Source organism: Pantherophis guttatus, chromosome 2 (genome assembly GCF_059756535.1).
Source record: "Pantherophis guttatus breed Tessera chromosome 2, ASM5975653v1, whole genome shotgun sequence".
NCBI lineage: Eukaryota > Metazoa > Chordata > Lepidosauria > Squamata > Colubridae > Pantherophis > Pantherophis guttatus.
Genome location: NC_142064.1, coordinates 89,586,662 through 89,643,597, shown reverse-complemented (window position 1 = coordinate 89,643,597; position 56,936 = coordinate 89,586,662). Strand labels below are relative to the sequence as shown.

Here is a 56,936-nt window from a genome sequence, read left to right as displayed (position 1 = left end):
TGCTGGAAGTGTAAGAAGACAAAGGGACCTTCTATCATTTATGATGGACATGCCAGGCAGCAAAGAAATTTTGGTCTAACATCAAAAAATGGTTGGAACAAATAACAGAAACACAGATAGATAAAGAACCAGAAAAGTTTTCACTAGGAATTTTTAATAAATCATACCCTAAAGATATTAAATATCTCACAATTCACATACTAACAGCTGCAAGAATAATATATGCAAAAAACTGGAAACAAGAAAAAACGCCAAACGAAACAGATTTAATAGAAAAAATTCTAAATGCGCTGAAATGGACAGGTTAACCAAAGAAATACAAGAAAGAGAAGAATCAGACTACTACAAAATATGGACTAAATGGTATAATTGGTTAAAAATTAGGAATAAACAAAAAATCTAGAGGGGAAATATTACCGGTATAGAAAACGTCATTTGACTAAGGAGCGGGGAAGAAATATATAACAAGCAGAATGTCACTTGGAAACAATGCTTAAGAAGGAAACATAATTTCTTTTTGTTTATATGTTGTATAAATGTTTGTTGTGTTTATGTCATGTTATTTTTTTTAATATTTATACTCTAATAAAAATTTAATTTAAAAAAAAAAAGATTGGGCAATCATTTATCTGAGATGGCCAAGTCCCTTGAGTAGGGACTTGGACTAAAAGTCGCTTCCTCCCTAGGAGGCCATGATTCCCTCTGTGCTTTGTGCCACAATGATGGGGCTTCTCTGTTGTTCGTGAACAGACAACTTCCCACAGGAAACCCAGAGGCCAAAGGCTACCGAGGGAGTCAGCCACCGGCCACTCCTAGATCCAGCTGAGCTGCCATCCTTGGGTAGGTATAAAAAATGGCTATTGTTTACCTGGTTGCCGAGGGAACGAGTTGCCCTGAAAAACCAGTAGCCACTGCACAGCTGCTCATTCTCCCTTCGTGCAGTGATAGGACGAGCACCTAGTTGGTCATGGCTGTGAGAAGGCTTTTCAGGGTAAGTGTGGACATCTCAGCTGCCAAGAAACTGGCAGCGGGGGAGCAAATCAACTCTTCTGACTGACATGTGTCTATTTCTCTTCTCTTAACAGAACATCTGGAAAAGGTGTTCGCACCTTTTCTGTTGCCTGAAGAGCAACATTGAAGACCTTCCTGTGCCTCCTGACAGGTACCACCCTCTTCTCCTTAAACCCTGGCTATGGTGGGGCAACCTTGATGGCCTGCAGAGTCTGTAAGAGGCTCTCCCCAAAATGGCTTCCTGTCTAGAAGGGGCTTCAGGGGCCAAAAGATGGGCAGGCTGACTGGCTAGGTTGAGAAAGGAGAGGGTCAGCTAGATGAATGTTCTTTGACATGGCACCTTCTTCTTCTTTTGGTCAGCACCGAAGAGGCACAGGAACCGGATGACCAGCAGGGAGAATGGGAGACACATCATGTGTCTGATGGAGACGTCTCTTCCTTGCCTGGGGTAAGGATGCTTCTGCAACATGGGCAGTGGGGGTTCATACTTCAAAACTGGGTGGGGGAAGGGAAGAACTTGGGGGGAACCTGGCCAGCCTAGGAAACTGAAGAAGATCCCCTTGTTTCATACCTTCAATGAAACCATTGTTACTTGCAGGTTGTGATGGGTGGTCCTGCTACCGCCCGGAGTCCCAGGAAGGAAGATGTCCGGCCAGCTCTCATTTCCAGGAGGTTAGTGTTCTCAGCTGAGGGATTCTGAGGAGAAGGGCTAGAAGAAAGGTTTGCAGAGGGGAGGCATCTCTACCCTCTGCCTGCACTTTTACTAAAAGAAGAAGGACTCAAGCCCTTCGTTCTCTCCCCAGAAATGAGAGGATGCCGAAGTGGACACCGCGGCTGACTACAATTTGGGAGACCTGCACTGAGTCGGTAAGGCCAGAGTAGCTCCTCCCTATGGTAATGGCAGAGGCTCTGTCTCTGTGCATTTGTTAACATGCCAATAGACGGAATATTTGCCTTCTTATTTCAGGATCCATCGGACGTGGAGGAGGGAGGTGCAGGAGGAGACAGTGCCTGTCTTTCAGGGTAGGTAACACTTTGGAGGGTGAAACTTTAGCAGAAGGGAGGCATCTTTGCCTCTGCTTCTGCTAAAGGAAGAAGGACTCAGGGCAATTTCACCGGCAGGCCAAGCCCCTTGGCAGGCCACCTGCAAGGGTTCTTACAGCTTCCACATGACCACTCTTGCAAAAGGGCCCATGGCTACTTTTGATCTTTGGCCCCTTTGTTTTCTCCCCACAGAGAGGAAAGGCAAGAGCACTGGAGGCCGCGGCTGTCCACCAGTTTGGAGACCTGCACTGAGTTGGTAAGGCCTGGACACATCCTGCCCACGTGAAAAGAAGAAGCCCTGTCTCTGTGGATTTCTTGATATCCCAACAGACGGCATCTTTGGCTTTTTATTTCAGGAACCACAAGACCAACCAGTGCAGGGGGAGATCTCTCCTGACCTGGAGAAAACATCTTCAGAGGTAAGAAAATGTTGGCTATGGGAAGTGGGAGAAATTGGGCTATACATCCTTCTAAGCTTAAGGCTAGGAAAGGCTCTCTTGCTGTTGGCCCATAGGGCCATAGGAATCTTATTGGGACACAGAAAGTTGAGGATTTAGCAACCTTAGTATCATTTGCAGGATTCGCTGACAGTCCTGGCGGGCTCCAGGACCAGCAGCCTCTGGGATTTGGACCTCGACTCCCTTGCTGACCTTCTGGAGGAGGAATCTGAGGATAGCTGGGACCAGGATGCGGAGGCTTCTTCCAGTCCATGGATAAGAAAGACAAAGGCTTTTCGGTTGGGGTGGTCTGGTGGGATCGGTCCCTTTGCCACAAAGTAGCAGGGACTGGTGTCCTAAATGGGAAATGTAATCCCCATTCAATAGGCCCTCTTTTAGAAATCCTGATTTTTTTTTCTCTGATGGCTAAAGAGGAATGACTGTCGTTCACAGGATTCTCCAGAGGAGGGGGAAGACACCCTGGAGGATCTCAGCAGCCTGGAAGAGGACATCCTGGACTCCCTGGACCGCCTTCTTCAATGAGAAGAGGTATCTATTTTACCTTCCTCACGGGTCAATGCCTTGCCTGGCGAAGCTCAATGAAGCAATGAGCTATGCTGTGCCGGGCCATTTAGGTCAGACAGGTCATAGTCGAGGGTGCTGACACAACATGGTCCACTGGAGAAGGAAATGGCAACCCTCTCCAGTATCCTTAGTAAGAAAACCCCAGGAAAAGTATCAAAGGGCTACCATGCTAGAAGATGAGCCCCTCAGATCGGAAGAGCGGAGGGCAATTACAAGTAGCTCCAAAAGAGCAAAGTGGTCCTAATAATAGCCTTTGATTCCTCCCCCAGATGCTTCCTCAGATTCGTCTCCAGAGGTCAGCTTGGAGGAGGAGGAACCAGCCCCAGCCACCTCAGGAGGTGAGTTGGTCAATGGCTCTGAGTAGCCTGCTGAGAATGATTTGGCTGAAACAACAGCTGCAGCAGGGCAGCCCTGAGATTTCAGGTGGGGAAAGCACCCAGCTGGTTAGTGAGGAGGAGGAGGAACTGTCTTCTGCACCTGAACCAGGAACACTTAGGGCAGAGAAAAGGCAGGAGCAGCAAAGGTCAGCCCGATTACTTGCGAGGCGCCAGTCTCGCCATTCTTGATGGGATGCACCCGAAGCTGGCTACTTAGCGCAGCAGACAGACAGCGGTGATGCTGGGAACGTGTTCATGAGCAGGGGGTTGGACAAGAAGACTTTCAAGGTCCCTTCCAACTCTGTTATTCTGTCTGCCTCTAGGACGGCTTCAGCAACGGAGGGTATTGTTGTGGTCTGCCACCAACCTGCGGAGCTGGCAGCCGAGTCGGACAGTGAGGAGGCGGTGGAAGAACACGGGCCAGTCCTGGAGGCTGGGGAAGGCCCGGATGAGGGCTCTGCGTCGGAGGCAGAGATGGGGCGAGGACCATCTGGGAGTGATGTGCAGACTCTGGCCGGGTGCTTCTGTCTGGGCCTATTACGGCCACCACTCAACCCTTGCACATGACCATCGGGTCTCATGAGGACCCTATTCAGTTTTATTTTACCTCCGGCCTGCATTTTCTCGTGGTTTTGGGCTTGGCTTGGCTCAGGAAACCAGACCCGCAGATCTATTGTTCCCAGAACTTCATCTCTTTTCCGAGCCTGCAATGTGTGGACCACACCCACCACGACTGCCCCATTGATTTGATTCTGGATGATCCACTCCCATTGGGGCATTTGTATTCGATGTCGGACCCTGAGTTGGTTGTGTTACGGGACTTTGTGGACAAAAATCTTGCTCAGGATTTTATCTGGCCCTCATCGCCATTGTCTGCCCCGGTCCTGTTCGTGAAAAAAAATACTGGAGACTTGCGGCTTTGTTGTAACTCCCGCAAGCTAAACGCCATCATAGCGCGCATCCAGTGTCCTCTGCCCCTTATTCCTGAACTCTTGGAACTACTTCTGGAGGCTACTGTCTTCACTAAATAGGACTTGCGAGGAACTTATAATCTTCTTCGGATCCGTCCCAAGGATGAATGGAAGACGGCGTTTGGCACTCCTTAAGGACATTTTGAGTATACTGTACGGTCATGCCGTTTGGGCTGACCAATGCTCCTGCCATCTTCCAACATTTCATGAATGACATTTTTAGGGACCTCTTGGACAAGTTTGTCGTAATTTATTTAGACAACATTCTCATCTATTCTCCTTCCCAGAAGACCCACCAACAGCACCTCTGCCTGCTCCTGCAACATCTTCGGGAGCATCATCTGTATGCTAAACTGGAGAAATGCCAGTTTTTCCAGTCCACCATTGAGCTCCTGGGGCATTGAATCTCTCCCGAGGGCATTGCCATGGAGCCGAGCAAGGTGGAGTCTTTGCGTAGTTGGCAACCTCCTTGGTGACTGAAGGACCACTGTCTAGTGCCTCCTTGGGTTCGCCAACTACTATCGGACCTTTATCCCAAGCTTTGCTGCCAGGATCATGCCTCTCACTCGGCTTCTGCAGAAAAAGTCCAATTTCGGTTGGGTACCCCCGAGCAACAGGCACTCCAGGCCTTGAAACAGGCCTTCATGAAGGAGCCTATCTTGAAGCATCTTGACCCCCACCATTTGTTTGTGGTAGAAGCAGATGCATCGGGTGTTGCTGTTGCTGCGGTCTTGCTACAGGCTCGCGCATCTGGCGGTACCCTCTTCCCTTGTGCAAAGTTACTACAGACCACCCAGAAACTGAACCAATGGTAGATTCAGTGGTCCCTCTTCTTTGCAAGGTTCAATTTCAGCATTACGTACATCCTTAGTGGTCACAACCAAAGGGTGGATGCGCTCTCGCGGAAACCGGAGTATTCCCACATCGAAGACCCGCTTCTGCTCCAGACAGTGTTGCCTGTAGAGTCTTTCTCCGTGGTTTAGGAACCAGTTGATTTACGGGCTCAGATACAGGAAGCTCAGCGGCATGATGCTTACATGGAGCAACGGAAGAAAGAGGTAGGGCCCGCCTCTCCATGGACGTTTCATGAGGAACTCTTGCGGTACCGAGACAGGCTCTAGCTGCTGGTGGGGCCGCTCTGGGGACTTATCTTGCCGCAGTGCCATGATAATCCTGCAGCGGGGCACTTTGGCCTCTTTAAGACACTGAATCTAGTTTCTTGCACTTTTGGTGGCCCCGATTGAGACACAATGTCCAGGCTTATGTCACGTCTTGTGTTCACTGCCGACAGGCCAGGTCGGCAATGGGAGCCGCTTCAGGCCTGTTCCAGCCATTGCCACAGTGCCACATGACAGAAATGAACCACCCGAGTATGAGGTCGCCAGCATTCGGGACTCCTGGTGGGTAAAAGGACGGTTCAAGTATCTAATTGAGTGGAAGGGATATGGACTGGAGGACTTTACTTGAGAGAATGTGACGTCTGTGCATGCACCTATCTTGGTGAAAGCAGTCCATGACCTCTTCCAGTCACAGCTGCATCTGGATCGTCAGACCTGGGGGAATGGCCCTGCGGTGAGCGATAGTGTTGTGGTCCGCCAGCAGCCTGCGGAACTGGCAGCGGAGTTGGACAGTGAGGAGGCTGAGGAAAAACATGGGCCTGTCCTGGAGGCTGGGGAAGGCCCAGATGAGGGCTCTGCGTCAGAGGCAGAGCTGGGGCCATGGCCATCTGGGAGTGATGTGCGGACTCCGGAGCCTCCAGAGCAGTGGTTCTCAACTTTCCTAATGCCGCGACCCTTTCATACAGTTCCTCATGTTATGGTGACCCCCAACCAGGGGTGGGTTCTAAAATTTTTTACTACCGGTTCTGTGGGTGTGGCTTATTTTGTGGGCATGGCTTGGAGGTCATGTAACTGGGTGGGCGTGGCTAGCTGGTCATGTGACCGGGTGGCCATTGCTATATGTGTATAGGGACTACTCAGAGGGCTGAAAAAAGTCATTTCTGACAGGTCCTTGCACTTTTGACTGGTCCTCACACTTATGACCATCCTCACATTTATGCCCATGCAGCATTCTTAACAACCATGTCACTCATTTCACAACTGCTTCTCTTCACCATGGTGACAAAAAGTGTAAAATATGAGGATAGTCGTAAATTCGAGGACTGGTCAAAAGTGCGAGGACCAGTCAAAAATAACTTTTTCAGACCTCTGAGTAGTCCATGTGCACAAAAGGACTACCCAGAGGGCTGAAAAAAGTGATTTCTGACAGGTCCTCGCACTTTTGACCGGACTTCGCACTTATGACTGGTCATCATTTATGCCCATTGTAGCATTCTTAACAACCATGTCACTCATTTCACAACTGCTTCTCTTCACCATGGTGACAAGATAGGGCAAAAACATAAAATGTGAGACAGTCGTAAGTTCGAAAACTGGTCAAAAGTGCGAGGACCAGTCAAAAATAACTTTTTCAGCCCTCTGAGTAGTCCATGTGCACAAAAGGACTACCCAGAGGGCTGAAAAAAGTGATTTCTGACAGGTCCTCGCACTTTTGACCGGACTTCGCACTTATGACTGGTCATCATTTATGCCCATTGTAGCATTCTTAACAACCATGTCACTCATTTCACAACTGCTTCTCTTCACCCTGGTGACAAGATAGGGCAAAAGCATAAAATGTGAGGACAGTCGTAAGTTCGAAAACTGGTCAAAAGTGTGAGGACCAGTTAAAAATAACTTTTTCAGCCCTCTGAGTAGTCCATGTGCACAAAAGGACTACCCAGAGGGCTGAAAAAAGTGATTTCTGACAGGTCCTCGCACTTTTGACCGGACTTCGCACTTATGACTGGTCATCATTTATGCCCATTGTAGCATTCTTAACAACCATGTCACTCATTTCACAACTGCTTCTCCTCACCATGATGACAAGATAGGGCAAAAATGTAAAATGTGAGGACAGGCGTATTTCGAGGACTGGTCAAAAGTGCGAGGACCAGTCAAAAATAACTTTTTCAGCCCTCTGAATAGTCCATATGCATAAAAGGATACAGGAATAGAGAGGAATGAAGGAAGGGAAGGGAAATTAGAGTAGGAGTGAGGGTAAGAGAGGGAGGAAGAGAGGAGGGGAAGGAGAAAGGAAGAGGAAGTAGGGAGGAGAAGAAGGGGGGAAGAGAAAGTAAGAAGGAAAGAAAAGAGAGAGGTGGTAGGTTTGAGGAGAAAGATTGGTGTACAATAAAAAAGATGAAAGGGAAGAAAACCAACCCCAAACAAATATAAAGATATTAAGATAAAGAATGAATTGTTAAACTTTAAAGAATAAAAGATCAAATCAATTAATTATATTTACCAATAATAATAAACCCAATAATTTCCCCCGTATATTCCTCCAAACCACAACTTAACCATTTCTGCTTTCAACACAATATGCAATTAATAGTATCTCAATTATTACAATTCCCTAGTTATATAGAGCTTTTTTTCTTTTGTGTTTTAAAATCTTGAACCTCCTCTTTTGCCCTAAATTTCCCATTGTTTGCAGTTTTGCACCTACCTTTTTTGGTGAGGAAAAAGAAAAAGAAATCTCTCTCTGCCTCATTTTGTCACGTTGCAGCAAAGACCCTGCTTTAATTTCAGTTTTGCTTTTTCAGCATAGCTAGGGGAAAAATAATATGCTCCAGCAATTTACCTCTTTGCAGCTAGCTAGCAACAGAGCCCTCCGCAAAACAGCTGAGAGCAAATCAGCTGAGAGTCGGGAGGCTGATCAAACCAACTGATGGTAATTAACCTATGCTGAAGCTGAAAGGGGCTGTTTTTTCTATTTTTGCAGGCACCGGTCTACTCATTTGTTTTCTTTTAACACTGATCAGCTGTAGGGTGGCCCTTTGAAGCCCCGCAGCAAGAATTTAAACAGTTTTTTTCCCTCTAGCCATTAGCTGGGACTCAGGAGGCAGCAATAGATTGGGAGTGGGCGGGGTAAGCGACCGGCAACTGGCGATCCAACAGAGGCAGAGGGTGAGGGTGAGTGAAGGCGTGGGGGGACCGAGAGAGGGCTTTGGTGACCCCTGTGAAATGGCCGTTCGACCCCCCAAAGGGGTCACGAACCCCAGGTTGAGGACCGCTGCTCCAGAGGCTGACAGCAGAGAGGCAGAGGAAGAAGAAAAGCCGTTCCTAGTGCATGCATGAGAAGAGCTGCAAGAAGGCACGAGCAGCTAAAGCAAAAAGGATGACTCGGGAGCAGGGCCAAGAGATGATTGGCCTCTCCCATAAGGCTTAAAAGACCAGCAACGGCTCTTAGGCTCTTTGTCAAAAAACAACGTTGATAGATTTGTTTCTTGTCTTGCTGCATATATTTCTTGTTGCCATCTTCTGCTTCTGAACTTTTGCCAAGAAAAGCCTTTGGCAGGTTGCCTAATAAGACCAAGGTTGGTGATAAGGCTGAAGAATTGTGTTGTGAAGAATTGGTCTTAAATTAGTTTGGACTACCCTGAGAATGAGTTAATTCTCATCTGTTCTAATAAAGTCTGTTTGTTTCAAACAGTTTGGGTCTGATAATACTTACTTGGGCCTGGGTCACAACAGGTATGGAGATGGAGGGCAGAATCACCCCCACCTAAAAAGCCCTGCATGGAGCTGCTTTCCCCTGGAATGGATGTCTTTTTGTTGTTTTTTCTAGCTACGTTTGTTTTTCACTGCTGTATGAGAGACAGTGTAATAGTACTGTTACCATATGCAATTGGACATGCTATAGGACCATGATGGCGAACCTATGGCACGCGTGCCACAGGTGGCACATGGAACCATATCTTGGGCATGCCAGCGTGCCCTAGTTTAGCTCCAGCGCGCATGCGCGCACTGGCCAGCTGATTTTCAGGCCTTGGGGAAGGCCATTTTCTACCTCCCCAGGTTCCTAGAAAGGCTCTGGAGCCTGGGGAGGTTGAAAAACATCATTTTCTGTTCCAACGGAAGTTGAGAAATGGGACCTCCGGGAGGGTGGGGAAGGCCGTTTTCGCCCTCCCCAGGCTCCTAGAAATCTCTGCAGCCCTGGGAGGGCCCACCATGCCAAAAGAGGGCAGAATACAGGGGGGGTCGTGCACACATGCGTGCGGGTGGGGCGCATTGAAATGTGACTGATGGCACACACATGCGCAACTCCTCCACACTCCCCCCACTTTTGGGACATGATGGCAAAAAGGTTCGCCATCACTGCTATAGGATATCTTACTTGAGTAGGGGGCTGGACTAGAAGACCTCCAAGATCTCTTCCAGCTCTATTCTGGTTGATTGATGGATTGATTGAAGTAGCCCAGTTGTTATGAGAAATTGGCTTCTCCATTACTTTTGCTTGCCAGAAAGACGCAAAAGCCGATCACATGACCCTGGGAGACTGCAACCCTCATAAAGAGGAGTCAGTTGCCCAGAGGAACAGAAAGAAACATTGAATAGACCAATCTCCAAAACCAAATTTGGAATGGCAATGAAAAAACAAAAAAGTAATAAATCCCCAGGCCCCGATGGATTACCGATAGAACTATATAAAAATAGGATAGAACAAACTGGAGAACTTATGTTAGAAATATTTAATGAAGTATTGCAAGGGACAAAAACACCCAAATCCTGGTCAGAAGCTCTAATTACATTGATTCATAAGGAGGATTCAGATCCACAACTAATACAAAATTACAGACCTATCTCTCTACTGAATTCCGATTATAAATTATTTATGTCAATTATTGCAGATAGACTAAAAGTGATTCTGAACAAACACATACATTTGGACCAAAGTGGTTTTCTCCCAGGACGGCAAATCAAAAATAATACACGGATGATAGTAGATATATTAGAGTATTATGAGGTACATGCAGGGAAACAATTTTCACTGGTTTTCCTTGATGCGCAAAAGGCCTTTGACAATTTGAACTGGAACTTCATGACACAATTAATACAGAAATTGGACTATGGACAAAAAGTTGGACAAATGATTGGGAAAATTTATTCAACACAGACCGCAAAGGCATTGGTTAATCAGGATATGACAAAAGGCTTTGAAATAGCAAAAGGAGTAAGACAAGGCTGCCCACTCTCCCCACTTCTTTTTATTCTACCACTGGAGCCATTTTTAAATAAAATTAGGGAAGATAAGGAAATAAAGGGCCTGAGAATTAAAAGTGAGGAATACAAAGTCCAGGCATATGCAGACGATATGGTCTTTATAATTGAGGAACCTTTAGAATCTGGCCCCAAACTGATTAGAAAAATAGAAGAATTTGGTGAAGTAGCAGGCTTAAAAATTAATAAGAATAAATCGAAATTACTAACTAAAAATCTTACAAAAAACCAGGAGACAGAATTAGAAAGGATTATGAATATCCAAGCAACAAAAAAAATTAAATATTTGGGAATCTGGTTCACGGCAAGAAGTTCCTCAATTAAAAAAGAAAACTACGATAAATTAACTGAGCAAATTAGGAAAGATTTGGAAAACTGGACAAAGTTGGAGGTTTCATGGATAGGAAGAGTGGCAGTAATAAAAATGAATATCTTGCCAAAAATGTTATTCCTCTTACAGACTATTCCGATAAAAATGGGGAACAATTTTTTCGACTTATTAAATAGATTGACTACAAATTTTATTTGGCAAGGAAAGAAGCCTAGAATTAGGTTAAAAGTATTACAAGATACCAGAAAGAGCGAGGAGAAGCCGCCCTCCCAGATTGGGAGACCTACTATCAAACAGCAGGATTAGTTTGGATAAAGGAGTGGATGGAATTGGAAAATAAAAGGCTGCTAACATTAGAAGGACATGATCTAACTATAGGGTGGCACTCATATTTGTGGGGAGGAAAACAAAATATTTATGGATGCTTTAGAAGGCACACAATTAGGCATTCTTTACTAATAATTTGGAATAAAATTAAAAAACAGCATTATATACAAATCCCGTCTTGGATTTCCCCAGAGGAAACTTTAACATATCCAAATTTAGTAGACTGGACAAAATTAACTAGGTATAGAGACATAATAACTAAGAGGGGAATATAAAAAACTAGAAACGAATTGGAACTGGACTTAGGAAGAGAAGTGCCATGGTGGACATATCTACAGATAAACTCAAAGTACACAGAGGATATTAAAAAAAGATTCGATTAGAAGAAACAGAATTAGATAAAATTATACTAGGGAATGATTGAAAACTAATAAGTAGACTATACAAGTTTCTAATTCGGTATAAAATGGAAGAGGAAACGGTGAAAGACACGATGATCAAATGGGCACAAAACTTTAACCATGTGATAGAATTAGAGAAGTGGGAGAGGATGTGGAAAACGAACATGAAACTAACAATTGCGACGGCATACAAGGAAAACCAGATGAAAATGTTTTATAGATGGCACCTCCCACCGGCCAGAATTGCGAAAATGTTCCCTACCAACTCCCCCAAATGTTGGAAGTGCAAGACTGGCTACGGAACATACTATCATCAATGGTGGACCTGTACGATGGCACAAAAATTCTGGAAGAAAATCAAAACTTGGATAGTAGAAATAATTCAGAACCCAATAGAGGGGAAAATCGGAACAATTTCTGTTAGGAATCTCAATAGACAATTATACTAAAGAAATACAGTACCTAATATTGCATATATTGACTGCAGCACGTATTGTATACGCACAATATTGGAAGAAGGAAACACTACCAACGGAAGAGGATTTAATTAAAAAAATTCTAGAATGGGCAGAATTAGATAAATTAACTAAAGAAATCAAAGTATGATAAGGTTTGGAGTAGATGGTATGAATGGTTGAAACATAAGGAAATAAGTTAAATGAATGAAGAAAGGAGGGGGAAAATGTGTATGATCTTTTGTTAGTAAAGAAGAAATGATATAAAGTAGAAAATGAACGTCAAATAAGTATATACTTACATATTTGTAAATATTGATGTATAGAAAGAGCAGACCGCTGTGTATAGCTGAAAGAAAGGTAATATTTTTCTTTTTTGTGTTACTTTTTGTTGTATGTATATGTTTGATTTTTAATCTGTTTTTAATGTGTTTAAAATAAAAAACTTTTAAAAAAAAGATGAGTTAGTTGCCAAGCCTCTGAATATAGATCACGTGACCATGGGGATGCTACGATGGTCGTTACATGTGAAAAAAGGTCATAAGTCCATTTTTTCAGTGACTTCAAGAAGATCTGTCCATGGAACATTGTGATGGTAGGCACATAAAGCACAGTAGAACTTCTATCCTGGCATAAACTTTGTATTCTTCCAGAAAAAGGAATTTTACAGACCAGTACTCAGGTTACAGTGTCTCATAGGCTATAATTTCATGCAAGTAATGCTAAGTTGTTGCTACAATACAAACACCAGCATATATAATAAGATAAACAAATGAGACAACTAAAATGGCAGGGAAAGTGCATGTCTTAACCTGGCACGAACATTTGAAAATTTTCTGTATAATTTCTCCTTCCGACGGGATTTTATCTGTTTTCCAATTTTGTGCAAATACAATTCTAGCCGCTGTTATTATATGAATAATCAAATATCTATCTTCTTTACTGTAATTCTCTGGTAAAATTCCCAGTAAGAATATCTCTGGCTTTAACTCTATATGTTGCTGCAACATTCCCTCTAATCATGTTTGTATTTTCACCCAATAATGTTTTGCTTCTTTACACAACCAGGGGGGAAGAAGAGAGGAGTGGGGGAAGGGAAGGGGAAGTAGGAAAGCGAAGGAGAGGAAGAAAGAAGAAAGGAGGAGGAGAAGGAGGAAGGAAGAGAAGGGAAGGAGAAGAAGAAAGGTTGGAATAAAAGTAAAGGGTAAAAGAGCAGCCCCGAAAAAGTAAAAAGTAAAAATTAAAAGCGAAAGTTAAAAAATAAGGTGACTGTACATATAAATGTGTTTATGAGAAATAAAAATAAAAAACTTTTTTAAAAAAATAACTGGCACAAAGAATTTCTATGCATGGCGATTTCAATTCAACTGTAAACAAAAAATTTTACCACAAGTGAATGGTGACGTAGCATACCTTGCTTGGATATTGTCCTCTCAGGAACCTTGTTAATTGGTACATTTTCAATTGAAAAGGAAAAGTTGATTCAAGTTTACTAAGAATTGAGAATATAAGAGTAGCACAAAAGTTCATTCTCTACTTTACTCACAAGAGTTTCTCAGAAACTCAAAATTGTCTCCCCTCTTCTTTGTTCCTCAGTATCACCATCTCAATGTCTATGTCTCTTGTTGTCCATACTGTCTTGAATCACTTGGAACAACAGGGGACATATGCGAGACTGTTATTTGTGGATTATAGCTCTGCCTTTAACACCATTTTACCCAACAGGTTGTTTTTTAAAAAGTCCAATTTGGGTATAAATCAGAGGATTTGTTTGTGGATAAGGGATTTTCTGACAGGTAGGCCACAGTCAGTAAGGATGGGATCTCACCGTTCCTCTACTCTGATATTAAGCACAGGACCTCTCATGGACTATGAATGCTAACATGCTTGTGAAGAAGGCACAGAAGAGGCTGTACTTCCTGAGAATGTTCAGGAAGATAAATCTATCTCAGCATCTACTTCTGTCCTACAATCGCAGCACCATTGAGGGTATCTTGACAAGAATGGGAGGGTATCGTCCCATTCTTGCATTGTATGGGAGCAGCTCTGTAGCGGACAAAAAAGCTCTACAGAGAATCATTAAAACTGCCCAGAATATCATTGGACTCCAGCTACCAGCCCTGGACGACATCTTCGAATCTCACTGTTTGAGAAAGTTGCATAACATTCTCAGAGACTCTTCCCATCCTGCTTACAACCTTTTTGGACGGTTGCCTTCTGGCAGAAGATACAGAACAATTAAAACTCGGACCACATGTTTTCTGAATAGTTTTGATCCCAGAGCTATAATTGCACTCAACCCTGAACTAAAGCAGGGGTCTCCAACCTTGGCTCCTTTAAGTCTGGAGGACTTCAACTCCCAGAATTCCCCAGCCAGCAAAACTGGCTGGGGAATTCTGGGAGTTGAAGTCCTCCAGGCTTAAAGGAGCCAAGGTTGAAGACCCCTGAACTAAAGGGCCACCATCAGTGAGCTGTTGGAGAGTATTACTTGGTCCGTTGTGTGGATGTTTGGGTGGTTTAGGGGTGGAGAATTGTGGTGGGTGGGAGTCTGTTTGGGGATTGTTATGTGTGTTGGACCAGGTCTTTGGGTGTTAACTGAATTTCGTTGTATGGGTATACTTTGAATACACGTACAACGGCAATCAAGTTATTTATTTATGTATTTATTTAAATGGGAAGGAAGATCCTGTTTAATTCCTCTGTCTGATGGTCAATCAGACTGACCTTCTCTATTAGGAATCATAAACCCACCTGTTGAAATAACGCCCCCCAAAATGTTATTGGCACATGCTCACTATAAAGAGCTTCTATCTAGCTAGGGCAATTCTGAGGCCAATTTATACCTTTTTTTTCTTTCCCCACTTCCCAACTAAAAGCAATTGGGGGGATTATTTATTATATATTCAAGGAGCACTGATGATGTTTTTCAATAAACATCTTAAACAAAATAACTAACCTGGGTCCTTTTTGGGAATATGCACTTACTTATGAAAGAAAGGTTCTATATTTACCATATAAGAATAGACTGGAAGGTAAAACCCTGAATAGACATTGATCAGAGGCCATAAAAGTCACCTAGAAGTGGAATTTAACAGAATAACAGAGTTGGAAGGGACCTTGGAGGTCTTCTAGTCCAACCCCCTGCTCAAGCAGGAGACCCTGTACCATTTCAGACAAATGGCTGTCCAATCTCTTCTTTAAAACCTCCAAATTGCCTACTGAGATAGAATCAAGGTCAAGTGGCCTTCCAGGTGTTATTTATTTTCACTCCTTTTCTTTGTCTATCTTAAACAATTCTCACTTTCCCACGCTGCAGTAATCTTCTTCCTCCAGTAGGTGGCTCTCCTGCTCCAAGTCCATTAAACAGCGACAACAGCGACAAGTCCATTAAAAACCGACAAGCAGATACCGGCTGGTTTTCATGGAGCTTGCAGACCACCGAGATTTCCAACTTGGAAGACAAAGCCGTGGAAGAGGAGCTCTGTCCTAAATGGGGAGAAAACACGTTCCTCAGAGGTAAGCAGGTTTTGGCAATGGGGACAATGGAGGCCATGCCGTAAGTCCTGATGAGGAAGGGGAGAAATGGTGCAATATAGCCTCCTAAGTTTAAGGTTTCCAAAGGCCCTCCTGCTGTTGGCTTTAACTATCTGATTGAGATTCAGGAAGCTTAGGATTTAGCAACCATAGTGTCATTTGCAGGACTCCATGATATTCCTGGTGGGCTCCAGGATCAGCAGCTTGGAGGAAGTAAACTCCCTTGCTGACCTTCTGGATGAGGAGTCAGAGGGAAGCTGGGACCAGGATGCAGTGGCTTCCAAGGCCAGCGTTTCTTCCAGTCCATGGGTAAGAAAGACAAAGTGTTTTCTGTTGGGGAGGGATGGACGCCCTCTGGTCAGTTCTCCTAAACTAGTGAACTGTGCTGGAGTGCAGTGGGTTCTGGAGCCAGCGCAGAGCTGCCTAGTCTTATGTTGGGCAGTGAATATGGCAGTACCAACAGGAACAGTTAATTTGGTCATGGCTGTCAGGAGGCTTTTCAAAGTAAGTGTGGCCATCTCAGCAGCCATGAAACTGGCAGTAGGAGAAAAAGTCATGCTTCCCAACGCTTCTGACTGACTCACATCTATTTGCCTTCTCTTCACAGCTCATCTGGAAAAGATGCTGAGTGATTCCTGTTGCATTAAGGATGACGCGGAGGACCTTCCTGGGCCTCCTGACAGGTACCACAGCCTTCTCCTTAAACTCTCGGCATGGTGGGGGACCATTGATGGACTGTAAGAGAATCTGTAAGAGCCTCTCCCCAAGATGGCTTCCTGTCTCAAAGGGCTTGTGGGGGCAAAAGATGGGCAGGCTGACTGGCCTGTCTTAGAAAGGGGAGGCTGTGGTAGATGGATGTTCTTTGACATGTCACCTTCTTCTTTTGCTCAGGTCTGACAAGGTACAGGTCCATGGTGAGCAGCACAGCTGCTCCCCTCATGGAGACGCATCTTCATCTAGAGAGGTAAGGACAATTTTGCAACATGCCCAGTGGGGCTTCATGCCTCAAAACTGTGTGGGGGAATCTGGTCGGTCTAGCGAATTCAAGCAGAGCCCGTTGGATTCATGGGGATATGTTGCCAAGAACTTTGAACTTTATACATTCAAATGAACAATTATTACTTTCAGGTTTTGATGGGTGTTCGTGTCACCATCAGGAGCCCCAGGAAGGAAGATGTGAGGCCTGTTCACAATTTGTGGAGGTATGCATTCTCTCAAACCTCCACGGAGGCCGCGCCTCTCCACTGAATCGGTAAGGCCTGAACATCTCCTCACCATGCTAATGGCCCTGTCTCTGCGGATTTGTTAATATACCAAAAGAAAGAATATTTGCATTGCTATTTTAGGATCCATTGGAGGAATCCCTTCCAGCAGAGAGCCAGAGAGAGGTGGAGATTCCCTATCTATCCAGGTAGGTAGCACTTCGAAGGGAGAAGACCCCGCTGGTTCACAAGGGGCTTTGGAGGAAAAGATGGACAGGGTGAGTGACTCATCTTGGAAAGGGGAAGCTGAGCTAGCTTGATTCCTTAAACATCTCACCTGGACTCTAACGGGGGAAGGCCAGGACACAGAAGAGGAGCTCTTTCCTAATGGGGAGAAAAACACCTTCCTCAGAGATAAGATTTTGGCAATGGGGCCGAAGAAGGCTATGCCATAAGTCCTGATGGTGGAGGGAAGATATTGTGCAATATTTCACCTTAACCTTAAGGCTTCCAAAGGTCCTCTTGCTGTCGGCACATAGGGGTTGTATGCACCCTATGCGTTAGCCATCTTAATGAGATGCAAAGAGCTTTGGATTTAGGCTCCATCCTGTCATTTGCAGGATTCCATGACAGTCCTGGTGGGCTCCAGGATCAGCAGCCTGGAGGATGTGGACTCCCTTGCTGACCTTCTGGTTGAGGAGTCTGAGGGAAGCTGGGAGGATGCTGCAGCGGCTTCTGATGCTAGCGATTCCTCCAGTCCCTGGGTAAGAAAGACAATGTGTTTTCTGATGGGGAGGGATGGAGGTCCTCTATTCACTTCTCCTAAACTGATTGAACTGTGCTGGAGCACTCTGGGAAATGGAGCTAGGTGACACCTGGCCCTTGGGACAACATACTTAGGTTAACTATATGCACCCAAGTGCATATAGTTTGCTGCAATTGGTTCCTTTGCCAAAAATCAACAGGGAAGGTGCATGGCAGTGGACCAAATGAATGTGACCCACCCTGGTTATGCCTTTCCTTTTTGGGTCTCATCCTTTCCAGCACCCTGCTGCTTCATGGCAGGGCTTTAACAGGCAAAGAGTAGAGAGCCTACTTTTCTGTGGGAGAGGTGGGCTGGAAGTGAGGATTGCTTTTTAAATGCACAGGTTATGCAGCAAGAGAAGCATTGGGTTTTTTTTTTTTTTTTTTTTATTTGTTTTTAATTTGATTTATATGCCGCCCTTCTCCGGAGACTCAGGGCAGCTTATAACGCGTTTGATCAGGCATCCCCATTCAATAGGCCCTCTTTTAGGAACGCCACGTTTCTTTTGCCCCGATGCCTAAAGAGGAACTATTGTCATTCACGGGATTCTCCCAAAGAAGTGGAAGTCACCCTAGAAGATCTCAGCAGCCTGGAAGAGGACTCCCTGGACTCCACTCTCTAATTCAAAGAGGTATCTATTTCAGGTTCTTCATGGATCACCGCATTGTCATGTCGAAAAATCTTGTGCAACTCAATGAAGCAATGAGCCATGCTGTGCAGGGTTACCCAAGACAGACAGTTCATAGTGGAGGGTCCTAACACAAGGTGACCCTGTGGAGAAGGAAGTGGCAACCCTCTCCAGTATCCTCACTAAATAAACCCAATGAAAGGTATCAAAAGCCTACAAGCTATGATGCCAGAAAATGACCCCCTCAGATTGGAAGGTGCCTAATATGCTAACTGGGAAGACCAGAGGGGAATTAGAAGAAACTCCAGAAAGAGCAGAATTCTGCAATTGATCTGAGAACAGGTAGGGCAGGGAAAAGGCGGGAGCAGTGAAGTTCAGTCCGATTACTTGTGAGATGTAAATCTCGCCCTTCTTGATGGGCTGCACCAGAAGTTGGCTGGACTAGAAGACCTCCACGGTCCCCTCCAACCAGGGCCGGATTTTCCTATAGGCTAACTAGGCTTCAGCCTAGGGCCTCAAGATCAAGAGGGGCCTACACAGTGGTGGGATTCTGGGGTTTCTAGGGGGTTCGGCCGAGCCCTTTGTTAAATTGCTGGCTCCCCCGCCCCTCGCCTCCCACCCGCGCGGCGCCAGCCTACCGTAGCCAGGGGTGGGCAATTGTGGCTCTTTTACAACCTGTGGACTTCAACTTCCAGAATTCCTGAGACAGCTTGGCTGTCTGAGGAATTCTGGGAGTTGAAGGCCACAGGTTGTAAAAGAGCCACAACTGCCCACCCCTTCCCTAGCCTGAGTTCCGCTGTCTGGGATCCACGTGGGCTGCCACGTGGTTCCCCACCGGCTCTGGATGCAAGAGAGCAGGATGGAGAAAGCCGCTTCCACGCCTTCACTCACCCTCACTCTCTGCTCTGTTGGGTTGCCGGCCGTTCGCTTACCCCCCACTCCCTATCTATTGCTGCCTCCGGTGGCTAGAGGGAAAAAAAACTTCAAATTCTTGCCGCGGGGCTTCAAAGGGCTGCCCTAAAGCCAGTGCTGCAGCCGAACCCTTTGTTAAATTGCTGGCTTGCCCCGCCCCTCCGCACCACTATTTATTGCCAATAAATAGTGGTGGGCGAGGGGCGGGGGAGCCAGCAATTTAACAAAGGGTTCGGTGTTTTTTTTGTAATTTTATTGGCCCCCGGAGCTTCAGCATAGGCTAATTAGCCCTTGCTTAGATCGGCTCCCGACCCCCAGCTGATTTGCTCTCAGCTGTTTTGCTCACGGATCTGCTCCTTGCTTGCAAAGAGTGCTGATTTTTTCCCCCCTAGCTATATTGAAAAACGAAAGAGAAAGTAAAGCAGGCTGTTGGCTTTGCACGTTGGAAAATTAGGCAGGCAGATTTCTTTTTCCTCACCAAAAAAGGTAGGTGCAAACAACATGAAATTTAGGGAAAAAGAGGAGATTTTAAAATACAAAAGAAAAAAAGCTCTATTTAACTAGGGAATTGTAATAATTGAGATACTATTAATTGTATATTGTGTTGAAAGCAGAAATGGTTAAGTTGTGGTTTGGAGGAATATATGGGGGAAATTATTTGGTTTATTATTATTGGTAAATATAATTAATTGATTTGTAAGAAATTGGATTGCCTGGAAATAATTGGAATATTCATGTTCATATTGATTAATATACAAAAAAGGTAGTTTTATAACTAATTGATTTATATTAAAAAGTTGAATTCATATTAAACAACTGTAATATTACATAATTAACCAATGTGAGGATGGATATAAAAATAGATGACAATGGGAAGGGGTATAATATAGAATAGAAGGGAAAAATTGAATTTGATTAAGATTAGAGATGAGGATGAGGGTAATATTGGTTCTTTACAAAAATAGATGAGGAATAAATATGGCAAAAAGGAAATATAGAAATTGTAAATTTAATTGAAATGACTAAACACTGTTTAAATTTCTGAACCGGCCAAATACTCTGTTCAAAGGAAATACACTGTATGTTTGTATGTGTGTTTCTAATTATTGTTATTTATTCATATTTGTTCTCTTTTATTCTTTAAAGTTTAACAATTCATTCTTTATCTTAATATCTTTATATTTGTTTGGGGTTGGCTTTCTTCCCTTTCATCTTTTTTATTGTACAGCAATCTTTCTTCTCAAACCTACCACCTCTCTTTTCTTTCCTTCTTACTTTCTCTTCCTCCCCCTCTTCTTCTCCTCCCTACTTCCTCTTCCTTTCTCCTTCCCCTCCTCTCTTCCTCCCTCTCTCTCCTACTCTAATTTCCCTTCCCTTCCTTCATCCCTCTCTATTGCTGTATCCTTTTATGCATATGGACTACTCAGAGGGCTGAAAAAGTTATTTCTGACTGGTCCTCGCACTTTTGACCAGTCCTCGAACTTACGACTGTCCTCACATTTTACGTTTTTGCCCTATCTTGTCACCATGGTGAAGAAAAGCAGTTGTGAAATGAGTGACATGGTTGTTAAGAAAGCTGCACGGGCATAAATGTGAGGATGGTCATAAGTGTGAGGACCGGTCAAAAGTGCGAGGCCCAGTCAGAAATGACTTTTTTCAGCCCTCTGGTTAGTCCTTTTGTGCATATGGACTACTCAGAGGGCTGAAAAAGTTATTTTTGACTGGTCCTCGCACTTTTGACCAGTCCTCAAACTTACGACTGTCCTCACATTTTACGTTTTTGCCCTATCTTGTCACCATGGTGAAGAAAAGCAGTTGTGAAATGAGTGACATGGTTGTTAAGAATGCTGCACGGGCATAAATGTGAGGATGGTCATAAGTGTGAGGACCGGTCAAAAGTGCGAGGCCCAGTCAGAAATGACTTTTTTCAGCCCTCTGAAAAAAGTCTATGCACATAACCACACCCACCCGGTCACATGATTGCCAAGCCACACCTCCAACTAAGCCACGCCCACAGAACCTGTTGTTAAATAATTGAATCCCACCACTGGTGAAAGGGCCTCATAAGTGGAATAGCCTAGGGCCTCTTTTCATCTAAACCCGGCCATGCCTCCAACTCTGTTATTCTGTCTGCCTATAGGACGGCTTCAGCAAGGGAGGGATGGAGATGGAGGGCAGAATCACCCCCACCTACAAAGCCCTGCACGGAGCTTCTTTTCCCTGGATGGGGATGGGTGGATGTCTTTTTGTTGTTTTCCTTTTTCTTATTGTTATTGTTGTTGCTGATCTTGTTCTTGTTAGTTCTGAGATTTTTTTCAATTTGTTATCATTTGATCTATATTGTTAATGCTAAAAAATAAAAGCAACACTTAAATAAAGTTGTTCATTGACCACAATTATTTTCCTTTAGCTATCAATGTAGCATTCAGTGGGTAGAATGATCAATAACTGTATAACGTTGTATACAATAACACTACAAAAACACTTTATATACACTAATTTATATTTAGGCCTATTGTCATTTCACTTTTCTTAGGGACAGGATGGACTTTAGAACCTACAACTCTCAATGACGGAGAGCAGCTACCATATTAGATAATTAGATAAATGGCAAAAACCATGGCTACTGCATATAAGGAAAATCTGTATAAAATGTTTTATAGGTGGCAATTGCCACCGGCAAGGCTAGCAAAAATGTTCAACACCATGTTCGCCAAACGTTGGAAATGCAATCAGACTCTAGGTACTTATTATCATACAGTATGTGGTAGACATGTAGGAAAGGAATATTGGATGAAAATACATACATGGTTGGAAAAGATGATTAAGCAGCATATGGATTTAAAACCAGAAATATTTTTGTTAGGTATAATACCGAAAAGCTATGACATATTGCAAAAATGAGAACACCCCATCTGATGAAAATATAATTTAGAAAATATTGGATTGTGTAGAGATGGATAGATTGACATTGAAAATAAAAGATAAAGGAGATTCAGAGTATTATTTAATGTGAAATAGGTTCTTATCAATGGTTAGAGATAAGAGGTAGACATTAGATGAAGAAAGAGCATTACTATATTCAAGTAAAATATGAATGTTGTATATAACTATAAGTCTGCTAATATCAATAGATAACCTGGCACGAAGAATTTCCATGCATGGCGATTTCAATTAAACTGTAAACAAAATTTCTACTGCAAATGAATGGCAATGTAGGATATCTTGCTTCAATATTGTCCTCTCAGGAACCTTGTTAATTGGTACTACATTTTCAATTGAAAATGGTTGCTTCAAGTTTACTTCAAGAATGCTTCAAGAAGTGAGAACATAAGAGGACCACAAAAGTTCACTCTTCTGCATTACTCACAATTGTTTCCCAGAAACTCAGGAATATAATTTGTTTTACTTTGGGTGTAGAGTATGCACTGAGCTGAATATTATTTCCTTAGGCTCTCCGGCACTTGAGAAATCATTAAATAATGATCCGAAGATGTGGAAAACTGAACTCAGTACCCTCTGCATGAAAATATGCTCTGCCATTTCTTTTCTTAAATGGAGCACCCAGAACTTCTGAAGGCAAATCATTCCACTGGTAAATAGTGCTAGCTGTTAGGAAGTTTCTCCTTAGTTCTAGGTTCCCTCTCTCCTTGATTAGTTTCCCTCCATTGTTCCTTGTCTTGCCTTCTGGTGCTTTGGAAAATAGCTTTACTCACCATAGTTTCTCAGAAACTCCAAATGGTCTCCCCTCTTTTTTGTGCCTCAGTATCACCATCTAAATGGGAAAGAAAATCCTCTTGAATTCCTCTGTCTGATGGTCAGACTGACCTTCTCTATTAGGAATCATAAACCCATCTGTTGAAATTGCGCCCCCAAAATGCTATTGGCACATGGTCACTAAGGAACTCTGGCAACTTCTATCTGCACAAAAACACCAAACAAAGCAACAAAACAGTAAAATATGCAATATGCAAAAGGAGGTTTCTAAAACTGCTAATCTGTGGCCCTTCCTGCCTTGGTTCCTCAGTGTGCACACAATGAAGAAAAGCAGGAGGGGGAGCATCCCTTCTCTTCCTCTAACGATGGCATCGCTCCTCTACCGCAGAGGGAAGGAACGTTTTGCCATACGGCCGCTGGGGAGGTCATGCCTGAAGTCTGACTGGGGCTGGGGAGGAAATCTCTCCCGGGGAGCCTGGCCAGGCCGGCAACCTCAAGAAGAAGAGCCCCTTGGATTGCAGCTAGACTTTTGGTGGCGCAATATTGGAAGAAGGAAGATTGGCCTACTATTGAAGAATGGACATTAAAAGTAGCGAATTTGGCAGAAATGGCGAAGATTTCGGCATATTTGAAAGATCACTCACAAGAAAGATATATATCGGAATGGAGAAGATGGATTGATTATATTCAAAACAAATATCGGACTAAAAGTATCAAATAGCTTATGAATGAATAGAAAAATTAAGAGTATTGATGCTTAGTTAGTAAAAGGGGAGTTAAATTGTGAAGGGGGGGATAGGAATCCTTAGTTTATTAGCTTAGTTTAGCATATGATTGTCAATTGTATACCCTGCATTTTGTTCTGGGAAGTTCGGGGGAGGGGCGGTGGGGGGGGATAAGGAAGGGAGGGAGGGATGGGGAAATACTTGTAATTTTTTTTTCCTTTTTCTGTAAAACTGTTTAATAAAAAAAAAGTCAAACATACAATAAATTTGGAAAAATGGGAAACGTTTTGGCAAGTAAAGATAAAATTAACAAGAGCAGTGGCGTACAAGGAAAACCAACTGAAAATGTTTTATAGGTGGCACATAGGTCTCCAACCAGACTGGCAAAAATACAGCCCAAAAATAGCCCGATCTGCTGGAAGTGTAAGAAGACAAAGGGACCTTCTATCATTTATGATGGACATGCCAGGCAGCAAAGAAATTTTGGTCTAACATCAAAAAATGGTTGGAACAAATAACAGAAACACAGATAGATAAAGAACCAGAAAAGTTTTCACTAGGAATTTTTAATAAATCATACCCTAAAGATATTAAATATCTCACAATTCACATACTAACAGCTGCAAGAATAATATATGCAAAAAACTGGAAACAAGAAAAAACGCCAAACGAAACAGATTTAATAGAAAAAATTCTAAATGCGCTGAAATGGACAGGTTAACCAAAGAAATACAAGAAAGAGAAGAATCAGACTACTACAAAATATGGACTAAATGGTATAATTGGTTAAAAATTAGGAATAAACAAAAAATCTAGAGGGGAAATATTACCGGTATAGAAAACGTCATTAGACTAAGGAGAGGGGAAGAAATATATAACAAGCAGAATGTCACTTGGAAACAATGCTTAAGAAGGAAACATAATTTCTTTTTGTTTATATGTTGTATAAATGTTTGTTGTGTTTATGTCATGTTATTTTTTTTAATATTTATACTCTAATAAAAACTTAATTTAAAAAAAAAAAAGATTGGGCAATCATTTATCTGAGATGGCCAAGTCCCTTGGGTAGGGACTTGGACTAAAAGTCGCTTCCTCCCTAGGAGGCCATGATTCCCTCTGTGCTTTGTGCCACAATGATGGGGCTTCTCTGTTGTTCGTGAACAGACAACTTCCCACAGGAAACCCAGAGGCCAAAGGCTACCGAGGGAGTCAGCCACCGGCCACTCCTAGATCCAGCTGAGCTGCCATCCTTGGGTAGGTATAAAAAATGGCTATTGTTTACCTGGTTGCCGAGGGAACGAGTTGCCCTGAAAAACCAGTAGCCACTGCACAGCTGCTCATTCTCCCTTCGTGCAGTGATAGGACGAGCACCTAGTTGGTCATGGCTGTGAGAAGGCTTTTCAGGGTAAGTGTGGCCATCTCAGCTGCCAAGAAACTGGCAGCGGGGGAGCAAATCAACTCTTCTGACTGACATGTGTCTATTTCTCTTCTCTTAACAGAACATCTGGAAAAGGTGTTCGCACCTTTTCTGTTGCCTGAAGAGCAACATTGAAGACCTTCCTGTGCCTCCTGACAGGTACCACCCTCTTCTCCTTAAACCCTGGCTATGGTGGGGCAACCTTGATGGCCTGCAGAGTCTGTAAGAGGCTCTCCCCAAAATGGCTTCCTGTCTAGAAGGGGCTTCAGGGGCCAAAAGATGGGCAGGCTGACTGGCTAGGTTGAGAAAGGAGAGGGTCAGCTAGATGAATGTTCTTTGACATGGCACCTTCTTCTTCTTTTGGTCAGCACCGAAGAGGCACAGGAACCGGATGACCAGCAGGGAGAATGGGAGACACATCATGTGTCTGATGGAGACGTCTCTTCCTTGCCTGGGGTAAGGATGCTTCTGCAACATGGGCAGTGGGGGTTCATACTTCAAAACTGGGTGGGGGAAGGGAAGAACTTGGGGGGAACCTGGCCAGCCTAGGAAACTGAAGAAGATCCCCTTGTTTCATACCTTCAATGAAACCATTGTTACTTGCAGGTTGTGATGGGTGGTCCTGCTACCGCCCGGAGTCCCAGGAAGGAAGATGTCCGGCCAGCTCTCATTTCCAGGAGGTTAGTGTTCTCAGCTGAGGGATTCTGAGGAGAAGGGCTAGAAGAAAGGTTTGCAGAGGGGAGGCATCTCTACCCTCTGCCTGCACTTTTACTAAAAGAAGAAGGACTCAAGCCCTTCGTTCTCTCCCCAGAAATGAGAGGATGCCGAAGTGGACACCGCGGCTGACTACAATTTGGGAGACCTGCACTGAGTCGGTAAGGCCAGAGTAGCTCCTCCCTATGGTAATGGCAGAGGCTCTGTCTCTGTGCATTTGTTAACATGCCAATAGACGGAATATTTGCCTTCTTATTTCAGGATCCATCGGACGTGGAGGAGGGCGGTGCAGGAGGAGACAGTGCCTGTCTTTCAGGGTAGGTAACACTTTGGAGGGTGAAACTTTAGCAGAAGGGAGGCATCTTTGCCTCTGCTTCTGCTAAAGGAAGAAGGACTCAGGGCAATTTCACCGGCAGGCCAAGCCCCTTGGCAGGCCACCTGCAAGGGTTCTTACAGCTTCCACATGACCACTCTTGCAAAAGGGCCATGGCTACTTTTGATCTTTGGCCCCTTTGTTTTCTCCCCCCAGAGAGGAAAGGCAAGAGCACTGGAGGCCGCGGCTGTCCACCAGTTTGGAGACCTGCACTGAGTTGGTAAGGCCTGGACACATCCTGCCCACGTGAAAAGAAGAAGCCCTGTCTCTGTGGATTTCTTGATATCCCAACAGACGGCATCTTTGGCTTTTTATTTCAGGAACCACAAGACCAACCAGTGCAGGGGGAGATCTCTCCTGACCTGGAGAAAACATCTTCAGAGGTAAGAAAATTTTGGGAAGTGGGAGAAATTGGGCTATACATCCTTCTAAGCTTAAGACTTGGAAAGGCTCTCTTGCTGTTGGCCCATAGGGCCATAGGAATCTTATTGGGACACAGAAAGTTGAGGATTTAGCAACCTTAGTATCATTTGCAGGATTCGCTGACAGTCCTGGCGGGCTCCAGGACCAGCAGCCTCTGGGATTTGGACCTCGACTCCCTTGCTGACCTTCTGGAGGAGGAATCTGAGGATAGCCGGGACCAGGATGCGGAGGCTTCTTCCAGTCCATGGGTAAGAAAGACAAAGGCTTTTCGGTTGGGGTGGTCTGGTGGGATCGGTTCCTTTGCCACAAAGTAGCAGGGACTGGTGTCCTAAATGGGAAATGTAATCCCCATTCAATAGGCCCTCTTTTAGGAATCCTGATTTTTTTTTCTCTGATGGCTAAAGAGGAATGACTGTCGTTCACAGGATTCTCCAGAGGAGGGGGAAGACACCCTGGAGGATCTCAGCAGCCTGGAAGAGGACATCCTGGACTCCCTGGACCGCCTTCTTCAATGAGAAGAGGTATCTATTTTACCTTCCTCACGGGTCAATGCCTTGCCTGGCGAAGCTCAATGAAGCAATGAGCTATGCTGTGCCGGGCCATTTAGGTCAGACAGGTCATAGTCGAGGGTGCTGACACAACATGGTCCACTGGAGAAGGAAATGGCAACCCTCTCCAGTATCCTTAGTAAGAAAACCCCAGGAAAAGTATCAAAGGGCTACCATGCTAGAAGATGAGCCCCTCAGATCGGAAGAGCGGAGGGCAATTACAAGTAGCTCCAAAAGAGCAAAGTGGTCCTAATAATAGCCTTTGATTCCTCCCCCAGATGCTTCCTCAGATTCGTCTCCAGAGGTCAGCTTGGAGGAGGAGGAACCAGCCCCTGCCACCTCAGGAGGTGAGTTGGTCAATGGCTCTGAGTAGCCTGCTGAGAATGATTTGGCTGAAACAACAGCTGCAGCAGGGCAGCCCTGAGATTTCAGGTGGGGAAAGCACCCAGCTGTTTAGTGAGGAGGAGGAGGAACTGCCTTCTGCACCTGAACCAGGAACACTTAGGGCAGAGAAAAGGCAGGAGCAGCAAAGGTCAGCCCGATTACTTGCGAGGCGCCAGTCTCGCCATTCTTGATGGGATGCACCCGAAGCTGGCTACTTAGCGCAGCAGACAGACAGCGGTGATGCTGGGAACGTGTTCATGAGCAGGGGGTTGGACAAGAAGACCTTCAAGGTCCCTTCCAACTCTGTTATTCTGTCTGCCTCTAGGACGGCTTCAGCAACGGAGGGTATTGTTGTGGTCCGCCACCAACCTGCGGAGCTGGCAGCCGAGTCGGACAGTGAGGAGGCGGAGGAAGAACACGGGCCAGTCCTGGAGGCTGGGGAAGGCCCGGATGAGGGCTCTGCGTCGGAGGCAGAGATGGGGCGAGGACCATCTGGGAGTGATGTGCAGACTCTGGCCGGGTGCTTCTGTCTGGGCCTATTACGGCCACCACTCAACCCTTGCACATGACCATCGGGTCTCATGAGGACCCTATTCAGTTTGATTTTACATCCGGCCTGCATTTTCTCGTGGTTTTGGGCTTGGCTTGGCTCAGGAAACCAGACCCGCAGATCTATTGTTCCCAGAACTTCATCTCTTTTCCGAGCCTGCAATGTGTGGATCACACCCACCACGACTGCCCCATTAATTTGATTCTGGATGCTCCACTCCCATTGGGGCGTTTGTATTCGATGTCGGACCCTGAGTTGGTTGTGTTACGGGACTTTGTGGACAAAAATCTTGCTCAGGATTTTATCTGGCCCTCATCGCCATTGTCTGCCCCGGTCCTGTTCGTGAAAAAGAATACTGGAGACTTGCGGCTTTGTTGTAACTCCCGCAAGCTAAACGCCATCATAGCGCGCACCCAGTATCCTCTGCCCCTTATTCCTGAACTCTTGGAACTACTTCTGGAGGCTACTGTCTTCACTAAATAGGACTTGCGAGGAACTTATAATCTTCTTCGGATCCGTCCCAAGGATGAATGGAAGACGGCGTTTGGCACTCCTTAAGGACATTTTGAGTATACTGTACGGTCATGCCGTTTGGGCTGACCAATGCTCCTGCCATCTTCCAACATTTCATGAATGACATTTTTAGGGACCTCTTGGACAAGTTTGTCGTAATTTATTTAGACAACATTCTCATCTATTCTCCTTCCCAGAAGACCCACCAACAGCACCTCTGCCTGCTCCTGCAACATCTTCGGGAGCATCATCTGTATGCTAAACTGGAGAAATGCCAGTTTTTCCAGTCCACCATTGAGCTCCTGGGGCATTGAATCTCTCCCGAGGGCATTGCCATGGAGCCGAGCAAGGTGGAGTCTTTGCGTAGTTGGCAACCTCCTTGGTGACTGAAGGACCACTGTCTAGTGCCTCCTTGGGTTCGCCAACTACTATCGGACCTTTATCCCAAGCTTTGCTGCCAGGATCATGCCTCTCACTCGGCTTCTGCAGAAAAAGTCCAATTTCGGTTGGGTACCCCCGAGCAACAGGCACTCCAGGCCTTGAAACAGGCCTTCATGAAGGAGCCTATCTTGAAGCATCTTGACCCCCACCATTTGTTTGTGGTAGAAGCAGATGCATCGGGTGTTGCTGTTGCTGCGGTCTTGCTACAGGCTCGCGCATCTGGCGGTACCCTCTTCCCTTGTGCAAAGTTACTACAGACCACCCAGAAACTGAACCAATGGTAGATTCAGTGGTCCCTCTTCTTTGCAAGGTTCAATTTCAGCATTACGTACATCCTTAGTGGTCGCAACCAAAGGGTGGATGCGCTCTCGCGGAAACCGGAGTATTCCCACATCGAAGACCCGCTTCTGCTCCAGACAGTGTTGCCTGTAGAGTCTTTCTCCGTGGTTTAGGAACCAGTTGATTTACGGGCTCAGATACAGGAAGCTCAGCGGCATGATGCTTACATGGAGCAACGGAAGAAAGAGGTAGGGCCCGCCTCTCCATGGACGTTTCATGAGGAACTCTTGCGGTACCGAGACAGGCTCTAGCTGCTGGTGGGGCCGCTCTGGGGACTTATCTTGCCGCAGTGCCATGATAATCCTGCAGCGGGGCACTTTGGCCTCTTTAAGACACTGAATCTAGTTTCTTGCACTTTTGGTGGCCCCGATTGAGACACAATGTCCAGGCTTATGTCACGTCTTGTGTTCACTGCCGACAGGCCAGGTCGGCAATGGGAGCCACTTCAGGCCTGTTCCAGCCATTGCCACAGTGCCACATGACAGAAATGAACCACCCGAGTATGAGGTCGCCAGCATTCGGGACTCCTGGTGGGTAAAAGGACGGTTCAAGTATCTAATTGAGTGGAAGGGATATGGACTGGAGGACTTTACTTGAGAGAATGCGACGTCTGTGCATGCACCTATCTTGGTGAAAGCAGTCCATGACCTCTTCCAGTCACAGCTGCATCTGGATCGTCAGACCTGGGGGAATGGCCCTGCGGTGAGCGATAGTGTTGTGGTCCGCCAGCAGCCTGCGGAACTGGCAGCGGAGTTGGACAGTGAGGAGGCTGAGGAAAAACATGGGCCTGTCCTGGAGGCTGGGGAAGGCCCAGATGAGGGCTCTGCGTCAGAGGCAGAGCTGGGGCCATGGCCATCTGGGAGTGATGTGCGGACTCCGGAGCCTCCAGAGCAGTGGTTCTCAACTTTCCTAATGCCGCGACCCTTTCATACAGTTCCTCATGTTATGGTGACCCCCAACCAGGGGTGGGTTCTAAAATTTTTTACTACCGGTTCTGTGGGTGTGGCTTATTTTGTGGGCATGGCTTGGAGGTCATGTAACTGGGTGGGCGTGGCTAGCTGGTCATGTGACCGGGTGGCCATTGCTATATGTGTATAGGGACTACTCAGAGGGCTGAAAAAAGTCATTTCTGACAGGTCCTTGCACTTTTGACTGGTCCTCACACTTATGACCATCCTCACATTTATGCCCATGCAGCATTCTTAACAACCATGTCACTCATTTCACAACTGCTTCTCTTCACCATGGTGACAAAAAGTGTAAAATATGAGGATAGTCGTAAATTCGAGGACTGGTCAAAAGTGCGAGGACCAGTCAAAAATAACTTTTTCAGACCTCTGAGTAGTCCATGTGCACAAAAGGACTACCCAGAGGGCTGAAAAAAGTGATTTCTGACAGGTCCTCGCACTTTTGACCGGACTTCGCACTTATGACTGGTCATCATTTATGCCCATTGTAGCATTCTTAACAACCATGTCACTCATTTCACAACTGCTTCTCTTCACCATGGTGACAAGATAGGGCAAAAACATAAAATGTGAGACAGTCGTAAGTTCGAAAACTGGTCAAAAGTGCGAGGACCAGTCAAAAATAACTTTTTCAGCCCTCTGAGTAGTCCATGTGCACAAAAGGACTACCCAGAGGGCTGAAAAAAGTGATTTCTGACAGGTCCTCGCACTTTTGACCGGACTTCGCACTTATGACTGGTCATCATTTATGCCCATTGTAGCATTCTTAACAACCATGTCACTCATTTCACAACTGCTTCTCTTCAACCTGGTGACAAGATAGGGCAAAAGCATAAAATGTGAGGACAGTCGTAAGTTCGAAAACTGGTCAAAAGTGTGAGGACCAGTTAAAAATAACTTTTTCAGCCCTCTGAGTAGTCCATGTGCACAAAAGGACTACCCAGAGGGCTGAAAAAAGTGATTTCTGACAGGTCCTCGCACTTTTGACCGGACTTCGCACTTATGACTGGTCATCATTTATGCCCATTGTAGCATTCTTAACAACCATGTCACTCATTTCACAACTGCTTCTCCTCACCATGATGACAAGATAGGGCAAAAATGTAAAATGTGAGGACAGGCGTATTTCGAGGACTGGTCAAAAGTGCGAGGACCAGTCAAAAATAACTTTTTCAGCCCTCTGAATAGTCCATATGCATAAAAGGATACAGGAATAGAGAGGAATGAAGGAAGGGAAGGGAAATTAGAGTAGGAGTGAGGGTAAGAGAGGGAGGAAGAGAGGAGGGGAAGGAGAAAGGAAGAGGAAGTAGGGAGGAGAAGAAGGGGGGAAGAGAAAGTAAGAAGGAAAGAAAAGAGAGAGGTGGTAGGTTTGAGGAGAAAGATTGCTGTACAATAAAAAAGATGAAAGGGAAGAAAACCAACCCCAAACAAATATAAAGATATTAAGATAAAGAATGAATTGTTAAACTTTAAAGAATAAAAGATCAAATCAATTAATTATATTTACCAATAATAATAAACCCAATAATTTCCCCCGTATATTCCTCCAAACCACAACTTAACCATTTCTGCTTTCAACACAATATGCAATTAATAGTATCTCAATTATTACAATTCCCTAGTTATATAGAGCTTTTTTTCTTTTGTGTTTTAAAATCTTGAACCTCCTCTTTTGCCCTAAATTTCCCATTGTTTGCAGTTTTGCACCTACCTTTTTTGGTGAGGAAAAAGAAAAAGAAATCTCTCTCTGCCTCATTTTGTCACGTTGCAGCAAAGACCCTGCTTTAATTTCAGTTTTGCTTTTTCAGCATAGCTAGGGGAAAAATAATATGCTCCAGCAATTTACCTCTTTGCAGCTAGCTAGCAACAGAGCCCTCCGCAAAACAGCTGAGAGCAAATCAGCTGAGAGTCGGGAGGCTGATCAAACCAACTGATGGTAATTAACCTATGCTGAAGCTGAAAGGGGCTGTTTTTTCTATTTTTGCAGGCACCGGTCTACTCATTTGTTTTCTTTTAACACTGATCAGCTGTAGGGTGGCCCTTTGAAGCCCCGCAGCAAGAATTTAAACAGTTTTTTTCCCTCTAGCCATTAGCTGGGACTCAGGAGGCAGCAATAGATTGGGAGTGGGCGGGGTAAGCGACCGGCAACTGGCGATCCAACAGAGGCAGAGGGTGAGGGTGAGTGAAGGCGTGGGGGGACCGAGAGAGGGCTTTGGTGACCCCTGTGAAATGGCCGTTCGACCCCCAAAGTAGTCACGAACCCCAGGTTGAGAACCGCTGCTCCAGAGGCAGAGAGGCACAGGAACAAGAAAAGCCATTCCTAGTGCATGCATGAGAAGAGCTGGAAGAAGGCACGAGCAGCTAAAGCAAAAAGGATGACTCGGGAGCAGGGCCAAGAGATGATTGGCCTCTCCCATAAGGCTTAAAAGACCAGCAACGGCTCTTAGGCTCTTTGTCAAAAAACAACATTGATAGATTTGTTTCTTGTCTTGCTGCATATATTTCTTGTTGCCATCTTCTGCTTCTGAACTTTTGCCAAGAAAAGCCTTTGGCAGGTTGCCTAATAAGACCAAGGTTGGTGATAAGGCTGAAGAATTGTGTTATGAAGAATTGGTCTTAAATTAGTTTGGACTACCCTGAGAATGAGTTAATTCTCATCTGTTCTAATAAAGTCTGTTTGTTTCAAACAGTTTGGGTCTGATAATACTTACTTGGGCCTGGGTCACAACAGGTATGGAGATGGAGGGCAGAATCACCCCCACCTAAAAAGCCCTGCATGGAGCTGCTTTCCCCTGGAATGGATGTCTTTTTGTTGTTTTTTCTAGCTACGTTTGTTTTTCACTGCTGTATGAGAGACAGTGTAATAGTACTGTTACCATATGCAATTGGACATGCTATAGGACCGTGATGGCGAACCTATGGCACGCGTGCCACAGGTGGCACATGGAACCATATCTTGGGCATGCCAGCGTGCCCTAGTTTAGCTCCAGCGCGCATGCGCGCACTGGCCAGCTGATTTTCAGGCCTTGGGGAAGGCCATTTTCTACCTCCCCAGGTTCCTAGAAAGGCTCTGGAGCGTGGGGAGGTTGAAAAACATCATTTTCTGTTCCAACGGAAGTTGAGAAATGGGACCTCCGGGAGGGTGGGGAAGGCCGTTTTCGCCCTCCCCAGGCTCCTAGAAACCTCTGCAGCCCTGGGAGGGCCCACCATGCCAAAAGAGGGTGGAATACAGGGGGGGTCGTGCACACATGCGTGCGGGTGGGGCGCATTGAAATGTGACTGATGGCACACACATGCGCAACTCCTCCACACTCCCCCCACTTTTGGGACATAATGGCAAAAAGGTTCGCCATCACTGCTATAGGGTATATTACTTGTGGAGCGGGCTGGACTAGAAGACCTCCAAGATCTCTTTCAGCTCTATTCTGGTTGATTGATGGATTGATTGAAGTAGCCCAGTTGTTATGAGAAATTGGCTTCTCCATTACTTTTGCTTGCCAGAAAGACGCAAAAGCTGATCACATGACCCTGGGAGATTGCAACCCTCATAAAGATGAGTCAGTTACCCAGAGGAACAGAAAGAAACGTTGAATAGACCAATCTCCGAAACCAAATTTGGAACGGCAATGAAAAAAACAAAAAAATAATAAATCCCCAGGCCCCGATGGATTACCGATAGAACTATATTAAAATAGGATAGAACAGACTGGAGAACTTATGTTAGAAATATTTAATGAAGTATTGCAAGGGACAAAAACACCCAAATCCTGGTCAGAAGCTCTAATTACATTGATTCATAAGGAGGATTCAGATCCACAACTAATACAAAATTACAGACCTATCTCTCTACTGAATTCCGATTATAAATTATTTATGTCAATAATTGCGGATAGACTAAAAGTGATTCTGAACAAACACATACATTTGGACCAAAGTGGTTTTCTCCCAGGACGGCAAATCAAAAATAATACACGGATGATAGTAGATATATTAGAGTATTATGAGGTACACGCAGAGAAACAATTTTCACTGGTTTTCCTTGATGCGCAAAAGGCCTTTGACAATTTGAACTGGAACTTCATGACACAATTAATACAGAAATTGGACTATGGACAAAAACTTGGACAAATGATTGGGAAAATTTATTCAACACAGACCGCAAAGGCATTGGTTAATCAGGATATGACAAAAGGCTTTCAAATAGCAAAGAGGAATATTCCTCTTCCAGACTATTCTGATAAAAATGGGGAACAATTTTTTCGACTTATTAAGTAGATTAACTACAAAATTTATTTGGCAAGGAAAGAAGCCTAGAATTAGGTTAAAAGTATTACAAGATACCAGAGAGAGTGAGGAGAAGCTGCCCTGCCAGATTGGGAGACCTACTATCAAACAGCAGGATTAGTTTGGATAAAGGAGTGGATGGAATTGGAAAATAAAAGGCTGCTAACATTAGAAGGACATGATCTAACTATAGGGTGGCACTCATATTTGTGGGGAGGAAAACAAAATATTTATGGATACTTTAGAAGACATACAATTAGGAATTCTTTACTAATAATTTGGAATAAAATTAAAAAACAGCATTATATACAAATCCCGTCTTGGATTTCCCCAGAGGAAACTTTAACATATCCAAATTTAGTAGACTGGACAAAATTAACTAGGTATAGAGACATAATAACTAAGAGGGGAATATTAAAAACTAGAAATGAATTGGAACTGGACTTAGGAAGAGAAGTGCAATGGTGGACATATCTGCAGATAAACTCAAAGTACACAGAGTAATTTGAGGATTTAAAAAAAGACCAAGTTCGACTAGAAGAAACAGAATTAGATAAAATTATACTAGGGAATGATTGAAAACTAATAAGTAGACTATACAAGTTTCTAATTCGGTATAAAATGGAAGAGGAAACGGCGAAAGACACGATGATCAAATGGGCACAAAACTTTAACCATGTGATAGAATTAGAGAAGGGGGAGAGGATGTGGAAAACGAACACGAAACTAACAATTGCGAGGGCATACAAGGAAAACCAGATGAAAATGTTTTATAGATGGCACCTCCCACCAACCAGAATTGCAAAAATGTTCCCTACCAACTCCCCGACATTTTTGTCAAAAGTATTTTCCAATTGGCTAAGAATGCAGGAAATACTTCATTTCAAAACTTCACCTTTTTCTGCATTCCAGAATGGAGTCTCAAAATGCAAAAACGGTTTATTACAAACCATGGTTAGATGTGTGTTAGATGATGCTGGACTAGGGAAAAATTTTTTGGCCGAAGCACTTACATATTCAAATTATACCATAAATAGACTATGGTCTAGCGTAATTGGCAAAACACCTTACGAAGTCATGTATGGTAGAAAACCTAAAATTGGCCATCTACATATATTTGGTGTCACTGCTGATGTCTATGTTCCAAAACAATTAAGACACAAAAGAGAAAAGTTATCAAAAAGATTAAAATTCATGGGATATGAATCAGGGACCAAAGGGTATCAATTTATAGACAAAAACAATAAATTCATAATATCTAGAACGGCTGTATTCCACGAGCACGCAAATTGGTCCAAAATACATCTAAATGAATTATACCCTGAAGTTGAAAACACAACAGACACTCATAGAAAACACATACCATACGCAACTGAATCCAAAACACGACAAATTAGCAAACCCAGACACCAGGAGATATCAAATAGAGAATGGAATAAGAATCATCCCAACATACAAGTAGATACACTAACTAAAAAAGAAGCAAGGTATATGCATGATGCTGAAGCACCTCCAAATAGACCCATCAGATCCAACAGAAACACAGTACCAAAAAGATTAGAGGATTACATACTATCCATCAATGCATACAATAAAACACCCAGTACATATGAGGAAATACTAAAATTACCACAAGAGGAGAAGATCAAGTGGGAACAAGCAATGGAAAGGGAGATGGATAGCTTAAAGGAATTAAATGTATATACACACGCAAAACCACCTGCAGGTAAAACCCCCATAGGAACAAAATAGATATTCAAAATTAAGGAGCTAGAAAATAATGAACTCTTATACAAAGCTAGACTTGTGGCTCAAGGGTTCGCGAAACGGTTCCCTGATGATTATGTACATACGTACTCTCCCATAGTAAGGTCAGAAAGTGTTAAAAGCGCACTAACAATGGCATTTATTCTGAATTTAGATGTGTACCAGTTGGACGTACAAACTGCTTATTTACATGCTGACCTTGACAAAGAAATATATGTGAAGGCACCGCCCGGAAATAATATACAGAAAGGAGAAACTTGGTCATTAAACAAAAGCTTGTATGGATTAAAGCAATCCGGAAAGAGGTGGTATGAGTGTTTGGCAAAGATACTTAGAGAAATCGGTTTTTCAGCCACATCCACAGATTTATGCTTTTTTATCAAAAAAAGGGAAAATTCCATAGAGTATGTACTCATATATTTTGATGACATTCTATACTTTGGGCAACAAAAACATGAATGTCATGAATTCGCTGAAAAATTGGGCAAACATTTTACGTTGAAAACCTTGGGAAAAGTAAATAAATATTTAGGTGTTCAAATTGACAAGACCAAAGGAGGATTCAAATTATCTCAAAAAGAAAAAATATTAGAGCTTTTACAAAAATGCAATATGATTAATTCGAAACCATGTGAGTCTCCCATGCAAACTGATTTTATAAAGAACATGAATAACGAAGGTGAGCCATTTAAAGACAATACTTTGTACAGATCAGTCATCGGTTCATTACTATATATTTCTAATTGGACTAGGCCTGATATCACTTTTGCTGTTAACCTTCTGTCCAGACACGTAAGCAATCCTAATACATATCATTGGGAAGGGGTAAAAAGGGTCCTTAGATATCTAAAATTCACCACTGATGTTTGTTTATACTTAGAACCTGTACATTCAGAAAAACCTATTCTGTCATGCTATGCTGATGCGGATTGGGCCGGAGATTCAAAGAGTAGAAAAAGCACGTCTGGTTATGTCTTTCTTATAAACAATTGTCCCGTATATTGGTACACTGGCAAACAAAATTTAATTGCAACCTCCACAGCTGAAGCTGAATATATTTGTCTATCAAAAGCGGCCAATAATTTAACGTGGTTTGACGATCTGCTATCTAACATCTGGTCTGAACCCAATTATCCCATAACCATCCATGAAGACAATAAAGCTGCCATAGAAATTTCAACTTCTGAAGCAATAGGCCAGAGGTCACGCCATATAGATATTAAATATAAACATGTCAGACAGCTATCTAACATAGGATTTATTAAAGCTATTCATTGTGATACAAGTGAACAAGTTGGAGACATTTTAACAAAACCTTTACCAGTTAAACAACACAAAATTGAAATTGAATATATGTATATAAATTGTAATATTGATAACCGTTAGGTATTTTAGAGGGGGATTTGTTACACATGGAAAATACCTAACTATATGTACATACTTAAAGCCATGTAAGGGTTAATCATTAATACATCAATTGTCCATCCCACTAACTCCTCCTTACCTTTGACTCCTCCTACTGTATATATATACTGATGTCCTGGACTGTTTTCTTGCCTTGCCTGATGTCCTCCTGTAACAAAAACAAAGAAATAAATACTGTTTATATTCTCATGACTTGCATCCTGATTATTGGGCCTATATGAAAGAAAAATAGCAACAAAAAAGGAATTTTACAGACCAGTACTCAGGTTACAGTGTCTCATAGGCTATAATTTCATGCAAGTAATGCTAAGTTGTTGCTACAATACAAACACCAGCATATATAATAAGATAAACAAATGAGACAACTAAAATGGCAGGGAAAGTGCATGTCTTAACCTGGCACGAAAATTTGAAAATTTTCTGTATAATTTCTCCTTCCGACGGGATTTTATCTGTTTTCCAATTTTGTGCAAATACAATTCTAGCCGCTGTTATTATATGAATAATCAAATATCTATCTTCTTTACTGTAATTCTCTGGTAAAATTCCCAGTAAGAATATCTCTGGCTTTAACTCTATATGTTGCTGCAACATTCCCTCTAATCATGTTTGTATTTTCACCCAATAATGTTTTGCTTCTTTACACAACCAGGGGGGAAGAAGAGAGGAGTGGGGGAAGGGAAGGGGAAGTAGGAAAGCGAAGGAGAGGAAGAAAGAAGAAAGGAGGAGGAGAAGGAGGAAGGAAGAGAAGGGGAGGAGAAGAAGAAAGGTTGGAATAAAAGTAAAGGGTAAAAGAGCAGCCCCGAAAAAGTAAAAAGTAAAAATTAAAAGCGAAAGTTAAAAAATAAGGTGACTGTACATATAAATGTGTTTATGAGAAATAAAAATAAAAAACTTTTTTAAAAAAATAACTGGCACAAAGAATTTCTATGCATGGCGATTTCAATTCAACTGTAAACAAAAAAATTTACCACAAGTGAATGGTGACGTAGCATACCTTGCTTGGATATTGTCCTCTCAGGAACCTTGTTAATTGGTACATTTTCAATTGAAAAGGAAAAGTTGATTCAAGTTTACTAAGAATTGAGAATATAAGAGTAGCACAAAAGTTCATTCTCTACTTTACTCACAATAGTTTCTCAGAAACTCAAAATTGTCTCCCCTCTTCTTTGTTCCTCAGTATCACCATCTAAATGTCTATGTCTCTTGTTGTCCATACTGTCTTGAATCACTTGGAACAACAGGGGACATATGCGAGACTGTTATTTGTGGATTATAGCTCTGCCTTTAACACCATTTTACCCAACAGGTTGTTTTTTAAAATGTCCAATTTGGGTATAAATCAGAGGATTTGTTTCTGGATAAGGGATTTTCTGACAGGTAGGCCACAGTCAGTAAGGATGGCATCTCACCATTCCTCTACTCTGATATTAAGCACAGGACCTCTCATGGACTATGAATGCTAACATGCTTGTGAAGAAGGCACAGAAGAGGCTGTACTTCCTGAGAATGTTCAGGAAGATAAACCTATCTCAGCATCTACTTCTGTCCTACAATCGCAGCACCATTGAGAGTATCTTGACAAGAATGGGAGGGTATCCTCCCATTCTTGCATTGTATGGGAGCAGCTCTGTAGCGGACAAAAAAGCTCTACAGAGAATCATTAAAACTGCCCAGAATATCATTGGACTCCAGCTACCAGCCCTGGACGACATTTTCGAATCTCACTGTTTGAGAAAGTTGCATAACATTCTCAGAGACTCTTCCCATCCTGCTTACAATCTTTTTGGACGGTTGCCTTCTGGCAGAAGATACAGAACAATTAAAACTCGGACCACATGTTTTCTGAATAGTTTTGATCCCAGAGCTATAATTGCACTCAACCATGAACTAAAGCAGGGGTCTCCAACCTTGGCTCCTTTAAGTCTGGAGGACTTCAACTCCCAGAATTCCCCAGCCAGCAAAACTGGCTGGGGAATTCTGGGAGTTGAAGTCCTCCAGGCTTAAAGGAGCCAAGGTTGAAGACCCCTGAACTAAAGGACCACCATCAGTGAGCTGTTGGAGAGTATTACTTGGTCCGTTGTGTGGATGTTTGGGTGGTTTAGGGGTGGAGAATTGTGGTGGGTGGGAGTCTGTTTGGGGATTGTTATGTGTGTTGGACCAGGTCTTTGGGTGTTAACTGAATTTCGTTGTATGGGTATACTTTGAATACACGTACAACGGCAATCAAGTTATTTATTTATGTATTTATTTAAATGGGAAGGAAGATCCTGTTTAATTCCTCTGTCTGATGGTCAATCAGACTGACCTTCTCTATTAGGAATCATAAACCCATCTGTTGAAATAACGCCCCCCGAAAGGTTCTATATTTACCATATAAGAATAGACTGGAAGGTAAAACCCTGAATAGACATTGATCAGAGGCCATAAAAGTCACCTAGAAGCGGAATTTAACAGAATAACAGAGTTGGAAGGGACCTTGGAGGTCTTCTAGCCCAGCCCCCTGCTCAAGCAGGAGACCCTGTACCATTTCAGACAAATGGCTGTCCAATCTCTTCTTTAAAACCTCCAAATTGCCTACTGAGATAGAATCAAGGTCAAGTGGCCTTCCAGGTGTTATTTATTTTCACTCCTTTTCTTTGTATATCTTAAACAATTCTCACTTTCCCACGCTGCAGTAATCTTCTTCCTCCAGTAGATGGCTCTCCTGCTCCAAGTCCATTAAACAGCGACAACAGCGACAAGTCCATTAAAAACCGACAAGCAGATACCAGCTGGTTTTCATGGAGCTCGCAGACCACTGATATTTCCAACTGTTCTCGCCACGACACCAACCGGTTCTATGCAATAAGAATTTTTGAGCTGCTGCCAGTCTCCAACTAGGAGTTTAAAGGCTTTGCAAAAGTCGATAATCCCAGTTCAACCAAGATCCCAGTTCAGTCAAACTTTGAAGCATCAGGAAAAAGTTGTCACCAGGAAGCCTCCTGCTTGCTTCTGCCTGCTCCAGGTGGCCTTTCCTAGAATAGAAAAAGAGGTGGAAGGGACCTTGGAGGTCTTCTAGTCCAGCCCCCTGCTGAAGCAGGAGAACCTATACTATCTCAGACAAGTGACTGTCCAGTCTCTTCTTAAAAACCTCCAGTGATGGGGCGTCCACAATTCCTGGAGGCAAGCTCTTCCACTGGTTAGTTGGCCTCACCGTTAGGAAGCTTCTCCTTAATTCCAGATTGCTTCTTCCTTTGATTAGTTTCCCACTATTTCTTGTCCTGCACTCTGGTGCTTTGGAGAATAATTTGAGCCCTTCTTCTTTGTGGCAGCCTCCCAAATGCTGAAATACTGCTATCATGTCACCCCTAATTCTTCTTTTCTTTAGACCAGCCAGACCCAAACCCTGCAACTTCATATGGTTTAGTCTGCAGGCCTTTGATCATCTTAGTTGCTCTTCTCTGAACTTTTTCCAAAAAGGCAGCTGCACTAAATCCCTAAACAGAAAAGCTAGAGGAAAGGCTTGCAGAGGGGAAGCATCTCTACCCTCTGCCTCTGATTCTGCGAAAGGAAAAATGATGCAAGGCAACCCTATTGGCAGGCCCGATGGCACGCTCTTAAAGCCTCCAACTGTTTGATCTTAAAAAAGGCTGATGGCTAGTATTGATAAGTTGTTCTTCCTTCTCTCCGAAGAAATGTCAAGACAGAGAAGTGGAGGTTGCACCTTTTCACAACTGTGGAGAGGCTTCAACATCTCACCATGCTAATGGCAGAAGCCCTGTCTCTATTGATTTGCTGATATGCCAACAGACAGAATCTTTGTGTTTTTATTTCAGGATCCATTGAAAGAATCCCTTCCGTTAGAGAGCCTGAGAGATGTGGAGAGTCCCAGTCCATCAAGGTAGGTAGCACCTCAGAGGGGGAAGACCCCCTACTGGTTCACAAGGGGCTTTCATTTACATTTATTTCACCTTTTTGCTCTGGACTGAAAACTTGGAAGACAAAGCCGTGGAAGAGGAGCTCTGTCCTAAATGGGGAGAAAACACGTTCCTCAGAGGTAAGCAGGTTTTGGCAATGGGGACAATGGAGGCCATGCCATAAGTCCTGATGAGGAAGGGGAGAAATTGTGCAATATAGCCTCCTAAGCTTAAGGTTTCCAAAGGCCCTCCTGCTGTTGGCTTTAACTATCTGATTGAGATTCAGGAAGCTTAGGATTTAGCAACCATAGTGTCATTTGCAGGACTCCATGATATTCCTGGTGGGCTCCAGGATCAGCAGCTTGGAGGAAGTAAACTCCGTTGCTGACCTTCTGGATGAGGAGTCAGAGGGAAGCTGGGACCAGGATGCAGTGGCTTCCAAGGCCAGCGTTTCTTCCAGTCCATGGGTAAGAAAGACAATGTTTTCTGTTGGGGAGGGATGGATGCCCTCAGGTCAGTTCTCCTAAACTAGTGAACTGTGCTGGAGTGCAGAGGGTTCTGGAGCCAGCGCAGAGCTGCCTAGTCTTCTGTTGGGCAGTGAGTATGGCAGTACCAACAGGAACAGTTAATTTGGTCATGGCTGTCAGGAGGCTTTTCAAAGTAAGTGTGGCCATCTCAGCAGCCATGAAACTGGCAGTAGGAGAATAAGTCATGCTTCCCAACACTTCTGACTGACTCACATCTATTTGTCGTCCCTTCACAGCTCATCTGGAAAAGAGGCTCAGTGGTTTCCTGTTGCATTAAGGATGACGCGGAGGACCTTCCTGTTCCTCCTGACAGGTACCACAGCCTTCTCCTTAAACTCTCGGCATGGTGGGGGACCATTGATGGACTGTAAGAGAATCTGTAAGAGCCTCTCCCCAAGGTGGCTTCCTGTCTCAAAGGGCTTGTGGGGGCAAAAGATGGGCAGGCTGACTGGCTGGTCTTGGAAAGGGGAGGCTGAGGTAGATGGATGTTCTTTGACATGTCACCTTCTTCTTTTGCTCAGGTCTGACAAGGTACAGGTCCATGGTGAGCAGCACAGCTGCTCCCCTCATGGAGACGCTTCTTCATCTAGAGGGGTAAGGACAATTTTGCAACATGGCCAGTGGGGATCCATGTCACAAAACAGGATGGGGGAACCTGATCAGCCTAACGAATTCAAGAAGAGCCCGTTGGATTCATGGGGATATGTTGCAGAGAACCTTGATTTATTTTATCATTTTATTCAAATGAACAATTATTACTTTCAGGTTTTGATAGGTGTTCGTGCCAACATCAGGAGCCCCAGGAAGGAAGATGTGATGCCTGTTCACAATTTGTGGAGGTATGCGTTCTCTCAAACCTCCACGGAGGCTGCGCCTCTCCACAATTATGGAGCGCTCCACTGAATCGGTAAGGCCTGAACATCTCCTCACCATGCTAATGGCCCTGTCTCTGCAGATTTGTTAATATACCAAAAGAAAGAATATTTGCATTGCTATTTTAGGATCCATTGGAGGAATCCCTTCCAGCAGAGAGCCAGAGAGAGGTGGAGATTCCCTATCTATCCCGGTAGGTAGCACTTCGAAGGGAGAAGACCCCGCTGGTTCACAAGGGGCTTTGGAGGAAAAGATGGACAGGGTGAGTGACTCATCTTGGAAAGGGGAAGCTGAGCTAGCTTGATTCCTTAAACATCTCACCTGGACTCTAACGGGGGAAGACCAGGACACAGAAGAGGAGCTCTTTCCTAATGGGGAGAAAAATACCTTCCTCAGAGATAAGGTTTTGGCAATGGGGCCGAAGAAGGCTATGCCATAAGTCCTGATGGTGGAGGGAAGATATTGTGCAATATTTCACCTTAACCTTAAGGCTTCCAAAGGTCCTCTTGCTGTCGGCACAAAGGGGTTGTATGCACCCTATGCGTTAGCCATCGTAATGAGATGCAAAGAGCTTTGGATTTAGGCTCCATCCTGTCATTTGCAGGATTCCATGACAGTCCTGGTGGGCTCCAGGATCAGCAGCCTGGAGGATGTGGACTCCCTTGCTGACCTTCTGGTTGAGGAGTCTGAGGGAAGCTGGGAGGATGCTGCAGCGGCTTCTGATGCTAGCGATTCCTCCAGTCCATGGGTAAGAAAGACAATGTGTTTTCTGATGGGGAGGGATGGAGGTCCTCTATTCACTTCTCCTAAACTGATTGAACTGTGCTGGAGCACTCTCGGAAGTGGAGCTAGGTGACACCTGGCTCTTGGGACAACATATTTAGGTTAACTATATGCACCCAAGGGCATATAGTTTGCTGCAATTGGTTCCTTTGCCAAAAATCAACAGGGAAGGTGCATGGCAGTGGACCAAATGAATGTGACCCACCCTGGTTATGCCTTTCCTTTTTGGGTCTCATCCTTTCCAGCACCCTGCTGCTTCATGGCAGGGCTTTAACAGGCAAAGAGTAGAGAGCCTACTTTTCTGTGGGAGAGGTGGGCTGGAAGTGAGGATTGCTTTTTAAATGCACAGGTTATGCAGCAAGAGAAGCATTGGGGGTTTTTTTGTTTTTTGTTTTTATTTTTTTTAATTTGATTTATATGCCGCCCTTCTCCGGAGACTCAGGGCAGCTTATAACGCGTTTGATCAGGCATCCCCATTCAATAGGCCCTCTTTTAGGAATGCCGAGTTTCTTTTGCCCCGATGCCTAAAGAGGAACTATTGTCATTCACGGGATTCTCCCAAAGAAGTGGAAGTCACCCTAGAAGATCTCAGCAGCCTGGAAGAGGACTCCCTGGACTCCACTCTCTAATTCAAAGAGGTATCTATTTCAGGTTCTTCATGGATCACCGCATTGTCATGTCGAAAAATCTTGTGCAACTCAATGAAGCAATGAGCCATGCTGTGCAGGGTTACCCAAGACAGACAGTTCATAGTGGAGGGTCCTAACACAAGGTGACCCAGTGGAGAAGGAAGTGGCAACCCTCTCCAGTATCCTTACTAAGAAAACCCAATGAAAGGTATCAAAAGGCTACAAGCTATGATGCCAGAAAATGACCCCCTCAGATTGGAAGGTGCCTAATATGCTAACTGGGAAGACCAGAGGGGAATTAGAAGAAACTCCAGAAAGAGCAGAATTCTGCAATTGATCCGAGAACAGGTAGGGCAGGGAAAAGGCGGGAGCAGTGAAGTTCAGTCCGATTACTTGTGAGATGTAAATCTCGCCCTTCTTGATGGGCTGCACCAGAAGTTGGCTGGACTAGAAGACCTCCACGGTCCCCTCCAACCAGGGCCGGATTTTCCTATAGGCTAACTAGGCTTCAGCCTAGGGCCTCAAGATCAAGAGGGGCCTACACAGTGGTGGGATTCTGGGGTTTCTAGGGGGTTCGGCCGAGCCCTTTGTTAAATTGCTGGCTCCCCCGCCCCTCGCCTCCCACCCGCGCGGCGCCAGCCTACCATAGCCAGGGGTGGGCAATTGTGGCTCTTTTACAACCTGTGGACTTCAACTTCCAGAATTCCTGAGACAGCTTGGCTGTCTGAGGAATTCTGGGAGTTGAAGGCCACAGGTTGTAAAAGAGCCACAACTGCCCACCCCTTCCCTAGCCTGAGTTCCGCTGTCTGGGATCCACGTGGGCTGCCACGTGGTTCCCCACCGGCTCTGGATGCAAGAGAGCAGGATGGAGAAAGCCGCTTCCACGCCTTCACTCACCCTCACTCTCTGCTCTGTTGGGTTGCCGGCCGTTCGCTTACACCCCCCACTCCCTATCTATTGCTGCCTCCGGTGGCTAGAGGGAAAAAAAACTTCAAATTCTTGCCGCGGGGCTTCAAAGGGCTGCCCTAAAGCCAGTGCTGCAGCCGAACCCTTTGTTAAATTGCTGGCTTGCCCCGCCCCTCCGCACCACTATTTATTGCCAATAAATAGTGGTGGGCGAGGGGCGGGGGAGCCAGCAATTTAACAAAGGGTTCGGTGTTTTTTTTGTAATTTTATTGGCCCCCGGAGCTTCAGCATAGGCTAATTAGCCCTTGCTTAGATCGGCTCCCGACCCCCAGCTGATTTGCTCTCAGCTGTTTTGCTCACGGATCTGCTCCTTGCTTGCAAAGAGTGCTGATTTTTTCCCCCCTAGCTATATTGAAAAACGAAAGAGAAAGTAAAGCAGGCTGTTGGCTTTGCACGTTGGAAAATTAGGCAGGCAGATTTCTTTTTCCTCACCAAAAAAGGTAGGTGCAAACAACATGAAATTTAGGGAAAAAGAGGAGATTTTAAAATACAAAAGAAAAAAAGCTCTATTTAACTAGGGAATTGTAATAATTGAGATACTATTAATTGTATATTGTGTTGAAAGCAGAAATGGTTAAGTTGTGGTTTGGAGGAATATATGGGGGAAATTATTTGGTTTATTATTATTGGTAAATATAATTAATGGATTTGTAAGAAATTGGATTGCCTGGAAATAATTGGAATATTCATGTTCATATTGATTAATATACAAAAAAGGTAGTTTTATAACTAATTGATTTATATTAAAATGTTGAATTCATATTAAACAACTGTAATATTACATAATTAACCAATGTGAGGATGGATATAAAAATAGATGACAATGGGAAGGGGTATAATATAGAATAGAAGGGAAAAATTGAATTTGATTAAGATTAGAGATGAGGATGAGGGTAATATTGGTTCTTTACAAAAATAGATGAGGAATAAATATGGCAAAAAGGAAATATAGAAATTGTAAATTTAATTGAAATGACTAAACACTGTTTAAATTTCTGAACCGGCCAAATACTCTGTTCAAAGGAAATACACTGTATGTTTGTATGTGTGTTTCTAATTATTGTTATTTATTCATATTTGTTCTCTTTTATTCTTTAAAGTTTAACAATTCATTCTTTATCTTAATATCTTTATATTTGTTTGGGGTTGGCTTTCTTCCCTTTCATCTTTTTTATTGTACAGCAATCTTTCTTCTCAAACCTACCACCTCTCTTTTCTTTCCTTCTTACTTTCTCTTCCTCCCCCTCTTCTTCTCCTCCCTACTTCCTCTTCCTTTCTCCTTCCCCTCCTCTCTTCCTCCCTCTCTCTCCTACTCTAATTTCCCTTCCCTTCCTTCATCCCTCTCTATTGCTGTATCCTTTTATGCATATGGACTACTCAGAGGGCTGAAAAAGTTATTTCTGACTGGTCCTCGCACTTTTGACCAGTCCTCGAACTTACGACTGTCCTCACATTTTACGTTTTTGCCCTATCTTGTCACCATGGTGAAGAAAAGCAGTTGTGAAATGAGTGACATGGTTGTTAAGAAAGCTGCACGGGCATAAATGTGAGGATGGTCATAAGTGTGAGGACCGGTCAAAAGTGCGAGGCCCAGTCAGAAATGACTTTTTTCAGCCCTCTGGTTAGTCCTTTTGTGCATATGGACTACTCAGAGGGCTGAAAAAGTTATTTTTGACTGGTCCTTGCACTTTTCACCAGTCCTCAAACTTACGACTGTCCTCACATTTTACGTTTTTGCCCTATCTTGTCACCATGGTGAAGAAAAGCAGTTGTGAAATGAGTGACATGGTTGTTAAGAATGCTGCACGGGCATAAATGTGAGGATGGTCATAAGTGTGAGGACCGGTCAAAAGTGCGAGGCCCAGTCAGAAATGACTTTTTTCAGCCCTCTGAAAAAAGTCTATGCACATAACCACACCCACCCGGTCACATGATTGCCAAGCCACACCTCCAACTAAGCCACGCCCACAGAACCTGTTGTTAAATAATTGAATCCCACCACTGGTGAAAGGGCCTCATAAGTGGAATAGCCTAGGGCCTCTTTTCATCTAAACCCGGCCCTGCCTCCAACTCTGTTATTCTGTCTGCCTATAGGACGGCTTCAGCAAGGGAGGGATGGAGATGGAGGGCAGAATCACCCCCACCTACAAAGCCCTGCACGGAGCTTCTTTTCCCTGGATGGGGATGGGTGGATGTCTTTTTGTTGTTTTCCTTTTTCTTATTGTTATTGTTGTTGCTGATCTTGTTCTTGTTAGTTCTGAGATTTTTTTCAATTTGTTATCATTTGATCTATATTATTAATGCTAAAAAATAAAAGCAACACTTAAATAAAGTTGTTCATTGACCACAATTATTTTCCTTTAGCTATCAATGTAGCATTCAGTGGGTAGAATGATCAATAACTGTATAACGTTGTATACAATAACACTACAAAAACACTTTATATACACTAATTTATATTTAGGCCTATTGTCATTTCACTTTTCTTAGGGACAGGATGGACTTTAGAACCTACAACTCTCAATGACGGAGAGCAGCTACCATATTAGATAATTAGATAAATGGCAAAAACCATGGCTACTGCATATAAGGAAAATCTGTATAAAATGTTTTATAGGTGGCAATTGCCACCGGCAAGGCTAGCAAAAATGTTCAACACCATGTCCGCCAAACGTTGGAAATGCAATCAGACTCTAGGTACTTATTATCATACAGTATGTGGTAGACATGTAGGAAAGGAATATTGGATGAAAATACATACATGGTTGGAAAAGATGATTAAGCAGCATATGGATTTAAAACCAGAAATATTTTTGTTAGGTATAATACCGAAAAGCTATGACATATTGCAAAAATGAGAACACCCCATCTGATGAAAATATAATTTAGAAAATATTGGATTGTGTAGAGATGGATAGATTGACATTGAAAATAAAAGATAAAGGAGATTCAGAGTATTATTTAATGTGAAATAGGTTCTTATCAATGGTTAGAGATAAGAGGTAGACATTAGATGAAGAAAGAGCATTACTATATTCAAGTAAAATATGAATGTTGTATATAACTATAAGTCTGCTAATATCAATAGATAACCTGGAACGAAGAATTTCCATGCATGGCGATTTCAATTAAACTGTAAACAAAATTTCTACTGCAAATGAATGGCAATGTAGGATATCTTGCTTCAATATTGTCCTCTCAGGAACCTTGTTAATTGGTACTACATTTTCAATTGAAAATGGTTGCTTCAAGTTTACTTCAAGAATGCTTCAAGAAGTGAGAACATAAGAGGACCACAAAAGTTCACTCTTCTGCATTACTCACAATTGTTTCCCAGAAACTCAGGAATATAATTTGTTTTACTTTGGGTGTAGAGTATGCACTGAGCTGAATATTATTTCCTTAGGCTCTCCGGCACTTGAGAAATCATTAAATAATGATCCGAAGATGTGAAAAACTGAACTCAGTACCCTCTGCATGAAAATATGCTCTGCCATTTCTTTTCTTAAATGGAGCACCCAGAACTTCTGAAGGCAAATCATTCCACTGGTAAATAGTGCTAGCTGTTAGGAAGTTTCTCCTTAGTTCTAGGTTCCCTCTCTCCTTGATTAGTTTCCCTCCATTGTTCCTTGTCTTGCCTTCTGGTGCTTTGGAAAACAGCTTTACTCACCATAGTTTCTCAGAAACTCCAAATGGTCTCCCCTCTTTTTTGTGCCTCAGTATCACCATCTAAATGGGAAAGAAAATCCTCTTGAATTCCTCTGTCTGATGGTCAGACTGACCTTCTCTATTAGGAATCATAAACCCATCTGTTGAAATTGCGCCCCCAAAATGCTATTGGCACATGGTCACTAAGGAACTCTGGCAACTTCTATCTGCACAAAAACACCAAACAAAGCAACAAAACAGTAAAATATGCAATATGCAAAAGGAGGTTTCTAAAACTGCTAATCTGAGGCCCTTCCTTACTTCCTGCCTTGGTTCCTCAGTGTGCACACAATGAAGAAAAGCAGGAGGGGGAGCATCCCTTCTCTTCCTCTAACGATGGCATCGCTCCTCTACCGCAGAGGGAAGGAACGTTTTGCCATACGGCCGCTGGGGAGGTCATGCCTGAAGTCTGACTGGGGCTGGGGAGGAAATCTCTCCCGGGGAGCCTGGCCAGGCCGGCAACCTCAAGAAGAAGAGCCCCTTGGATTGCAGCTAGACTTTTGGTGGCGCAATATTGGAAGAAGGAAGATTGGCCTACTATTGAAGAATGGACATTAAAAGTAGCGAATTTGGCAGAAATGGCGAAGATTTCGGCATATTTGAAAGATCACTCACAAGAAAGATATATATCGGAATGGAGAAGATGGATTGATTATATTCAAAACAAATATCGGACTAAAAGTATCAAATAGCTTATGAATGAATAGAAAAATTAAGAGTATTGATGCTTAGTTAGTAAAAGGGGAGTTAAATTGTGAAGGGGGGGATAGGAATCCTTAGTTTATTAGCTTAGTTTAGCATATGATTGTCAATTGTATACCCTGCATTTTGTTCTGGGAAGTTCGGGGGAGGGGCGGTGGGGGGGGATAAGGAAGGGAGGGAGGGATGGGGAAATACTTGTAATTTTTTTTTCCTTTTTCTGTAAAACTGTTTAATAAAAAAAAAGTCAAACATACAATAAATTTGGAAAAATGGGAAACGTTTTGGCAAGTAAATATAAAATTAACAAGAGCAGTGGCGTACAAGGAAAACCAACTGAAAATGTTTTATAGGTGGCACATAGGTCTCCAACCAGACTGGCAAAAATACAGCCCAAAAATAGCCCGATCTGCTGGAAGTGTAAGAAGACAAAGGGACCTTCTATCATTTATGATGGACATGCCAGGCAGCAAAGAAATTTTGGTCTAACATCAAAAAATGGTTGGAACAAATAACAGAAACACAGATAGATAAAGAACCAGAAAAGTTTTCACTAGGAATTTTTAATAAATCATACCCTAAAGATATTAAATATCTCACAATTCACATACTAACAGCTGCAAGAATAATATATGCAAAAAACTGGAAACAAGAAAAAACGCCAAACGAAACAGATTTAATAGAAAAAATTCTAAATGTGCTGAAATGGACAGGTTAACCAAAGAAATACAAGAAAGAGAAGAATCAGACTACTACAAAATATGGACTAAATGGTATAATTGGTTAAAAATTAGGAATAAACAAAAAATCTAGAGGGGAAATATTACCGGTATAGAAAACGTCATTTGACTAAGGAGCGGGGAAGAAATATATAACAAGCAGAATGTCACTTGGAAACAATGCTTAAGAAGGAAACATAATTTCTTTTTGTTTATATGTTGTATAAATGTTTGTTGTGTTTATGTCATGTTATTTTTTTTAATATTTATACTCTAATAAAAATTTAATTTAAAAAAAAAAAGATTGGGCAATCATTTATCTGAGATGGCCAAGTCCCTTGAGTAGGGACTTGGACTAAAAGTCGCTTCCTCCCTAGGAGGCCATGATTCCCTCTGTGCTTTGTGCCACAATGATGGGGCTTCTCTGTTGTTCGTGAACAGACAACTTCCCACAGGAAACCCAGAGGCCAAAGGCTACCGAGGGAGTCAGCCACCGGCCACTCCTAGATCCAGCTGAGCTGCCATCCTTGGGTAGGTATAAAAAATGGCTATTGTTTACCTGGTTGCCGAGGGAACGAGTTGCCCTGAAAAACCAGTAGCCACTGCACAGCTGCTCATTCTCCCTTCGTGCAGTGATAGGACGAGCACCTAGTTGGTCATGGCTGTGAGAAGGCTTTTCAGGGTAAGTGTGGCCATCTCAGCTGCCAAGAAACTGGCAGCGGGGGAGCAAATCAACTCTTCTGACTGACATGTGTCTATTTCTCTTCTCTTAACAGAACATCTGGAAAAGGTGTTCGCACCTTTTCTGTTGCCTGAAGAGCAACATTGAAGACCTTCCTGTGCCTCCTGACAGGTACCACCCTCTTCTCCTTAAACCCTGGCTATGGTGGGGCAACCTTGATGGCCTGCAGAGTCTGTAAGAGGCTCTCCCCAAAATGGCTTCCTGTCTAGAAGGGGCTTCAGGGGCCAAAAGATGGGCAGGCTGACTGGCTAGGTTGAGAAAGGAGAGGGTCAGCTAGATGAATGTTCTTTGACATGGCACCTTCTTCTTCTTTTGGTCAGCACCGAAGAGGCACAGGAACCGGATGACCAGCAGGGAGAATGGGAGACACATCATGTGTCTGATGGAGACGTCTCTTCCTTGCCTGGGGTAAGGATGCTTCTGCAACATGGGCAGTGGGGGTTCATACTTCAAAACTGGGTGGGGGAAGGGAAGAACTTGGGGGGAACCTGGCCAGCCTAGGAAACTGAAGAAGATCCCCTTGTTTCATACCTTCAATGAAACCATTGTTACTTGCAGGTTGTGATGGGTGGTCCTGCTACCGCCCGGAGTCCCAGGAAGGAAGATGTCCGGCCAGCTCTCATTTCCAGGAGGTTAGTGTTCTCAGCTGAGGGATTCTGAGGAGAAGGGCTAGAAGAAAGGTTTGCAGAGGGGAGGCATCTCTACCCTCTGCCTGCACTTTTACTAAAAGAAGAAGGACTCAAGCCCTTCGTTCTCTCCCCAGAAATGAGAGGATGCCGAAGTGGACACCGCGGCTGACTACAATTTGGGAGACCTGCACTGAGTCGGTAAGGCCAGAGTAGCTCCTCCCTATGGTAATGGCAGAGGCTCTGTCTCTGTGCATTTGTTAACATGCCAATAGACGGAATATTTGCCTTCTTATTTCAGGATCCATCGGACGTGGAGGAGGGAGGTGCAGGAGGAGACAGTGCCTGTCTTTCAGGGTAGGTAACACTTTGGAGGGTGAAACTTTAGCAGAAGGGAGGCATCTTTGCCTCTGCTTCTGCTAAAGGAAGAAGGACTCAGGGCAATTTCACCGGCAGGCCAAGCCCCTTGGCAGGCCACCTGCAAGGGTTCTTACAGCTTCCACATGACCACTCTTGCAAAAGGGCCCATGGCTACTTTTGATCTTTGGCCCCTTTGTTTTCTCCCCACAGAGAGGAAAGGCAAGAGCACTGGAGGCCGCGGCTGTCCACCAGTTTGGAGACCTGCACTGAGTTGGTAAGGCCTGGACACATCCTGCCCACGTGAAAAGAAGAAGCCCTGTCTCTGTGGATTTCTTGATATCCCAACAGACGGCATCTTTGGCTTTTTATTTCAGGAACCACAAGACCAACCAGTGCAGGGGGAGATCTCTCCTGACCTGGAGAAAACATCTTCAGAGGTAAGAAAATGTTGGCTATGGGAAGTGGGAGAAATTGGGCTATACATCCTTCTAAGCTTAAGGCTTGGAAAGGCTCTCTTGCTGTTGGCCCATAGGGCCATAGGAATCTTATTGGGACACAGAAAGTTGAGGATTTAGCAACCTTAGTATCATTTGCAGGATTCGCTGACAGTCCTGGCGGGCTCCAGGACCAGCAGCCTCTGGGATTTGGACCTCGACTCCCTTGCTGACCTTCTGGAGGAGGAATCTGAGGATAGCTGGGACCAGGATGCGGAGGCTTCTTCCAGTCCATGGGTAAGAAAGACAAAGGCTTTTCGGTTGGGGTGGTCTGGTGGGATCGGTCCCTTTGCCACAAAGTAGCAGGGACTGGTGTCCTAAATGGGAAATGTAATCCCCATTCAATAGGCCCTCTTTTAGAAATCCTGATTTTTTTTTCTCTGATGGCTAAAGAGGAATGACTGTCGTTCACAGGATTCTCCAGAGGAGGGGGAAGACACCCTGGAGGATCTCAGCAGCCTGGAAGAGGACATCCTGGACTCCCTGGACCGCCTTCTTCAATGAGAAGAGGTATCTATTTTACCTTCCTCACGGGTCAATGCCTTGCCTGGCGAAGCTCAATGAAGCAATGAGCTATGCTGTGCCGGGCCATTTAGGTCAGACAGGTCATAGTCGAGGGTGCTGACACAACATGGTCCACTGGAGAAGGAAATGGCAACCCTCTCCAGTATCCTTAGTAAGAAAACCCCAGGAAAAGTATCAAAGGGCTACCATGCTAGAAGATGAGCCCCTCAGATCGGAAGAGCGGAGGGCAATTACAAGTAGCTCCAAAAGAGCAAAGTGGTCCTAATAATAGCCTTTGATTCCTCCCCCAGATGCTTCCTCAGATTCGTCTCCAGAGGTCAGCTTGGAGGAGGAGGAACCAGCCCCAGCCACCTCAGGAGGTGAGTTGGTCAATGGCTCTGAGTAGCCTGCTGAGAATGATTTGGCTGAAACAACAGCTGCAGCAGGGCAGCCCTGAGATTTCAGGTGGGGAAAGCACCCAGCTGGTTAGTGAGGAGGAGGAGGAACTGTCTTCTGCACCTGAACCAGGAACACTTAGGGCAGAGAAAAGGCAGGAGCAGCAAAGGTCAGCCCGATTACTTGCGAGGCGCCAGTCTCGCCATTCTTGATGGGATGCACCCGAAGCTGGCTACTTAGCGCAGCAGACAGACAGCGGTGATGCTGGGAACGTGTTCATGAGCAGGGGGTTGGACAAGAAGACTTTCAAGGTCCCTTCCAACTCTGTTATTCTGTCTGCCTCTAGGACGGCTTCAGCAACGGAGGGTATTGTTGTGGTCTGCCACCAACCTGCGGAGCTGGCAGCCGAGTCGGACAGTGAGGAGGCGGTGGAAGAACACGGGCCAGTCCTGGAGGCTGGGGAAGGCCCGGATGAGGGCTCTGCGTCGGAGGCAGAGATGGGGCGAGGACCATCTGGGAGTGATGTGCAGACTCTGGCCGGGTGCTTCTGTCTGGGCCTATTACGGCCACCACTCAACCCTTGCACATGACCATCGGGTCTCATGAGGACCCTATTCAGTTTTATTTTACCTCCGGCCTGCATTTTCTCGTGGTTTTGGGCTTGGCTTGGCTCAGGAAACCAGACCCGCAGATCTATTGTTCCCAGAACTTCATCTCTTTTCCGAGCCTGCAATGTGTGGACCACACCCACCACGACTGCCCCATTGATTTGATTCTGGATGATCCACTCCCATTGGGGCATTTGTATTCGATGTCGGACCCTGAGTTGGTTGTGTTACGGGACTTTGTGGACAAAAATCTTGCTCAGGATTTTATCTGGCCCTCATCGCCATTGTCTGCCCCGGTCCTGTTCGTGAAAAAGAATACTGGAGACTTGCGGCTTTGTTGTAACTCCCGCAAGCTAAACGCCATCATAGCGCGCATCCAGTGTCCTCTGCCCCTTATTCCTGAACTCTTGGAACTACTTCTGGAGGCTACTGTCTTCACTAAATAGGACTTGCGAGGAACTTATAATCTTCTTCGGATCCGTCCCAAGGATGAATGGAAGACGGCGTTTGGCACTCCTTAAGGACATTTTGAGTATACTGTACGGTCATGCCGTTTGGGCTGACCAATGCTCCTGCCATCTTCCAACATTTCATGAATGACATTTTTAGGGACCTCTTGGACAAGTTTGTCGTAATTTATTTAGACAACATTCTCATCTATTCTCCTTCCCAGAAGACCCACCAACAGCACCTCTGCCTGCTCCTGCAACATCTTCGGGAGCATCATCTGTATGCTAAACTGGAGAAATGCCAGTTTTTCCAGTCCACCATTGAGCTCCTGGGGCATTGAATCTCTCCCGAGGGCATTGCCATGGAGCCGAGCAAGGTGGAGTCTTTGCGTAGTTGGCAACCTCCTTGGTGACTGAAGGACCACTGTCTAGTGCCTCCTTGGGTTCGCCAACTACTATCGGACCTTTATCCCAAGCTTTGCTGCCAGGATCATGCCTCTCACTCGGCTTCTGCAGAAAAAGTCCAATTTCGGTTGGGTACCCCCGAGCAACAGGCACTCCAGGCCTTGAAACAGGCCTTCATGAAGGAGCCTATCTTGAAGCATCTTGACCCCCACCATTTGTTTGTGGTAGAAGCAGATGCATCGGGTGTTGCTGTTGCTGCGGTCTTGCTACAGGCTCGCGCATCTGGCGGTACCCTCTTCCCTTGTGCAAAGTTACTACAGACCACCCAGAAACTGAACCAATGGTAGATTCAGTGGTCCCTCTTCTTTGCAAGGTTCAATTTCAGCATTACGTACATCCTTAGTGGTCACAACCAAAGGGTGGATGCGCTCTCGCGGAAACCGGAGTATTCCCACATCGAAGACCCGCTTCTGCTCCAGACAGTGTTGCCTGTAGAGTCTTTCTCCGTGGTTTAGGAACCAGTTGATTTACGGGCTCAGATACAGGAAGCTCAGCGGCATGATGCTTACATGGAGCAACGGAAGAAAGAGGTAGGGCCCGCCTCTCCATGGACGTTTCATGAGGAACTCTTGCGGTACCGAGACAGGCTCTAGCTGCTGGTGGGGCCGCTCTGGGGACTTATCTTGCCGCAGTGCCATGATAATCCTGCAGCGGGGCACTTTGGCCTCTTTAAGACACTGAATCTAGTTTCTTGCACTTTTGGTGGCCCCGATTGAGACACAATGTCCAGGCTTATGTCACGTCTTGTGTTCACTGCCGACAGGCCAGGTCGGCAATGGGAGCCGCTTCAGGCCTGTTCCAGCCATTGCCACAGTGCCACATGACAGAAATGAACCACCCGAGTATGAGGTCGCCAGCATTCGGGACTCCTGGTGGGTAAAAGGACGGTTCAAGTATCTAATTGAGTGGAAGGGATATGGACTGGAGGACTTTACTTGAGAGAATGTGACGTCTGTGCATGCACCTATCTTGGTGAAAGCAGTCCATGACCTCTTCCAGTCACAGCTGCATCTGGATCGTCAGACCTGGGGGAATGGCCCTGCGGTGAGCGATAGTGTTGTGGTCCGCCAGCAGCCTGCGGAACTGGCAGCGGAGTTGGACAGTGAGGAGGCTGAGGAAAAACATGGGCCTGTCCTGGAGGCTGGGGAAGGCCCAGATGAGGGCTCTGCGTCAGAGGCAGAGCTGGGGCCATGGCCATCTGGGAGTGATGTGCGGACTCCGGAGCCTCCAGAGCAGTGGTTCTCAACTTTCCTAATGCCGCGACCCTTTCATACAGTTCCTCATGTTATGGTGACCCCCAACCAGGGGTGGGTTCTAAAATTTTTTACTACCGGTTCTGTGGGTGTGGCTTATTTTGTGGGCATGGCTTGGAGGTCATGTAACTGGGTGGGCGTGGCTAGCTGGTCATGTGACCGGGTGGCCATTGCTATATGTGTATAGGGACTACTCAGAGGGCTGAAAAAAGTCATTTCTGACAGGTCCTTGCACTTTTGACTGGTCCTCACACTTATGACCATCCTCACATTTATGCCCATGCAGCATTCTTAACAACCATGTCACTCATTTCACAACTGCTTCTCTTCACCATGGTGACAAAAAGTGTAAAATATGAGGATAGTCGTAAATTCGAGGACTGGTCAAAAGTGCGAGGACCAGTCAAAAATAACTTTTTCAGCCCTCTGAGTAGTCCATGTGCACAAAAGGACTACCCAGAGGGCTGAAAAAAGTGATTTCTGACAGGTCCTCGCACTTTTGACCGGACTTCGCACTTATGACT

General features: G+C 44.5%; 3 protein-coding genes across 3 annotated transcripts; all 3 read left to right on the top strand.

The window, feature by feature from the left end:
• Positions 1-1,071: 1,071 nt before the first annotated feature.
• On the top strand, positions 1,072-6,289 carry LOC148115188 (uncharacterized). Its single transcript, XM_087886373.1, has 10 exons — positions 1,072-1,162; positions 1,372-1,459; positions 1,610-1,683; positions 1,815-1,878; positions 1,979-2,034; positions 2,248-2,311; positions 2,412-2,474; positions 2,634-3,041; positions 3,347-3,415; positions 3,778-6,289. Exons 3-8 carry the CDS (start codon positions 1,616-1,618, stop codon positions 2,832-2,834), a joined length of 516 nt encoding a protein of 171 aa, XP_087742499.1. The 5' UTR covers positions 1,072-1,162; positions 1,372-1,459; positions 1,610-1,615; the 3' UTR covers positions 2,835-3,041; positions 3,347-3,415; positions 3,778-6,289.
• Positions 6,290-25,844: 19,555 nt separating this feature from the next.
• On the top strand, positions 25,845-32,925 carry LOC148115187 (uncharacterized). The gene is made up of 7 exons (XM_087886374.1): positions 25,845-26,014; positions 26,227-26,290; positions 26,391-26,453; positions 26,607-26,741; positions 26,919-27,014; positions 27,320-27,388; positions 27,751-32,925. The coding sequence occupies exons 1-5, from the start codon at positions 25,923-25,925 to the stop codon at positions 27,006-27,008; spliced, it is 444 nt and encodes a 147-aa protein (XP_087742500.1). The 5' UTR covers positions 25,845-25,922; the 3' UTR covers positions 27,009-27,014; positions 27,320-27,388; positions 27,751-32,925.
• An 18,269-nt stretch (positions 32,926-51,194) lies between these two features.
• Positions 51,195-56,494, top strand: LOC148115186 (uncharacterized). The gene is made up of 11 exons (XM_087886371.1): positions 51,195-51,368; positions 51,578-51,665; positions 51,816-51,889; positions 52,021-52,084; positions 52,185-52,240; positions 52,454-52,517; positions 52,618-52,680; positions 52,840-52,974; positions 53,152-53,247; positions 53,553-53,621; positions 53,984-56,494. Exons 3-9 carry the CDS (start codon positions 51,822-51,824, stop codon positions 53,239-53,241), a joined length of 540 nt encoding a protein of 179 aa, XP_087742497.1. The 5' UTR covers positions 51,195-51,368; positions 51,578-51,665; positions 51,816-51,821; the 3' UTR covers positions 53,242-53,247; positions 53,553-53,621; positions 53,984-56,494.
• The last annotated feature ends 442 nt before the right edge of the window (positions 56,495-56,936 follow it).

Excerpts from the sequence above, each read along its gene's own strand:
- LOC148115188 (XM_087886373.1), top strand. The coding sequence starts at position 1,616 with ATGGGTGGTCCTGCTACCGCCCGGAGTCCCAGGAAGGAAGATGTCCGG. Across the intron at positions 2,312-2,411 it reads TGGAGACCTGCACTGAGTTG|GAACCACAAGACCAACCAGT; the intron begins GTAAGGCCTGGA and ends TTTTTATTTCAG. Across the intron at positions 2,475-2,633 it reads TGGAGAAAACATCTTCAGAG|GATTCGCTGACAGTCCTGGC; the intron begins GTAAGAAAATGT and ends TATCATTTGCAG.
- LOC148115186 (XM_087886371.1), top strand. The coding sequence starts at position 51,822 with ATGGGTGGTCCTGCTACCGCCCGGAGTCCCAGGAAGGAAGATGTCCGG. Across the intron at positions 52,241-52,453 it reads GACAGTGCCTGTCTTTCAGG|AGAGGAAAGGCAAGAGCACT; the intron begins GTAGGTAACACT and ends TTCTCCCCACAG. Across the intron at positions 52,681-52,839 it reads TGGAGAAAACATCTTCAGAG|GATTCGCTGACAGTCCTGGC; the intron begins GTAAGAAAATGT and ends TATCATTTGCAG.
- LOC148115187 (XM_087886374.1), top strand. The coding sequence starts at position 25,923 with ATGCCAATAGACGGAATATTTGCCTTCTTATTTCAGGATCCATCGGAC. Across the intron at positions 26,015-26,226 it reads GACAGTGCCTGTCTTTCAGG|AGAGGAAAGGCAAGAGCACT; the intron begins GTAGGTAACACT and ends TTCTCCCCCCAG. Across the intron at positions 26,742-26,918 it reads AGGCTTCTTCCAGTCCATGG|GATTCTCCAGAGGAGGGGGA; the intron begins GTAAGAAAGACA and ends TGTCGTTCACAG.